The following is a 72,089-nucleotide window of genomic DNA, read 5'->3' as shown; positions in this document are numbered from 1 at the left end:
ACTTTTTTTTGTTTTGTTGGTAGAAGCTTGGTAAAGGATTCAGAGCAAAGAGGAATCGCTCGAGCCTAATTGCTAATGAGCTGACAAATGTCCTAATAAGAGCTCGTGATACAACCATGCCTAGGAATGTGCAACCAATGAACAGTTGTCACTCGATACACTAGTGGAACGAAATCATTGGGCTCCTTCGCTCTAGGTGCTATTGGACGTGGAGGTTTTTGCAGAGAGCCCGAACCGATGCGGACATCGAAGCGCGTTCGGTTGAGCTTAGAGCGGGCAGGTTGGCGCTCAACAAAGAGATCAGGCGTAGTAAAAAATCCTGTTTCGAGGAAATATGTTCCGATGCGGACTCAAATCCACGGGGTGGAGCCTACCGGGTGATGATGAAAAAGAAACAATAGTGCATGGACGGAAACTTGCCCACGAAAGCCTAAGACTCATTGGGGTTATTTTCGCAGCACGACCATGCACGATAGCACGACGCAGCAAGACTCATAGGGGTTATTTTCGCAGCACGACCCAGTGACGTGGTCTGTGACCCCGTACAGTTAAACTAATGACATCCTCACTTTGGTCACGAATGAGGAGCCCATTGCGGTTGCCAGGAATTTAAAGATAAAAAAGGCTCTCGGTTCCGACGGGATACCAAACGAGGCAATGAAGGTGGTGATCCAAGCATATCCTGATATGTTTTGAGAGGCCTTTCAGACAGACTGATTTCCAGACAGATGGAATGTACAAACACTAATACTGTTAACCAAACCGGGGAAACCACCATGAGATCCCTCATCGTACAGGCCTATCTACATGCTTGACACGCTAGGGAAGCTGTTAGAGCAGGTACTCCTAAACAGGCCAACGCCTGTTATGGAGAGCGACAAGGGGCGGGCAAAGACGCAGTATGGATTCCGTAGAAGAAAGTTCATAATTGACGCTATCAAGTCAGTCATTGAGAGGGTGGAAAAGACGGTGACCAGACGAGAGCCATAAATACGATAGCCATACGGACGGTTGCCATACGTACGAATGCCATATAGACGAATGCCATAAGGTATGTTTGCCATAATGGACGGGAGCCATACAGACGGATGCCATAATGTATGTTTGCCATAATGGACGGAAGCCATAATGTACGTTTGCCATAATCCATACATTCAACGTTTCCTAGATGATTCAGGGCGAGCCGGCCGGAGGCAACGGCGAGTATTCGCCCGTGACCCGCCTTCGGAAGCGCCGGCCACTGCGGAGGGGCAGCCCAAGATGAGGGTACTGGGCCACATATGCAGATTACTAAGAAGCTACTTTGAGAACCGGACGCTAGTGTACGGCACGGCTGATTGTGCAATGAAGCACAAAGTGACCGCGGGTGGGTTCGCGATTCTCGATCGGACGCTCTTTTTTATGCAGGTTTGAGAAAATCTTCATAGACAACACCTCCACGGTGCTGAGTAAGATTCGCAAGGTGCTAACTTGCGCCTACCTACTTTACTTCAGGAGGTAGGACGTGCATAAGAACTCCATCGTACCCGTTGTTTGATGTAGGTTCCAACAACACTTCTCCAGGTTCCACCACCACTACCCCTCACCAAGGGACTGGGTTGCCCACTCACTCATTGATCCGACGCTCTGGAACGCCATGTACGATGACCTGTTGAGACTCAAGCTTCCCAATGGGGTCGAGATTAGCGGCTTCGCCGACGATACCGTTCTAATAGTGGTAGGTGAGTTCCTCGAGAAAGTGAAAATGTTGGTATCAGACGCCATAAGCAGAATCGAACGATGGATGGCTGGCATCAATCTACGATTGGCACACCATAAGACAGAAGCTGTAATGATCAGCGATCGTAAGGCGGTCCTAGAGGCATAGATTGCGCTAGGGGGAACCCCTAGCCCTAGTACAGTAATTGTCTCTAAACGTAATGTGAAGTACTTGGGCGTAATGGCAGGCAATAGGCTGAACTTCACCAGCCATGTAGACTATGCTTGTGATAAGGCGTCAGCAGTGGTTACTGCGCTGTCCAAGATTATGCCGAATGGCTATAGACCTACCAACAGTAAGAGACGTCTGGTGGCGTTGCCATGTCGGTGCACCGGCTTGGGCCTCAGCTTTGGGTGGCAAGCGCAATCAGGTATATCTGTACAAAGTAGTCAGGCTAATGGGGCTGCGCGTAGCGTGCGGCTACCACACTATAGTGCTGGATGCGAACGTGGTCATTGCAGCTATAATACCATACTTCTAGGTTAGGAGTGCCATAAGCTGAGGAACGTCAGGGGCATTCGGGACAGAGGTAGGCTGGACTCTATTAGGAGGTGGCAGGTGCGCTGGACCCACGCAGAACACTGCAGGTGGACCCAAAGGCTGATCCGAAAAGGAAGTTGCGAAGGAGCAAGCGATATTTCACTATCAGTGTTTCGAAGTCACTCGGCGTGAGGTTCTTGCAGTCATTAGAGTAGACACCAACACCGACAACATCGTGCGGAGAATGTGTGCGGAGCAGCAGGCGTGTGGTACCGTCGATAAGGCGGTGCCGGATGTTATGACTTAGCTTAGTGATAGCTTAACTACTTACTTACTTATGTGTCCATGTCCGCCGGTTCGGCCGGTTACCCGCCATGGCTTTTACCTGTCGCCATCACAGGTTCTCATCTACAGCCCGGATGTCGTTGGCTAAGCTCCCTCGCCATGAGCCTCTGGGTCTGCCTCTTCTACGCTATCCTTGTGGATTCCAGTCGAGTGCTTCTATGCAAACCTCGTTCGCTCTTTTCTCAAGGTGTGTCCGATCCACTTCCACCTACGTTCACGAATTTCTGTGGCTATCGGCCGTTGATGACACCGACGATGGAGTTCCTCATTGGATATCCAGTTATCAGGCCGCCAGGCACGAATGATGTATCGCAGGCACCGGTTAATGAATACCTGCAGTTTTTGCGTTGTCTCCGCTGAGACGCACCACGTTTCGCAGTCATGCAGCAGTACGGATTTAACGTTTGAATTAAAGATTCGGGTTTTCGTACGTAGAGTGATCTGGTGTGAGCGCCAAATGTTTCGCAGACATGCATAGGCACCCCTGGCCTTCCTGATTCGATGAGAAACAGAAGCGGTGATGAAATGCAGCCCTGTCTCACGCCAGCAGTAACCCTTATGGGGTCGGACAAGACGTCGTCGTGCAAAACCTCGCACGAGAACGCCTCGTACTGAGCCTCGATGAGATGGACTAACTTATCTGGAACTCCTCTACCCATAAGTGCGTCCCAGATGTTTTCGTGGTTGAGTCGGTCGAACGCCTTTTCGAAGTCAACGAACACCAGCAGAAGAGAGTCCTGGAATTCGTTGATATGCTCCAATATAATGCGGAGCGTTGTGATATGGTCTACACATGATCGGCCAGTACGGAATCCAGCTTGCTGCCGCCGGAGAGTAGTGTCGATCTTCTCCTGGATCCGGTTGAGGATTACCTTACAGAGTACTTTGAGAGTAATACAGAGCAACGTGATGCCACGCCAGTTCCCGCATTCAGTTGGGTCTCCTTGATTAGGGACTTCGACCAATATGCCCTGCATCCAGCCCATTGTTGCGGTTTCCCATATATTGCTGAAAAGCTGATGCATTCTCTGGCGCTCTATTGGATTTCATACTCTTGACGGCTGCTATAATTTCATCCAGCGATGGCACCTCCGAGTTGACGCGATTAATTCGACGAACTGTAGGCGTCGTACGCTGCTGGTTTTGTTGGTCTCTGACATTTGAAACTCGGAAGAGTTGTTCAAAATGTTCAGTCCATCGCTTAAGCTGTTCTGTACGGTCAGTCAATAGCTGACCAGCTCTGTGCTTTAGCAGCAACTTTGTATTCATCCTGGCATCACTAAAGCGGCTAGAAATATCGTACAACAAACGGATATCACCATTGGCGGCGGCCGTTTCTCCTTGTTCGGCTAGGGAGTTAGTTCAGGCTCTCTTGTCCCGCCTACAAGCACGTTTAACAGCCCTCTCCAGTTCGGCGTATCGTTGACGGGCAGCTGTCTTAGCCGATCTGGTCCGCGCTCGCTCAATGCCGGCTTTCGCCTCTCTCCGCTCGTCGATCTTCCTCCAAGTTTCATCCGAAATCCACCGCCTGTTGCGCGCTTTGCCGAGTGTTTCATCACTGGTCGTGATGAAGGCGTTCTTGATGCCGGTCCATTGCTCTTCGACGATTCCACCAGGTGGCAACTCCGAGGCTCGAGATTCAAGTTGTTCGACAAAGGCCCTTTTCACCTCAGGATTATCCAATCGGCGGACGTCGTAGCGGCACCCAACTTTTTCCTCCCGTCGTTGGACACGTGCGACGCGCAGACGTATCTCAGCGATAACAAGATGATGGTCGGATGCAATATCAGCGCTGCGTTTGTTGCGTACATCAAGAAGGTTCCTTCTCCATTTCCGGCTGATGCAGATGTGGTTGATTTGGTTTTCTATTAGGCCGTCGCGGGAGACCCACGTGACTTTATGTACTAGTCTATGGGGGAAGAGCGATCCACTAATGACCATGTTGTTATTACCACAGAATTCTGTAAACAGCTCCCCGTTTTTGCTCATCTCTCCTAGGCCATGGCCGCCCATGACACGTTCAAGGTCCGCGTTGTTTGAGCCAATCTTCGCGTTGAAGTCGTCCATGTGCATTTGGATGTCCCCCTTCGGGATTTTCTCAACCACGCTGTTCAGCTGGCTGTAAAAACTTTCTTTCTTCTGCATAGCTTAACTAGGATCAGAAAAAAGGCTGAGTGGGCAGCCCAGGTCCTAGGCGACGGATGCGGACTTCAGCAAAAAGTAGAGCAAAAAGTAAAGCCAGCAAAAGTAGAGCAAAAAGTATAAACGTCAGTCCTTCTTTACCGACAAACTTCGCAGCCCGTTATTAGAGTACAGGAAAATTACGGGCTAGTGCAAAGATCCTATTAACTTTGTACCGGCAACGCCCAGTCGAGATTCAAATATACGATGACGTTATAAAATCTTGGAGAGCCTCAGCAATTCAGCCGATCGCCCTTTTTATAGATTAGATAAGCTACGAGATGGACTCTTACCAAATCCTTTAAATTATCCAGTGAAGTACCATTGCTAGTGGTTCTTGGTGATTTTTGTAGAGTTCTGCCGAGAGTCGGTCCTTTCCGACGGCTATATTTTTCTTCGGCTGATCGTTTTCTCGCCGTATCTTTTCAAAACGAGCCAGCACGCTGCTATCGTTTGTAGACTCAAGCACCTAGGCTGAACAACCAAAAATTCGATTGACAAAACCAAACATGTTTTTACATATTCTAGCAGTTAAATAGCAGTCAGTGTTGTTTTATGACGCCGCGTTGGTAGGAAGTTCCAGAATCATAATATGAGAAAACAGGTATGTGGCAACAATAGAACAATTTCATCAACTTAATTTTTTACAGCAAAACTAAAAAAGAAGTAAAAATAAAAGTTAATTGAAAGTTATGTTTATAATAATGAGAAGTGTAATTAATTTTAGAATACAAATGAACGATTAACGAGCTGTGGATATCAGCATGGTTATGGAGGCAGTCTTGTTAGGCGTTATTGAACTGATATCCAACTGATTTGACCACCAATAAAACTAGAGCGCGAGATCCGAAAATAAAATGTGCGGCAGGAAAAACCCAGCTGGCAATGGGTAGTAATCTCAATGTTTCTACGGCCCAGCAGCGTTACGTGTGCTATAGAACAGCAACTAGGCTCGTAACCCAAATCGTTTTCTGTTATCATACAAATTGAATGTCGATTTTATGCGAATAAGTTAAATTACAACCTAAACGTGCTTGTGGTGCTTATTTCACGCTACTGGCACAAGACTTTGCCCGGAACCAAAATCCTTCGGTTGCCATTTAGGTCCCGTCAGCACAATTTTGCAAATAAAGTGAGACAAAAGCAGCATACGTAGAAAATCACCATTAAAAATTCATGACCCTAATCTCTGCCTGCGTAGGAATCACATATAGAAAGCAGACGCAACAGGGCAAATCAATGAAACTTCTTTGATGAACTGATTGCTCGGAAGGCAAAGGATTGTGAAACTTTTGGGTACGCAAACCGTCTCAAGGCTCTTTTGGTATCGAAATTGAAAAGTTGAAAAGACCATACCATGTAACTGCAGAGTATTAACCGAGATTTTCATTTATTTTGGCTTAATTAAAATACTCTGCCCGATAGCGCCGCCAAAATTGAAGTGAAACGGAAAACCAACAACACATGAAATGGCGTGACGTGAAGAAAGTACTTACCTCATAATCGGCTTTCCGGCAATGTGTTCACTGTACGCATTACGAGCTTTACACGTGTGGATTATTTCTTCTTTGTGCATGTTTTCAATTTGAGGTTAAAACTGTAACTCGGCAATCAATCCTTTGATTGTGAAATTAATTTTACATGCGAAATATCCGCTCTTTCTTGTCTTTTTTATTTGCGGGTTGATCTATTGAGGCATTGTCCGACGAATTGCTGTTATCCGCTTTTTATTTTCGTGTTTGCTGTGTTACTTATTGAGAAAGTAATTCGTGACGTATTATTGCGCTTATTGGTAAATTATATTCTCTATCGACGTTATTTACAAACTTACATGTTTTTTAACTCTACCCATCTTGATCATTTGGTCTTTTCGAATATGTTATAAACTGACAGTTATAAATAGTGCGGCTCGGATGAATATTTAATATTTTAATTTGTGATTTTTTACTGAAGAAAACAAAACTATGTTTGGATGAAATAAAAAAGTTCTGAGCATCAGAGTAAAAAAAACTATGCAGGTGTATTATGTTGTGCAACCTGACTAACATCGATCGATAATAATAAAACATTTCTTCGGATAGCGAGATAATCCGCTTCGAACAAACCCATTACTCATCATAAATATTTAATGGTTATTTGATACAATAATGACCGCTTTATGGCTTTTCTCATAAAGCGAGTAAAAAGACGTTCAACGTTTTATCTCTGCCATAATATTGATAAATACTTCTTTCTGTTAGCGGCAGCGTTGTTTGACTTTCTATCCATTCGCAGCGAAAACTGGTGGCAGCTCCTGGACGAGCGCGGGCTTACCGATGTTTGCCGATGGCATCGGTAATAATGACATAGCTTTATTGCCTGCGGCAGACGAAGAATGTCTGCCTACACCGACCCGGAAGGCTGCACTGGACTGCTGCTGCCATGATTCTGCTCGCTGGCGCGGCGGTGCGATAATTTTCAGATAAAACGTAATCTCTACGAACATTCATAATGTTCTCAGTCCAAGTGGACTGTCACGATTGTTATCCATAGCCATATGTTAGAGTTTTTGGTTGAAAGTTTCAACTTGAAACTGTTGGCATAACTATTTGTTATTGTTGCATAAAAACCCTCGCTTGGAAATTATAATTCAAAACCAATCATTCACAGCCGCAGCATTATTTATCTAGCGATGGAAAAACAGTGCAAAGTAAAATATGCGCGAATGCCAATGTTTGTTTTTATACTGCAAACTTCGTTATGCAAAATTTGTATTTTGGTAGACAAACGCCTCAGGCATCTGTCGATTGCTGAAGTTAACTCAGCTGGAATGTGATGCAAAAAATGCTTCTTAACTGTATCGAAAAATATCAATGATTGATGATCAATGATTATACATACTTATGGCGAATCAAAAAAAGAAGGAGCAAAAGTAGTAGTCAAAACAGTCATAGTTGGCGAAGCAATTGTTCAGAAAATCCAATTTTACATATCTTATTAGACATGAAAACTTAGTTTCATACATAACCCTTTCCATTCAAGCTGAATGCTTTTCAAGTGGCACCAAAAAACTTTCAAATCAAAGTGTGCTTAATAAAAGGACCGGCATAGGCTTCGTTTTATTATTTTATTAAATTTAGTTTTTCTAGTTTTCTAAAGCAAATCAATAAACGATAAATTCAGTATTAAAGTTAGTATTTGAAATCTGCGAACTCAACTTTCGATTTGTGCTTGAATTTCAATCAAACTATAATATAAGCGATATTCAATACAATGCTCCGCCTACTACTAGAAACAAACTTTACTTGGTTGAAACTTTACTACCGCTTCACTCTTCCTAGTAGATACCTAGGTACCTACGGCCTTTGAGTCCTTCCAGTGATGCTTTTTTTTATTCATCGCACTCTATGGTCTCGTGGGACAAGTTGGTATTTGAAGCTTGGCTCTTTCATTCGTCATGCAAGCTGCTTCCACTGATTGGCTTCTTGCTCTGATGGTCTGCTAGATCTGACGTAGAGGTGGAAATGTGGTAAACCTCGGTGTATTTCAAGTTACAACTAAGAGAAAGAAAATTAATCTGCACGCCAAATCGTTAGGTTAGCGTTGTAATTTTTTATTCCACGTAGCACCGGTCATCACGGGGTAAGATTAAACGCAAGTAAAAATTGTTACGGGACATATAGCGATGATTTTCATCTTTTAAGCGGATTTCTCTTAATAGGTATCCATGACAGTAGAAATCATTTCCAGTTAAATTATTGGTCCTTTAAATTTTGTTTTAAGTCGAAACTGTCGGCTTACTCCGGTACTATTCAGTACAGCATAATCGATCAAAATAAAATAGGAATCTAATTTTGCGTTAAAAAGGCCTCCTTTTTCATATAGGAGAAATTCGGGTAGTTGTAGTACGAGTTTAATAGAAGAAGACATTTGGATACCGATTGAACTCATGCCGAATGTAAGATCCTGCCATAAAGAGCTCGGAACTACGGATAGTTCAGCTTATGGCTGCTTCGTAAACTATTCCTCCTTTCAGAAATCTAGCAACTTGTACAACTGCTATCGTTCTAGCAGATAGCTATCTGCTATCGATGCAAGAGGAATGCACCCCTTTACTCATTTGAACCTTTCTCTCCCCTTGTAAGAGACCATCTTCCTCTTTTGGCAAGCCCCCCCAGCGCATTTATACAGTATACGATGGACAGTTATTGCAGGGGATTTATGTTCGGCCAACTGACCATCTATAAGATCGTGGTTAAACTGGTTCAATGTACGTTCTAAACATTCCAACCCGGTTTAAACATTTCTTCAAAATAATTGTTCCTCACGAAAATAACTCAACCATGAGAAGAAAGTTATCTAAGCGTGGCTAGGAGCGACATATAACAACTGTTCGCCATGGGACATGGCATGAGCATCATCGGGGATATGAACGTCCTAGTCGGTAGGAAAGCGTCGTATAGATCGTTGATCAGGCCCATAGCCTGCATACCAACGCGAATGACGACGCATCAGCTTTTCAGTTCTCCGAAGACTGGTAATTGGAAGCACTTTCTTTCCCCGCAAAGATACTTACTTATTTACTTACATGTCTTGCCGTCCTAAAACATAGCCTGATGAACAACATTTCTCTAATTCACTCGATTGCAATACTCGGTCTCCAATTCCTTGGACATCAAGTACTTGCTTGCACCCCTGATTGTCTTGTTTGTACGGAGTTTTAAGCAAACATCATTTTTGTAGGGTCGTTGTTTGGCATTCTTGAAACATGCCCTGCCCATCGTATCCTTCCAGCTTTAGCCACCTTTCGGATACTGGGTGCGCCATAGAGCTGAGCGAGTTCATGGATCATCCTTCGCCTCCATACTCAATTCTCCTGTTCGCCGCAGAAGATCATTCTTAGAACTCGCGTTTCAAAAACACCGTGCACTCGCAGGTCCTCCTGGAGCACTGCTTACGTATTATGTCCGTGAAGAGCCTCGTATATGCATGTGCATGTGCATTTCAAACTCATTAATCGTTTTACTACTGTCCAAGCGGCGTTGGTCGGTCTTGATTCCGCCGGCTAGCATGTACTTTCTGTTAGACGTATTTACTTTTAACCCAATCTTTTTCACTTCGCGCTTTAGTTTTTAGTGTAGTGTTCAGCTACCGCCACAGATTTCCTGCCGATAATATCGAAGTCATCGGTAAAGTAGTTGAATTGCCTAGATTTGTTGAGAATCGTGCCGCGCGTGTTGATATCCGCTCGGTTCACAACACTTTATAACACTATGTTGAACAGCCGGCATGAGAGACCATCTCCTTGACGAAGCCCTCTGTGCGATTCGAATGAACTCGGCAATCCACCCGAAATCCGAACTTAGCATCATGCACCATCTATCGTAGTTTGAATAAATTCGATAAGCTTCCTGGGAAAGCCGTTCTCGTCCATGATTTTCCATAACTCTTTTCGGTCGATGGTATCATAAGCAGCTTATAAATCAACGAACAAATGGTGCGTGAGAATTCTGTGCTCACGGCCTTTTTGGAGGATCCTCCGCAGTGTAAATATTTGGTCCGTTTGCTGATCATCCTTCAACGAAGCCGGCTTCGTAAATTCCAACAAATGTGTTTGCAATTGGTGGTAGTCGGCGCAAAATGATTCGGGACAGCATTTTGTAGGCGGCATTGAGAATTGTAATCTTTCTATTCCTCCTAGCTGTTACACATTTACCAGCCGAAAGCTGGGGTGGCTCTGGCCGTATCGAGAATTCCTCTTTATTGTACTCGGTCTTGGGATACTCATCGCCAATTCGATGCGCGTCACGACACACGCAAGTCGGCTTCAATCCGGTGTAGCCATTTGACATGTTTCTACTCTATTCCTGGTTCCGGTGGACCTCGTGAAGAGAATAGTTTTCACTGCACAGTCTTCCAGCATCCTTGCTACGTGGCCGGCCCTCCGTAGTCTTCCAACTTTCGCCAGGTGTACGATAGGAATCATTCGAAATACATGCAACTCGTGGTTCATACGCCTACGCCACTCTCCGGTAACCGTTTTACTCCACCAAAAATATTGCGCAACATCTTTCGTTCAAATACGGCAAGTGCACATATGTCTTCCGTAAGCAAACTTGCTGTCTGAAGTCCGCAGAGGACTACCGGTCTGATTAGCCTTTTGTACATCGTCATCTTTGTACGACGGCGAATGCTCCTTGATCGAAGCGTCTTGCGGAGGAAAAAGTACGCACGATTGCAGCTTGTATGGGTCGTTGAATCTCCTTACTCGTATTTTTGTCAGCGATGACCAGAGATATACGAATTTATCAACCACTTGCAGTTCATCGTCGCGAATAGTCACTGTCCGTCGGAGGTAAACGTTGCTTTCTCTGAAGCCTCTTCCTACCATATATTTGGTCGCATTATTTCGACGCATTGATTTGCAACCCTTGCCTGGTCGTTCCGTTTGCAAGAAACTGATGGAATTTACTTCGTTTTGTATTTTGGAAATGGAGAATAAGAAGCAAGTTGATGTAATTTACACGGACTTGAAAACTGCTTTTGATAGAATTGACCATACCATATTATAGCGTAAACTTTCCCATCTGGGGGCTTCTCAACAGATGATTCGTTGGCTAAGCTCATACTTGCGCGGAAGAGTGCTGCGTGTGAAGCTTGTATTTCTTCACAGTTTACGAACATGTCTGGAGTTCCGCAAGGTAGCAATATGGGTCTGCTGCTTTTCTCGCTGTTTTTCAACGATGTTACCTTCCTATTGGGTGCTGGTTGCAGACTTGTATATGCTGATGACTTGAAATTGTTTTTGGCTGTTGAAAAAATGGAGGATTATCGCCGTCTTCAAGCTTTGCTCGACGTATTTGTTATATGGTGTAAACAAAACTGGCTTACAATAAGTGTTGCGAAATGCGAGGTAATGAGTTTTTACGGCCTAAAAACTCCGATTCTTTTTAGTTATCAAATAGATGGAACTGAATTACGCATAGTCGAGCATGTTACTGACCATGGAATTTTGCTGCACACTAAGCTCACATTTAACTTACACCGCGAATCAATTATCTCGATAGCAATGTGTCAGCTTAGATTTATTTCAAAAATTGATCGGGACTTCAAGGATCCCCACTGCCTTAAGTCGCTATACTGCACCCTAGTTCGACCACTGCTTGAGAACTGTTGCTTAGTTTGGTATCCTCAGCAAGTATCGTGGAACTTACATGTCAAGAGAGTGCAGAGAAAATTTATCGGGATGGCTTTGCGACATCTACCGTGGCGTAATCCAGAGGAGCTCCCACCATACTTGGATCATTGCCGTCTTCTTGAACTAGATTCACTTGAACACCGACGTAGAATACAGCAGGTAGTGTTTGTGGCAAAAGTCATAAATGGTGAATTCGACTCTCCCCAGCCTTTGTTACTTATGGATTTTCGCGCTTCACAGCGTAATCTAAGATCGACCGGATTACTGCAAGCACCATTTCATCGCACTGCTTTCGGTTGTAACGAGCCTGTATCTGTTTGCATTAGAACATTTTCGACAGTGGAAGAGCTATTCGACTTCGGACAACCATCACATAAGTTTATACAAAGACTACGTAATAGAAACTTTTAATTTAGCAATTAGTATTCATGTAGACATTGTCAGATGAATTAACAGAATAAATAATAAATAAACCCTATCCTCCTAGCCTCCGTTTTTAGTCTGGTGAAGATTTCCTCCGCCATCCGAAGGTTTCTAGTAATGATGTCGTCTGCAAACGCTAGGAGTTGACTACTCTTGCTGAAGATCGTTCGTCTCGTGTTGATGTCCGCTCGCCGCATCACACCTTCAATAGCGATATTAAATAATATACAGGGCGGTCCATCCGCTTGCCGCAACCCTTTGCGCAATTCGAAAGGACTTGAGAGTGTCCCCGAATCGCCCATGTAGCACATCACTCACTCGAAGGTAGCTTTGAACAACCGCGTCAGTTTGTCCGGAAAACTGCCCTCGTCCATTATCTGCCATAGCTTTTCGCGATTAACTGTATCGTATACTGCTCTGAAATCCACGAAAATATGATGCGTGGGCACGTTGTGCTCTCGACATTTCTGGAAGATTTGTTGGATAGTACAAATTTGAATCGTAGTAGCACCGACCTCCATAAAGCCCGCCTGATATTGCCTTCCTCTTCTGTTGGGTACTCTTACCACTGCGTTCACTATTTTGAACTATTGTGGTAGATATTGCCTTACGAATTCTCTTGCTATTGGGGGTAAACGACGCAACAAAATCTGGGAGAGCATCTTGTAGGCAGCGTTGACCAAGGTGAAGTCGCGGTGAATACAGCAATCTAGCCGGTCGTCCTTTTTGTAGATGAGACAGACTACACCGTCCATCCACTCCTCCGGTAGTTTTTTCTTCTTTGAAATTATCCAGTGAAGTGCCGTTGTTAGCGGTTCTTAGCCATTTTTGTAGAGTTCTGCCGGGAGTCGGTCCTTTCCAGTGGCTTTTCTATTCTTCAGCTGACGGATTTCTCGCCGGATCTCTTCGAGATCGGGAGCCGGCACACTGTTGTCGTTTGCCTATAAGCACTCCTAGGTTAACTTCCGTTGCGTCTCCTTCTGCTACCTCGCCATTGAGGTGCTTATCGATATACTGCTTCCACCTGACGATCACCTCGCGATCGTTTGTGATTAGATCCCGTCCCTACATATGTTAGGTTTAGGTGTGTATAGCCCTTACGAGTTTGGTTCACCTTCTCGTAAAACTTACGCGTGTCATTAGTTTTCGGCAACTGGTCGGTTGTCAAATTACCGAATGTTTCAGTGCACATGTATCCCAAGTAGCACAGTTTTGTTACTTTTAGTTACTGCAACCTATTTATGACTGAAATTAGTCACTAACCGGTTACCAGAACTAGTTTACAACAACTGTGCTAGCAGGGATTGCTACTAAAGGGTGTCCAACATCAAATTGCACCACCAAAGAAACGCTGCAGAAAGTTACCTAAGTGACCGATTCTTTTCTAACTTTCAGACAATAAAATATAACCCATTAGTAAGCTTTTGGCATATTTATCTCAATCAACTTCAATACCATAACCGTAGCCTCGCACCTTACGAGTAATTCCACTCAAAAAGTTTTCTGGCTGCTTCTTTTGTTCATGTTCTTGGATACGAAAGTAACCTCGTTGGCTACGTGCCACTCCAGGACATTCTTTGAATAGTGGCACAATTAATCCGGCTAGAAGATCGCAGGTCCCTCGTGTTGCTTCAACAAAGAAAGCAGACGCTTCTGTAGACAATCTTTGAGGTAGATCTGCCAGTTTACAGTCCCGGCAGTTACGAACGGAGCACTCCGTTTGCCATATGAGCAGATCGCTTGCCAAATCATGTGTTTCTTGGCAAATTATGAAAGTTTCTGCATCCTTACTTTCTCCGAAATATCAAACTTGTGCTGGGCGATGAAGAACAGTAGCCCCAGAAACTGCCGGAAGTCCGCCTTGACGTAAGTCTCATCATCCATGATGCCAGAGTTGAGGATTTTCCAGGTGTTTGCGCAAAATAAATTCGCGATGTTGTTTTTCGGGTGACGCCATTTTTTCCAATTTTCGAAAAACTGACCGCGATAAAAATACAGTGTAAACAATACACTCTAAATTACTTGTAACCAAATTTTCAAGAGAAAATACCCAATGGGTAATTTTCTACAGCGTTTCTTCCGTGGTGCAATTTGATGTGGGCCACCCTTTAGGCAATGGTCCGAATCGATATCCGCACTCTGTAGGGAGCGTATGTTGGTGATGTTCGAGAAAACCCGGCCCTCGATGAGAATATAAGAAAGTGATCTCTAGGTGGCTTTGTGAGGAAAGAATTCTGATCACGCTTCTGATCACCAAGCCTCGGGAAGCGGCGAAGTTGAGGGGTAGGAGTTGCTGGATCACTATGGGGTCTGTTTTACGCATTATCCAACCATTTACTAACCTATTTTTATGCATATAAAACTTAAAAATCAAAATTACGCACAGATATACATGCTAATAAATCGTATTCGATGCACAAATTTGGCATATCTGTGCTATTTTGGAGGCGATATATGTGATAAGGTACATAAGTCGTTTTATAAGATAATATCCGATTAAGCACGAGTGGTTCCGCACTGCTGTACAATTCTGTGCTAAAAACCGTATGTGTATCAGTTATTATCATTATGTACGACTGAAAATCAACTAAAAGATAATTTTCGTGATGTACGATTTTGTGCTAGCGGGGTGCGTACAACGCTAGCTGCAGCCATGGAGGCAATGCTATGCCTTGTATATGGATGCATATCTCGGTGCCCCAAGGTTGTGTATTTTAAGGTAAACTGGTGTTCCGTGGCAAACGAGATGTCGAGTTCAGAATCTGATGGCGGCAATTCGGAATCGATCAATCGGAACGTGTACTTAATTTTTTTCTCTGTATATTAGGCTAATTGAATATTTAAAAAATACATAGGATAAATAGGAAATTTATTCAAATTAAATGCGTTCTTCTATTGGGTATTGTCGTTATCGTCGGGCCACTGTTATGGTCGGGCCACCATGATTTTACAGTTTTAGTAACTCATGATATCTATGATACAACCAATGTAAAACTTCTTACTGTGACAGCTAACAGCATCGAGATAAATTTTGTAAATGTATGAAGTGTGTTGTGCTGCACACGAAGACTATAGAAAAATCCCCTCCAGTAAGGTGTTTGGGAAGGCTAAGATGAAATACTAGAAAAGCGCTATTTGTAAAGGTCGGGTCACTTGAGTAGTCATGGTTGGGCCACCATAATTTTAAGCGCAGAAGGGCAATAATGAAATGATAGCAGAATGATGATGAAATAAAGCAAAATTAATATGATAAAAACCTAGGTTTTTGTTGTTTTTTTCATTGTACAGTAGAGATTTGTATAATGCGGATTTGTAGAACGCGGATTTCTATAGCGCGGATACCACGATATTTCTATAATGCGGTTTTCCGTGTATAACAAATACCTACACGTAGCATATGGATATTGAGTTAATTGGGGCTAAACTCGAATTTTGAGCGATTTTGAGCAGATACGACCGTGATGTATTTTAAGAAGTTGTAGGGCATATAACAGTTGACTCTCTAAGTGATATACGGAAACCACAAAGTTACGTGTTGGCCTGCTGGAGGTTCCGGAATATCCGTTGAAATTTTCGTATTGGTAAAGTTGGTTAAAATTGCTAAAATATTTTTGATGTAACTGAGTACGGGTGATTGATACAAATTAAAAAAAAAGTAATAAATAAGTGACCTTAGGAAACCGTAAGGTGGTCCTCCGGAAAATTCAGAATATATCGTAAATATTTTGCGTGTAATTTGATTACACTTGAAGTATATTTCGACTATTTGTGATTCAATTTGACCATTGGATGATTTCCCGGGAGTAAATTCAAAGCTTACCTGAAATTGGTGACTGGAAATGCAAATGTTTTAATTTGTAACAGATCAAAATGAAATGGAATATCAGCAATGCTCGACATGGCCGCCAAAACGTTCACTGGAAAATTGGGATTTGCCGTCAAAGTGAACAATAAGTGAAAATTCATGTTGAAGTCCGCGTTACAATTTGAAAAAGGTTTGATATAAAACATTTCGGATTTAGAAACAGAAATGATGCAAATACTGCAAATGTTCGCATACAAATAAACGAGGTGAATTTCGCAAGTTTGTTGAAGTTACCAATTTCGCTAGTGAAATTTGATAGATGTGGCATAGTAAACTGAACTATCGGTAACATTTACTATACTTAAAAATCTAATAGCAAATATATCAATTTTTGTATAAGCTCTTCATCAGCTATTGTGTTCCTTTGGGAAAATTTTAACAGAAATCTAACCATCGTAGTTAGCCATGGCCATTCCGTAATCCGCGTTGACGGTATCTAATATTTTTATGGTTTTTGCCTGAGAAAAAGTGAGAAAGAAGTATTATTGCTTTTGTTTTCACCTTTTCCTGGACAATCCAGAATGGGCCTTCGATGCAGTTCGATGCCCTTGATCATCAATTTTAATCATCTAATATCGGATCTTTCGATGCATTTCATAGTGGCCAGGTTGAGTCACAAACCGCTGAATTTATATTCCTATTTCACATTGTTCAATTCGAGGTTGAATAAACATAATTCCGAACTCAAAGAACAATTTTCGCTCGTTGACCACTTTACGGATGTTCCGGATTTGTCGGAGAATCGCATGATGGCTTCTCAATAGCACGAATTGTTTACTTTACTTATATTATACGCCAAATAATAAGCCATAGGGACTTTAAAAAGAATTTTGAAGCCATGAGAAGACTTCACAGAAATGAAAATTTAGCGGATGTTCCGGAAGCTCTGGAAGATCAAGAGAGGATTTTTTCTGTCTCACCAAGCATCTGTAAGATGGAAAAATATATACTTGACATCTTTCCCAAAGGAACCATGGTCGTATTGATTCAAGATTTCGTCAAATTCGGGTATTGCCCCAATTAACTCAATTTCCATATGCTACGTGTACTTGTATAACGCGTTTCATATAACGCGGTCCTAATTACCCGCGTTATACAAATATTGACTGTAGTTGTACACTTCGGAAAAGGCGATTGTAGCAATATTGATTTTACAAGATCGCCAAAATTTCGCAAAAATGTAATTAAAAATAGGATATTTGTACCTATAAGAGCCGTTGTTCACGGAGTTCATTCTTTTTATGTCTCTATATAGAATTTCAATACGTATGTCTTAGATTTTCTGCGGTGGCCCAGCCTGTACAACATGGCCCAACTATGACAACATTTTTTGTCTTCACATAAATGCCTATAACTTTTTTATGTTTCAACCAATCAGCTCAAAACATTCCGGAAATATACCTTATTCTTAGATCTTTGCAATGTGTATTTAGATTTCCTAAATTCGTTTTGAGACGAAAGTTACGGGCAAATGCCAAAACGTGGCCCAACCACGACGACACTCCCCTACAGGAAACCAAGGTGGAAACATACGACAGCAGTGACAATTTTAGACATTTTCAGACAAAATCATATTGACAACGGACAGACAACGGTTAGTGAGTAAATGATAAATACTAAAAATTATTAAATATCTAAAATACAAATGTTTATAGTAATTCTTTGAAAAATAAAAAGCGAGACGTCGGAGAGTAACTGAAAATCTGTTACGATTTTGGTTTGACTACATACGCCATTACTCTTTGTATTCATAATAATAACATTTCCTCCGTTTTGTTCATGTCTTTTGGCACGTACACATGACACTATCCTGTGAGACTTTCTAAGAAAGTTTATCTTTAACTTCAAATTTTAACCTCTCTTCGTCGAAGAAGTCAAAATTAAAACAAAACACGGAACACAGTAGCTTTAGCTGTCACTAGTTTGTGAGTTAGGATGCATGATTATGAATTAATGTCGCATTTGGGAAATTATGATATACCAATTTTACGATACATCAGTCGTTAACTTTTACTTTACGCAGACACTCGCATGAAATATTCATGTCCATTTCGCAAAATGCTGTCGCGTTGGCTCCGTAACATTGCAGTGCATTGGGTTATGAAATCATTAAGGAATTTATATTCGAAATTGATCACGTACGATACAGGAAGTTCTTGACACTAAGTCTTTTCTAAAAGTCCATTTAAAAAACTTTGTGAAAATGCGTATTTAAAACTTTAGGGTAGGTGCAAGAATGTTGCTCTTCTTTCGATAACCGGTAACAAACTTCAACACCGATAGAATGTTCAATTTAGCTTTAATTACTATTATGGGATGGAAGGAATATAAAAACCGGACAGCTGTGTAATACTCCATAAGTTTTTTCCTTCTCCCTACTGTACGCTATTGACTGGATCGCGCTTGTAATGCGGTGGGTGGTAAAAGAGTTTCACATGCCAGTCATACCCCTGTGTAGTTACTACGACCAAACTGGGGACGATTTAATCGTTAAAACTATAGGAAGACAAATGAAGCGAAGAACCAGCTAAATTAAATGGATCTATTTACTGTTACTCACGGTACTGGAAAATCGCGATCAATTCATTTGAACGTACAAAGTTTTGACCGGAAAATAGAATAACAGGAGCAGACGCTTTCATAGGTCAAAAACGTTCCGGTTTACTTCACTGGTCTTTTTCACAAGATATGCCAAACGCTTTTGACAACGATTTCACATATAGAAATGTGTGCATGTAGGGTTTTCCGTTTTCTGTTTGGTTTCATCTCTTTGTGGAAAACAAACATAAGCAGTATTGCATGTAAAGAGCACTTTAGAGAATAACCCTTTCATCTATTGTGGAATGTAGACGACCACAAAAAATACACTTTTTTCCTACCATAACATGTGGCTGGATGTTACTTCAATGCTGCTGCTGCTGCCGACGGCACTTCCTGAAACAAAGCGTCTAGATAGGTACATTCCAACTATTTGCTTACCTAGTGTACTAATTTGACTCCAACAACGTCGACGACGGAATTGCCGGTTTGCCAAATAACGTGACTTGTCTGGTAGCAGTTTGAACCTTTCTCTGCCGACGTCCGCCGGTGCATGCATTTTCCGTTCATATTGAACTGGAAGGTAACTGGAAGGCTGTCTGTAGCCTACGTTTTTTGGATGGCAAATAATCGATGCGGAAAGTCAGCAAAAGAGGACCAAATAAACAAACTCGAAGATGAGGCTACGCTCCGGCAAATCATGGCGGCCCCAGCGTCTCTAAGGAGGCAGCAGGCAGCTAACCCCTTGATGTGCTTTCAGCTTCAGATGAAATTAGGTGAATTGAGTACGGTTCGTAAAATAAAAATGGTCGAGCAAATTGATGAACACGACGATTTATAAATATATTTATTCAATGTACCAATCTACTTGATTAGCTTTTTGTAAATTTGATTGAAGTAAAGCAGAGCGTATATTTGGAGGGCATTGTTCAGCAGGACAGAAAAAAAACACATTCACATTTAATGGTTCATATACGATGCACGAGACCTCGGCTCTCGCCTCGTATATATGCTTTATTCACTGTAATTCATTAGCACAATGTTTTACTGCTTATGTTTTTCTTGTTTCAGTATTAAACATTCATCATTTTAGATACAGCTTGGTTTGATTTTTACAGCACGTGTATGTGTAGGAGTTTTTTTGTATATATAGATTCAGTAATAATTATTTTGAAGATATAGTTCACCACTAACATTATTCATCATCATCTTGTTTAAAATGTTATTCCGCCGAAATTACTAATGTTTTATTACCTTCAAAATCCACTACAATATCTAACTGAAGTGTTCACTCGAAACATTCCTCATAGTGGCTTGTGTGTACTAGTGTATTTACATAACCGTTTATAGTAAACCTGTAACAATTCGATAAAATTCAATTCCTAAAAAATAATGAATTTTTGATTTTCGTCACAATTTTGATCGATTGGCATTGGCATGATTCTGGCTTCACTATATGTATGCAACCGAATAGCTAATCTGGTTTCATTGTTGGATTCATCTTCTTTTTTTTTCCTAGCCAAAATCTGTGCGGATGTCCGGCCGCCACTCTAGGAGTGAGGCAGCGATGGAATAAAAATGACGCTGAAATGGCGATTAAACGAGCGTTTATTCAGGATCATCAACCACCCGCAGACTGCCGGGCGCGGCGCAATGGTGTGTGGTTATACGGGATGAAAAATGATACATAAATCATGACTCTTGGGTTTCTATTGTTGCTCTGTTCCGCTGAAGGCGCTTCATTATTCTCGCCGAAATCTTTCCTAATCGGATGACGGCTGAAATTCAGCGCCGATTATGACCATCTGCAAACTGAAGGGAACGCTCTAGGTCCAAGGCCTAGTTCGCTCCGATTTCGCCCGGCGACTGATTGGTGGTGAGTAGTGCGCCGTTTACCACCGCAACAGCAGGAATAATTAATCTTGATGGTTGCGCCTTTCCAGTATGATTGATATATTGTCGCTTGCGAGTTGCGGGCTTCGCACGGGACCATTACGTGTAGGATATGTGCAGTTGAATCCAACAAAGGACGCAATAGAAGATAAGTGCTGAAATGGTCCTTTCCCTGTCGCCTCGGTTGTGTTGGACCGCAGCCGGGGTTTCGCCTAGATTTTTCAAATAAAATTTTCATTAGCATACACTGCGGGTTATTCGTACCTCCAAGTGAAGTACGATGCATGCACGTATTCTCCGGGATGTGTCCTTTCTTGTGCCTATTGTACTAAAAGGTCCGATGCATATCTGCACTGTTACTGGCTACAGCGAAAGGCACACATCCGGTGCAGCAATAGTAATATAAGTTCACGTACCATTCAGCACTTGGATTTGTGCGGAGATCGTCTGTTTGTCGGCCACCGTGCATGTGTAGATTCCGCTGTGTGTCCGCTCGGCCTGTATTATGGACAGTCTGCTATGGAGCCATTGCTTCGAGAGGCTGCAAATAATTAGAGCATTTCAGTGCGGGCCATTTATAGGGAAATGAACAAAGAAACTAACGGACAGTATTGAATTATCGTAATCATGTTTTCAATTCAATGCTAATAGAAATTGTTTTCGTTGCAACGCATTTCTACGGTGGATTGCAACAAATATGGACAACCGCAATCACACCTACCCAACAGATGTGAATGTGCGTACGTGACAGCAGGGAGTAATAAATTGAACGGACGGCAGATGATCGCTTCGTTGGGAAAATTCAATTATCCATCTTAGGCGAACCTGCTGGACTCGGCTCAGGCGTGCCGATTATACCTATATACGGACAGTTTGTTTACCCGATTGTTTTCTGGTATTTCCGAACCGAGAACTCATATGTCCACAATACCGTTGGGTAGCCTGTTATGCCATGTTCTGTTGAATTGGTTACTTGTTTTGGTTTTGGGTAGTTACCTACTACTTACTCTACTGAGAATGTTTGCATGGTCAATAGCCAATTGACCAACTTCTAATTAGTGGCTTTTACTACTATCTAAGAAAGCAATTGCTTCGTAAAATAATTAAAAACCAAAGCGTTATAGTGAAATTCGTGATATCATAATTATTATTCACGTTGTATTTTCATAAAAATATACTAGAATTCTGAACAGCCGAGACATTTAGCGCATTTTGAAGATGGAATTTTTTTCACGTCTAGGTAGAAGATACCAATGTTTTTGATATAAATAAATTGAATACAATGGAAGTTGGAACAATTATTCTAGCCATAATTGTGTTTAGGAAAGCAGAAACTTCTTCCCACCAACAAAAAATGTACCAAGTGACTAATGGAAAAATCAGGCAAGTTTCAGTACATTTGCCATGGCTGGTAAACGAAGCAATCGATGCCTTGTGCACTGGGCATAAAATAGACCCCACAGTGGTCCACTGCAAAGATTCCTCCATTCCCCCGCAAAGATATCCACAAGGCCACCTGGAAATCACCAGACCAATGAATAGAAAACCAAATTGACCATATTCTAATCGACGGTAAATTCTTCTCTGATGTTATAAACGTTGGCACTTACCGCAGTGCGAATATAGATTCGGATCATTTCCTAGTTGCAGTCTGCATGCGCTCAAAACTCTCGACGGTGCATAACACGCGTCGAAGTCGTACGCCGCGACCCAACATCGAGCAGCTACGAGACACCGGAGTGGCCCAGGAATACGCGCGGCAGCTGGAAGCAGCGCTATCAACGGAAGAGCAACTTGGCGCAGCAACTCTTGAAGATGGTTGGAAAGGCATTAAGACCGCCATCGGTAGTACTGCTCTTGCGGCACTAGGTACAATGAATCCGAACCAAAAAAACGATTGATTCGACGGCGAATGCGAGCAATTAGTGCAGGAGAAGAATTCAGCACATGCGAGAATGCTACAACACCGTACGAGAGCTAATGTGGAGCGCTATAAACAAGCACGGAGCAGGCAAAACTCGGTCTTTCGGAGGAAAAAGCGCCAACAGAAAAATCGAGATCGCGAGGCGATGGAAGAAGTGTACCTGGCTAACGATAAACGAAAGTTCTACGAGAAGTTAAACCGTTCGCGCAAAGGCTATGTGCCGCAGGCCGATATGTGTCGGGAATCAGACGGTAATCTTTTCACGAACGAACGTGAGGTGATCGAGAGGTGGAAGCAGTATTATGGCGAGCACCTTGACAACGATGTAGCTGAACATGAAGATGACGATATGGCAACAGATCTTGGAGCACGTGCAGAAGACGACAGAATACCAGCCCCCGACCTCCAGGAGGTAGCAGAAGTGCTATTCATCGACTTCAAATCGGCGTACGACACGATCGATCGAGATCAGCTATGGCAGATTATGCACTACTACGGATTTCCGGATAAACTAAAGCGATTGGTCAAGGCGACGATGGATCGAGTAATGTGTGTTGTTCGCGTGTCAGGGGCAGTCTCGAGTCCCTTTGAATCTCGAAAAAGGTTACGGCAAGGTGATGGGCTTTCATGTTTGCTGTTCAACATCGCTTTGGAGGGTGTGATAAGAAGAGCGGGGATAGACACGAGTGGCACGATATTCACAAAGTCCGTCCAGCTTCTTGGTTTCGCTGATGCCGTTGACATCATTACACGTACCTTTGAGCGGATGGCGGAAACGTACAACGGACTGAAAGCTGAAACCAAACAGAATGGACCAATGTATTGAAAACAAAATACATGAAAGGAAGATGTTCTAGAGAAGTGAATGCTGACCTCCCTCCCCGAATTCATTTAGACGGTGATGAAATCGAGGTGGTATAAGAGTTCGTGTATCTGCGCTCACTGGTTACCGCAGACAACGACACCAGCAGAGAAATACAAAGACACATTATGGCAGGAAATCGTGCCTACTTTGGACTCCGTAGGACGCTGCGATCGAACAAAATTCGCCACCGCACATAGTTAAAAGTCTACAAGACGCTGATTAGACCGGTAGTCCTTTACGGCCATGAGGCATGGACTATGCTCGTGGAGGACCAACGCGCCCTTAGTGTTTTCGAACGGAAGGTGTTGCGCACCATCTACGGCGGAGTGCAGATGGAAGACGAAACGTGGAGGAGGTGAATGAACCATGAATTGCATCAGCTGCTTAGGAAACCAGCCATTGCTCACACCGCAAAAATCGGTCGCCTGCGATGGGCTGGGCATGTCGTGAGGATGTCGAACAACTGCCCGGTTAAAAAAGTTCTCAATAATGATCCGACTGGAACGAGATGGCGGGGCGCGCAGCGAACAAGATGGATCGATCAAGTGGAAGGCGACCTGCGGACCCTACGTAGACTACGTGGCTGGCGAATTGCGGCCATGGACCGAGTGGAATGGAGACGACTTCTTCGTACAGCAGAGGAAACCACGGCCTGAAGCTAATTAAGTAAGTAAGTAAGTGGTCCACAGCCTCTTACTCAGCAACTCTTACTCCAATTTCCTCGTAGTACCAGCCGGGGTACGAGCAACCTCGATGGAAACCAAGGTCGTGTGCTGACAGGGGAGGAGGGCTCTTTCGAGCTACGTTGGTTCTCCGGCGATACTATGGGGTTGGATGTGGGCTTTGCAAGCCTGAACCACTAAAAAATCAAAGCAATGGACTCCGTAAGTAATAATAATAACTCTAATCGGAACAACCGGTAAAGACCCAGGCGACGAAAACGGACTAACGATTGGAAATTAGGAACATGGAACTGTCGGTCTCTGAATTTCCTCGGAAAGACCTACGTGCTTTCTAAAGAAGTGAAGAGCCACAAGTTCGACATCGTAGCGCTGCAGGAGGTATGCTGGAAAGGATACGTACGTATAGAAATGATCATACCATCTACCAGAACTGCGGCAATGCACACGAGCTAGGCACAGCTTTTATAGTGAGAGGCGAGATGCAGAAGCGGGTGATCGGATGGTGGCCGATCAACTCCCGAATGTGCAGATTAAGAATCAAGGGCCGATTTTTCAATATAAGCATAATTAAAGTGCACAGCCCTTACCTCGGAAGTACCGATGATGACAAAGACGAATTCTACGCGCAGTTGGCGCGTGAATACGACCGCTGCCCAAGACATGGTGTCTAAATTATCATCGGGCACTGTAATGCTCAGGTTGGTCAGGAGGAGAAATTCAAACCGGTAATTGGACGGTTCAGCGCTCACCCGCAAACGAACGAAAACGGCCCAAGACTTGTCGACTTCGCCGCCTTCAAGAACATGGCCATACGTAGTACCTTCTTCCAGTATAAACTCTACCATCGGTACACCTGGAGATCACCCACCCAGACAGAATCACAAATCGACCGCGTTCTGATAGATGGTCAGCACTTTTCAGACATTATCGACGTCAGAACCTATCCGGGCGCTAACATTGATTCGGATCACTACCTAGTGATAGGTAAGGAAACGTCAAAAACTATCGGTTGTGAACAACATACGATACCGGCGCCCGCCACGGTATAATCTAGCGCGACTGAAGTAACCAGAGGTCGCCGAAAGCTACGCGTTATCTCTCAAAACCGCGCTACCGGAAGAGGGTGAGCTGGATGAAGCCCCTCTTGAGGATTGTTGGAATGCCGTGAAAACAGCCATTAACAGCGTAGCGGAGAACGTCCTAGGTCGTGTGGCACCGAATCAACGTGACGAGGAATGCCAGCAGATTTTATTTGCTGAGAAGAACGCAGCGCGGGTACAATTGCTGCGTAGAGCCACCCGTCAGAATGTGTAGCGATACAAACAGAAGCGGAGGCAGCAAACCCGACTCTTCAAGGAAAAGAAACGCCACCAAGAGAAGAAGGAGTGCGAAGAACTCGAACAGCTGTACCGCTTTCACGACACACGGAAGTTCTATCAGAAACTCTACGAATCTCGCAAAGACTTTGTGCAGAGATAAAAATGGAGGTATCTTAACTGACGACCGTGCGGTGATCGAAAGGTGGAAGTAGCACTACGATGAACACCTGAATGGCGTACAGGTGGAAGACCATGATAGCGGAGGAAGTGACCACATTGATGTAGCAAGCAACGAAGATGTGCCACCCCCATCGATAAGGGAAGTTAAAGAAGCCATCCAGCGGCTGAAGAACAACAAAGCAGCGGGAAAGGATGGCATTGGAGTGGAACTTATTAAAATGGGCCCGGACAAGTTGGCCGGCTGTTTGCATTAAGTAATTGTCAAGATTTGGGATATGGAACGACTACCGGAGGAATGAAAAGACGGAGTTATCTGCCCTAACTACAAGAAAGGTGACAAGCTGGATTGTGAGAACTACTGAGCAATCACTATCCTGAATGCCGCTTACCAAGTGCTGTCCCAAGTCATCTTTCATCGACGATCGCCAATAGCCAATAGATTTGTGGGAAGTTACCAGGCCGGCTTCATGGAGGGTCGGTTTACAACGGACCAAATCTTCACCCTGCGGCAGATCCTCCAGAAGTGTCACGAATTCCGAGTCCCCACGCAGCACCTATTCATCGATTTCAAAGCCGCATATGATAGCGTAAACCGACAAGAGCTATGGAAAATTTTGGACGAAAACGGCTTTCCGGGTACTAGACTTATCATGGCTACGATGGATGGGATCCACTGCTGTGTGAGAATCTCGGGTGGATTGTAGGACCCATTCGAATCTCGCAGGGGAGTTTGACAAGGAGATGGTCTTTTCTGCATGCTATTCAACATTGCGTTTGAAGGTGTTATCAGACGAGCGGCGATCGACATGCGGAACACGATTTTCAATAAATCCAGTCAATTTATCTGCTTTGCTAACGACGTGACAGAACATTTGAGACGGTGGAAGATCAGTACACCAGACTAAAACGCGAAGCATAGAAGATTGAATTGAAGATACATACGTCTAAAACGAAGTATATGCTGGCGGGCGGGACCGAGCGCGACAAGGCCCGCTTGGGCAGTACCGTGGTAATCGACGGGAATGAGTTCGAGATAGGCGACGAGCTCATGTAACAATTTGGGTTTTATTACACTCTTATGATGGCATTTAAGACCAAAATTGGTAATGAAAACCACCATAAGAGTACAATAAAACTCTCATTGTTGCTTGGGCGTATAGCTTGGCTCACTGGCAACAGAGGACAACAATACCAGCCGTGAGATTAAAAGACGTATTATCAGCGGAACTCGGGCCTACTACGGACTCCACAAACACTTGCGGTCGAACAATTTGAGCCCCCGTACAAAGTGCACACTGTACAAAACGCTAATTAGACCGGTTGTCCTCTACGGGCACGAAACGTGGACACTGCTAGAAGAGGACCTACGAGCACTCGCAGTTTTCGAACGGTGGGTGCTAAGAACCATCTTTGGCGGAGTGCAAGAGAACGGTGAATGGAGGCTAAGAATGAACCACGAACTCGCGCGTCTCTACGGCGAACCAAGTATTCAGAAAGTGGTTAAAGCTGGACGGATACGTTGGGCAGGACATGTTGCTAGAATGCAGGACAACTATCCTGCAAAAATGGTTTTCGCATCCGGTCGGAACAAGACGAAGAGGGGCACAGCGAGCAAGATGGCAAGACCAGGTGGAGCGAGATCTGGCGAGCACTGGGTGCCCGCGGAACTGGAGATCAGCTGCCATGGACCGTAATAGATGAAGAAATTATACTGCGCAGGCCTTGTCGTAAGACGTTAGGTCAATTAAGTAAGTAAGTGAATAAGTAAAAAAATGCTCGCGTTGCTCGCGTGTCATCATCCTTCTCAGTTGTCATTCTTTCTCATTGCAATTAAGTGGTAGAATAAGCATATTTTAGTGGCTACAAGCTTCGTGAACCCTTGGCATACTTTCTCACATAATACCGGTTCTGGGAATCATTTTTCTTGACCAATAGCTCGTTATGAATAATTTAAACTGGTGACATTTCAAATAGCGTTTGAGAGTAGAATAACTATCGAAGCTGAATCCGCTTACTCAAACCAGTTCATAGGATTTTCTCCCGAGGAAATTTCGGCACCGCACCGTCAGAATTTCTCCAATGGAATGTACCATAAAGCTGTACGTGTCACGAAAGGATAACCATCGGGAAAATGACACAAATCGTACGATTTAACTTCTTTTTGTCGCAATTTGTCGCTTTCTACGGATGTCAACATCTACCTACTGTAAAAAAAAATCCTGTCGCGGCTCGCGGGTACCTGCTCAGCGGATGGTTGAATAATGGGAAATGCTCTTTTCCGACGCGACGTGACGTATCCTTTCAGATGAATACTTAATTTATTCACCACCACCTTGCAGGTGAAACGTTTGCGTGGTGTGGTGCATTGAATTTTTTTCTGAAATACTCAACGTAATTGCGCCATTTCATCTTTACTTTTGCATTTTATTGAAAAAAAAAATGAGCAAACACAGTCGCTACACTTCTAAGTACTTCGAAAACAATTTAGAGGCATTCATTCAAAAGTTTGTGCCATCTCTTTGAGAAAAGAAATTACCAGAATATTTTGCGCTTCCGATAATTTTCTTTACTTTTTACTGATTTCGAGAAACTAGAAGGGCATGGAAGAGAAAAAAACAATTTTTGTGAAGAAGTTCTGTTCGTAAGGAAAAATGGTATGATTTTATTTCGGTGCGTAAGGATGCATAAATTCGAAAGCATCTAGCGAAAAACAGAAAAAACATAGAGTTTCTGTTTTTCGCTAGATGCTTTCGAATTTATGCATCCTTACGCACCAAAAAAAAACATATCATTTTTCCCTAAGAACGGAACTTGCATCATAGCTCTTCACTTTACTGTAGGAAATGCAGCTTCTGCATATGGTTAAAAAGGATATGATGCAAAGAATGCCATTTGATGCCTTGCAGCCCCCGAGAATCGAGTTTCCAAAGTTTTCCAGAAAAGGCTACCGCTTGAAAAGTTTTGTTCTCATCATCTCGCCCATTCGGGTACGAAAGAAATAAAACATTATATGACAAGATCCTGCATCAACGCAAAACAGAGCACTCTTTGCCTATTGTTTTACTTTGTCCTGGAAATCCGCAATTGCAAGATTCTACTAAATAATTTACTCTATTTATCACACCATCCCAAAGTTATCACCAACTTGTACTTTAAACATCTGCACATTTTATCCAACAGACGAACAACAAGATTCTCCAACCTGCATCGTCACTTGCTTCACGTGCGTTGGTACCGTTTTATCAAAATTGGTTTACAGCAATCTAGCATGATAGAGAGCAAAACTTTCTATATCCCATGGTGAAGATAACAGCATTATTAGAAAATATATCCGCGCCACCATGAATATAATCACTGCTAGCGCCACCATCCCGAAGTAGTGTTCTTAACACATTTTGGATCACAAAGCGATTCCTTGCCACCATCGATAAGAACACCCTTCCTGGCAAGTTCCCTAATAGTAAGCCGTTTAGATCGAAATATAAGTGTATGTTTAAACATATAGGTATATATGTATACGTATACTCACCTATAGCTGAGCTTGACATCTTTCGGCAGCTCGGTTCCGTCTTTTTTCCACACGACGTTCTGCGGTAGCGGTTGTTTGGTCTTATCTTTATTATTATTGCTAGTTGTCACTCCTCCGGGTGAGAATCTGCTGGAGCTAGTCGGCGGACTCGTTCCGCCACTGCTAGACGAACCCGGTGGCAGCAGACTGTTGGCAGCCTGTCCCGTCGAGACCGGTGGGATCCGGGTTGGCAGCGTTGCCAGATACGACAACGACACCTGACATGATATATCGATTGTGCTACCTAATTTATAGTACCGGTCGTAGAACTCGTATCCAATCTCGTCGACTATCCGGACGGCTGGTTCTGTTGGGTCGAGACGGAGAAAACACAAGAACACCCTGTTAGTTTGAAGATTGATCGATTTGCTGATTCCATCTGACACTGGTGGGATTTACTGGGGATTCTTTTTCTGTCAATGCCAGATTCAATGATTTTGTCACTGGTTGGAAAATAAAGTAGGTACTTTCTGCTGTAAATATGATTTCCAATTACAACTTTTTAGAGAAAAAGACATTCATTCCTTGAGTTCGATGCCAGATATGGCGAACACGCTAAAATATGATAAAACGCTTTTATGAACAAACACCGGTTACGGCCTCGGTAAGTCATATTTCCGGCGGAGGCAGAGTTATAAATTCTAAACGCACTGATTCTATTGAATTGTGTCTAGACTAGTGGGGCACTTAGACGGATTCTTTTTACGTCTAGGAAAGGAAAATCATTAAGAATTGTTTGCTAAATCGGATTAACCCATTATGACCCGGGTATAGCTAAATTTAGACCAATCGAAGTGAAACTGTGTAATCCATTATATTATGGCTCGAATGTGTCGGGAAACTCAAAATCGTCATTTGGAATGGTTTCAAGGCCAAAATATCGAAGGTTTTATGTTTCATACGCTCAGTTTCAAACAAACAAATTACAAAGTTGTTTTCATATTTCTTATCGAATTTTTGATAGACTTTACATATAAATACCATTTTACATTTCAGGTAATGTTTCGTTAAAAAATATAGACTTTTTCATGTGTTTTGGAGACAACGTTTTTTTTCGCAATTTTTTAAATTTTTTCCCCGCCATTTATCACAACTTTGCACTGTTGAAAATAGAAATGAAAATTTCATTTAATGACGAAAACTGACAGATTATCTCATACACACATCAGATTAATGTCTTATCTCTCTTGTAGTGATATATAAACGATGCAAACTATTGAAATTCAGCAGTAAACAGGCTTTGAAGACGAGGTATGATATATCATACGCTAGGTTATAATAGGTTAAAAATTAAATCGAACTTGGAGAGCACGAATTTTAAGCGGAAAACAGGCAAATCTTCCGTTCAAAATCTTTCGCAAAGAAATACTAGGTTCTTTACGTGGAACTATGTAAAGTTAACAAAGCAAACAGAGAATCCGTTCTTTATGGCGTCGATATAAGTTTAAGTTTCGTTGCATAGTTTATGATTCGTTTGGCAAAGGAAATTCAAGTGCATAGCAATACCTACCATGAAGTTATTGATGCGATAGGGCAGTCCAGTGCCAAGAAATAAATGACAAAATTTGTAATTCTATTCAAAGAATCCTTTAAAAAGGGACGGAATTACAGCAGTCCCCCGAATAACGCGGTTTCGAATAAGGACGTTTCCATTAAGGACGGTCTCGAGTGATTCCATTAACGCGGTCGAACGTCCTTATTGGAGTCTACGTAGCATATGGGAATTGACCTAATTGGTTCCAACATGGAATAACTCGTGATCCTGACCTATTAGGCGGTTGGTGTCTTCGACAAAGTTGTTCAGTACATCAACGGGTTTTCATTGGATTATAGTATTGCGGAATTGTCTCACTACGTGGCGCTAGCGTATACGTAATATTTTTGTTTAGGCTGTATCTCGCGCTGCAGGCTATCTAGGAAGTTGCGGCCTTCGGGAAGGTTGCTCAAATGACTGCCACCTTCAAGATGGCATGGAAAAAAGCGCAGAACTGACTCACTACGTGACGCTAGTATATATGTAATCCTCTTATACAGGCTGCATCTCACACTGCTGACTATCTAGCAAGTTGCGGTCTTCGAGAAGGTTATTCATATGACTGCGACCTTCAAGAAGGGATGGACAATATTGCAGAATTGTCTCACTACGTGGCGCTGACATATATGTAATCTTCTTAAGCAGGCTGTATCTCGCGCTGCTGACTATATAGCAAGCTGCGGTCTTTGGGAAGGTTATTCATGACTGCGACCTTCAAGAAGGGATAGAAAATATTGCAGAATTGCCTCACTATGTGGCGCTAGCATATTTGCAATCTTTTTATGGAGGCTGTATCTCGCGCTGCTAACTATATAGCAAGCAGCGGTCTTCGAGAAGGTTATCCATATGACTGAGACCTTTAAGGGATGGAAAAAAAGTGCAGAATTGCCTCACTACGTAGCGCTAGCATATATGTAACCTTCTTACGCAGGCTGTATCACGCGCTGCTGACTATATAGCAAGCTGCGGTCTTCGAGAGGGTTATTCGTATGACTGAGACCTTCAAGAAGCGATGGAAAATATTACAGAATTACCTCACTACGTGGCGCTAGCATATATGTAATCGTCGTAAGCAGGCTGTATCACGCGCTGCTGACTGTATACCAAATTGCGGTCTTCGAGAAGATTATTCAAATGACGCTGGGATTTTTCTGGCCATTTAGGAAGTAGCATTTACGGATAGATGGTAGACTAACCCGATGGATTATTTTTGCGAGGACTGTGGGGGATATACGAGTTTCTTCTAAAAACACGCATGCTGAACATAATAGCATAAACATAAAGGACAGCATTGATTTGCAATTGTGGAGCCCCACCTCTGGGCACGTCGGTGAGCAGATGCGTTCCATGTAAAAAAGTTGTAGGGACCTAAACTGCCATTTTCAAAAGATAATTAGATCACGATACTATTTCGTGGTTACCGTTGAACCACTATTATCAAACTGGTTCATTTCTACCAGGATGCTTACCAGGATGAGTCGAAAAATTTTGGTTTGTTAGGTTTCAACAAAAATTTAAGTACTGTACAAAATTTTTGTATTTAATTTTTAATATATGGAAAAATAAAGACTGTTTTTTTTTCTTTTTTGTTTAGCTATTGAAGGTCTGATGTTATTATCTTTTTCTTGCCCCCCTCCTCAAAAAAATTTCCAGACCAGGACACGCAAGTAGCACACTTTTGTCACTTCTGGTTGCTGGAACCTATTTATGACTGAAATCAGTCATTAATCGGTTACCACAACTAGTTTATAACAACTGTGCTAGTAGGGCATAAACTTTTTTACAAATTTGTATAAGCTTTATTAAACTTATTATTAGAATGTGAATTGGTTGCATGGTTTTAACAGATATTTTGTATTCACTGCAGCGCAATATAAAGCCTTCACAAGAAGATTACATATACACTAGCGCCACGTAGTGAGACAATTCTGCAATAACTTTCTCGAAGGCCACAACTTACTAGATAGCTAGCAGCGCGAGATACAGCCTGCCTAAGCGGATTAAATGTACACTAGCGCCACGTAGTGAGACAATTCAGCAATATTTTCCATACCATCTTTAAGGTGGCAGTCATATGAATAACCTTCCCGAAGACCACAACTTTCCAGATAGTCATCATCGCAAGATACAGCCTGTATAAGAATGTTACATATAGACTAGCGCCACGTAGTGAGACAGTTCTGCAATATTTTCCATACCATCTTGAAGGTGGCAGTCATATGAATAACCTTCTCGAAGACCACAACTTTCCAGACAGTCAACAGCGCAAGATACAGCCTATACAAGAATGTTACATATATGCTAGCACCACGTAGTGAGATAATTCTGCAATATTGTCCATCCTTCTTGAAGGTCTCAGTCATATGAATAACCTTCTCGAAGACCGCAACTTGCTAGATAGTCAGCAGCGTGAGATACAGCCTGCATAAGAGGATTACATATACACTAGCGCCACGTAGTGAGTCAGTTCTGCGCTTTTTCCCATGCCATCTTGAAGGTGGCAGCCATTTGAGCAACCTTCCCGAAGGCCGCAACTTTCTAGATAGCCTGCAGTGCGAGATACAGCCTATACAAAAATATTACGTATACGCTAGCGCCACGTAGTGAGACAATTCCGCAATACTATAATCTACTGAAAACCCGTTGATGTACTGAACAACTTTGTCGAAGACACCAACCGTCTGTGGTCAGGATCACGAGTTATTCCGTGTTGGAACCAATTAAGTCAATTCCCATATGCTACATAGACTCCATTAACACGGTTTCCATTAACGCGGTCCCTATTAGCGTCCTTATTGGGGGGATTACTGTATCTCATGATACACTTTGAGAAGTAGTCTTTTGCAAAAGCGCAGATTGCACACGTGGATGTCTTGCTAGATCGAAACGGCATTCGCTCAGACCCAACCAAAAGTGCCGTGATCAAGAACATACTTCCACTAACGGACCTCACACCGGAGTTTGTTCTTTCTTAAGCGTTACAAATTATTACAGAATTTTTCCAAACACGAGGAATTACTCGAACACAGTAGGGCACGGGAGAGTATTTTCGGCCCATTAAGCGATTGCATCTATTTTTTCGGTCTATGGTCTAGTTCAAGTGGAAGAGCAGGTGGTTTCGACGTTCTTTGAATAAAAAATAGTAGATTACTTATAGTCCTGCGAAAATAGTTATAACATATTAAAATTGTGTGTCGGCAAAGGATTTTTTTTTGGCGAAAGAAAAGGAAAATAGGCTGAATTTGGAAATCTGCTGAAAATACCCTCTCGTATCCTACATCGTTCAAGTGGACTAGGGAATGAACAATAAACCTTTTTGTTCCAATAAGCTATCACCCTGTAGCATTAAGAATGCATTGGAATAAGTAAAATATCGATCTGTGTTATCAATTATTTATAAGTGCAAAATGAGTAAGGAAACGTAAAGAAAAAAAAAACGTCGCACAGTGCGTTGAACGTATGAAAATGCGGGACAAAAATCAAAACTGCTAGTTTTATACATTTTATCAAGCTAGTGTAACGAAAAAAGTAGTTTGTGATCATTTATAGCTAGTATATGCTTAAACGTCTCGAAATATTACACAATGGCAAAAATGTCTCAAACGCCAAATTTTTACACACGCTTTGCAAAAGTTTTTCATCATTATATGGATTGCCTATGGCCTATGGCTATATAAAATTTATGTATAAATACAAATATTATATATACAAAAGTAGTTGTGAAAGCGGCATTTGTATAAGAAATGCTTTGGTAAATTCAGCAATGCTATCTAGTGTTCTGAGCAGCACTTGAAGATCCACGTTGGCTGCAAATTCGGTAATCGGAAGGCTTATGTGGGAAGATTTTTTTTACTTGGCTTTCTTCAGTGCATAAAAGCATGGAAAGTTACATTTATGGAAGACGTTTTAGCATTTCGAAGCATAAAATACTTTCGCCCTAACAGGCCTATATCTACGAACAGAGCGGGTGTTTGAGCAATACTTAAACTTTTTTCTGTTCTCAGCTATAACGGAAAAGTAAATTATCATTTTTCTGTGGCATTATTTGAGACAAAGTCTGCAGCTCCTCGTTTTCTGTTTTTGTTGGATAATATTTGAAAACTTTTAATGAGGTCCATGAAACGAATTTTCAGCAGGAAAATCGTTATTATTCATTATTTTGAACCCGAGAAACGGGACAAAATGGCAACCGCTAATAAGTTTATTCATTTTTTTCAAGAAATATGTTCTCACTATATGAAATAAAATCGTTTTGAGTTTATTTTTAAACAGTAATAGCACAAAACTTCTCTGACTGACAAAACTGAAATTTGACGGTTTATCAGTGCTCGACGTTGATTAACAAATATTGAAATATCTTGCAGAGTTGCAAGTAGTTGCAGCTAACACCCGTTCGATCTTGTAGAGGACATCTTGAACAATCATTCTGTGTATATTTTAGTGAAACTTTGACGAGCGTGATGAATATCTTTCAAAAATGCAAGCAAAATTTGTGTTCGAAATCCACTCTGCTACGTGACAGTTAGAGCGCTTGTAATAGTAGTTGTGGCGCTTTCACAAACCAGCTAATACTTGTTTATATAGCAGAAGGCATCTATAAACAATTCTGAATACATAGTATACCCGCTTAAAAAAAATTGAAAATGATTTTTGTCTCTGGATCAACGCACTGTGTGTCGTACAAAATAAAGCAAGCCATTTCGACTTCACACTTAGAGTATTTAAAGCGACCCCTTTCGGGTTCTCTCTACTCTCTTTTTACTCTTTAACCAAAAACTACAGAACTCTAGACTGGGCATAGTATACGGTTCGCACACAGGAATGACACTTCCTATACCAACCTGTACAAAAAAACGTACCAACATAGAGCGGGCCCAAGCTGACAGCTTCATAGATGGGCTCAAGCTGACAACCGAGTCGAATGTGGAAATTGTTGAATTTTGTTAGTTTTAGTTCGATTTTAGCCAAGTTTTTAGCTATGTTATGTCAATGCCAGGTAGGCAATTGATGCGAAACACATGAAACTGTGAGAATGGTTAGTTAAAGTTGTTTTGTGAAATCGTTTTGCGTTTGCCGCCTTTTTCATATGAGCAACGAAAATGTGACATCATATCAGCCCCATGGGTTCGCATATACACAGCAAAGGACGATACTACTAACATCATATTTTATTACAAGGGAGTTGCTTAAAAGTGTTAGTGATCGCAACCATCTGAAAAAATGCACGAGCGTGATGTTGATGTACGATGTCATCCAATGAAGTCAGTGTGGTAGTGATATCACATTGATGGCACATATACAAACTGATACAATTGTCACCGTCGTCTGTGGAGGGCGTACTAACCCTGTCCGTAGAGAATTGACAGAATGCCCAGTCTTGAGTTCTGTAGTCTTTGGTTAAAGAGTAAACACTGAACGCTAGTGTTACATCAGAAGAAGAAAATACCGCTTGAAAACTCCTATCATATTATTCTCGAGCCCATCATCATATCATCCCCTTCTTATATATGTTGATCGAAGGTTTATTAATTTAAATAGTTACCACAATAAATTTCGGTCTACAACGCCAAGTGACTCAAACGTTGGGCTCATATTGTTCAACTACGATTTACTTCTGAAATACGCCTCGACCGACAAGTTCGGGAATGCCGACAGGCTCGTCTATCAGCATGTCAAACCGGGCAACGATCTCGTAGTGGGGTGTACCACCTGGGAGGAAGATTTGTGGTCAATCGAAATCAGTAGCGTCAATTATCTTCCTCTAAATTTCAGTCCGATTCATCCCTTCGGAAGGTTCATAGTTACATCCAAGACGGCTTTCCAAAACCCAAGCTCGATACACAAAAAAGCAAGCAGCGGTGGTTCCACGATCGCCAAGAAGGATTTTGCATCGGTTAGGACTGCATTATGTTCGAGGACGCATTAGTGAATCCATACGGGAGGCCATACGAGAGCCATTTGTGACTGACCGAGAATGGATGATTTACAGTTTCATCAAGGCTTTCCAACAGTCAACACTGCACTGTGCAAAAGCTGTAGTCACGGTTGCCAATACTCGAATACTACTTCATCATCTTAGACGCTTACAGCAAATTGACGATAATCTTTCATACACGATAACCTACATAGCAGGTTACCATCAGCAGATTTCAATGGACAGTAGTCCGGCATCATTGCGACGTGGCCGCCCTACCGGAGCCTTCCAGTTTTCACTAGATGCATGATGTGATTCTCATCAAGACGTGCAGCTGCAGGCACGTGGTTTATACGCCTCTGTCACATTTTGTTAGCTTCACCTATGTATTTTTGACATTCCGCAAAACGACTGTATTTTGTAAACAAACATCATGGAAGCCGAAAGAAGGGAAAAATTTAGCATAATTATTTGGAAAATCCATTGTGGTCTGCATCTGGGCCAGCTAAACAGCTGAAATTGCCCAGAAATACCGTATGGTGCGTTATTAAACGGTATAAGGAAACATTGACGACAATTCGGAAGCCTATAGCTAATCCTCGGAGTGGAACTATCGAACCATCAAGAGGAATCCCAATCTGTCGGACCGTGATTTGGCCAGAAAATTCAGTTCTGCCCATAGTAAAGTGAGGAGAACTCGACTCCGGGAAGGAATCAAGTCGTATCGAGCTAGCAAACAGCCAAACCGAACCATAAAACAGTATAATGTAGCTAAAATCCGTGCTCGAAAGCTTTACGACCGGGTGCTAACCAAGTTCGACGGGTGTCTTCTGATGGACGATGAAACCTATGTCAAGGCTGACTTCGTGCAAATGCCAGGTCAAAAATTTTACTTGGCAACGGCTCAGGAGGATGTTCCAAGCAAATTTAAATTTGTTTTTACCGACAAATTTGCACGAAAGTTTATGATTAGGCAGGGCATTTGCAGCTGTGACAGAAAAACGAAAGTTATCGTTACAAACAAGGCAATGACGTCGGAACTGTACCAAAAGGAGTGTCTCCAAAAACGAATTTTGCCGTTCATTCGATCCCACCAACATCCCGTGATGTTTTGGCCAGATTTGGCAAGCTATCATTACAGCAAAGTCGTTCAAGAATGGTATGTATAGAAAAGGGTCCAGTTTGTTCCGAAAGACCTTAACCCATCCGATTACCCCCAGTTCCGCCCTATTTAGAAATACTGGGCAATCCTGAAGAGGAGACTCAAGGCAAAGGGAATAGTTGTCAAAGTCCTCAATCAGATGAAGACTGGTGTAATAAGGTAGCCAAAATGATGGACGAAGAATATGTGCACCATGTTACCGGAAATGTTAGAGAATTCCTTCGAAACCGTTACGAATAATTTTATCCGTATTTTTTCTTAAAAGTACGAATAAAATGTTTCATTGGTGTAAGAAAAGATCTTGAATTCAATAATAAATCACTGAAATACACGCAATTGTTTTTGTCCCAATACTTGTGGTAGATCTGCCTATCTACAGTCGGTAGTAGTCGGTACCACAAGAGCTTGTCAAATGATATATTTCTTGGCAAACTTTGAAAGTGACTGCTTCCTTGCTTCCTCCGGAACATCAAACTTGTGCTGGACGGGGAAGAATAGTAGCTCCGGAAGCTGCCGAAAGTCCGCCTTGACGTAAGTTTCATCATCCATAATGAAACTTTGAGGCTTCGTCAGCATCTGGGTGTACAGTACTTCAGATAGCATGAATACGACAACTACCCAAGACATGACGTCAAAATCGTCATCGGAGACCTCAACGCTCAGGTTCGCCAGAAATTCAGACTGGTTATTGGAAAGTTCAGCGCAAACCCGCTTACGAACGAAAACGGCCATCGACTCATTGACTTCGCCGCTTCCAAAAATATGGTCATATGAAATACCATTTTCTGGCACAGCCTTCCATACCGGTATCACTTGGAGATCACCACAACAGATGTACTCGCAAATCGACCACGTTTTGATTGATGAAAGGCACTTCTCGGATATCATGGACGTTAGAACCTATCGTGGGTTCGCTGAGAGGAATCGACGTAATGACTGGTTCGACGAGGAAGGCCAGAGAATGTTAGACGAGAAGAATACATCGCGGGCGTCGATGGTGTAGCAGGGTAGCCGTCAAAACGTGGAACGATATAGACAGAAACGAAGACGGTAAACCCAGTTTATCCGGGATAAGAAGCGCCGTTCGGAAGAAATGGAGTGCGAAGAGATGGAACAGCTGTATTGTTCTCAGGAAATGCGTAAATTCCACAAGAAACTGAAAGTATCTCGCAAAAGTCTTGTTCCGCGAGTCGAAATGGGTCGGGATAAAGACGGCTGAGCGTGAGTAGATCGAAAAGTGGAAGCAGCACTACAATGAGCACCTGAATGGTGCGGAAACGGAATACCAAAACAGCAGGGACAATGATTATATCGGTGTAGCGGATGATGGTGATGTGCCGACCTCCAAAATAGCTGAAGTGATCGTAACCATTAAGCAGCTCAGGAAGCTCAACAAGGGAGCTGGTAAAGACGGCATCGCAGCGAAGCTCTTCAAAATGGGTTTGGATAAATTGGCTACCTGCCTGAACTGGCTGATAGTCAGGATCTGGGAAAAGAAACTGCTACCGGAGGAGTGGAAGGAGGGAGTACTATGCTTAATATACAAGAAGCGCGACAAACTATAATGTGAGAACGATCGAGCGATCACCATTCGTAATGCTGCGTATAAAGTGCTTTCTTGGATCATCTTCCGCCGTTTATTGTCGCTAGCAAGTAGATTCGTGGAAAATTATCAAGCCTGGTTTGTTGACGAGCGATCGACAACGGACCAAATCTTTGTGCAACGACAGATCATCCAAAAGTGTTGCGTTTGAGATATTGCAAATTTCTTGACGTAGGTCTACAAAACAAAGTCATGGGTATAAACGTCTTTATGAACTTGACCCTTGTTTATCGACAGACTTCGCCGCCGGTTATTAGAGTACAGGTCAATTACGGGGGTGTGGCAACAATCCGGCAGATTCCATAGCAGCACCGCCCAGCCGGGGTTCGAATATACGACGGCTGGCTTGTTTTGTTAGGCTAGCATCGTACCCCGAGACTAACTGGACGGTTATTTAGGTCTATGTATAGCTGGAAAGGGAATCGGACGAAAAGTGTGTCGTGTTCTCGGAAATCGCGAAATGAAAAATAAACTCTCGTCCTCGTGCCAATGTAAAACAATTTAAATAATTACTGATTGGTTTTGCAAAAGAAATTCAAGCTCACATCAATAGGCTGTATAAATGAAAAAGTTTGCTTTACTTCTCTCACATGTTTTCACGGTTAACACGGGAGAAGTAAAGTGAGCAGTTATATTTAAACGGCCTAATATCATAAAGCTATTGATCCAGTAAAATAAAAATGCATTTCAAACCTGCAAAAATTTAATTCAATGAATTAAACTTTGCTGATTTTAAAATTCTATCCAAGGCAAAGAAACTGTGAAATACGTGATTGAATGAATTACTGTCTAAAGCTCACAATTAGAGCATCTGTCGAGCATCTACGAACCGCTTAATTATGCTCGATGAAAAGTTTTCCATTAGAATGCATGCTTAATATATCAGCAGCAGAACGTCAAATGGTAAGATTTTCTATTCGTCTAACTTATTCGGACAGGTGACGGCTACTGGAGTCGGTGCCATTCGGGACCGTAACGGATGACGTGACGATGCTCGGTGAACACACAAAAGTGAGCTAATTTTTCACTGCGCTGGGTACGAAAGACAACCGATGAAAAGCGAAGCAATCATTCACAGCATCCCGTGGCGTGTTGAAGGCAGAGCCGAATGTGACTGAATGCTTTTGTTTTGCGTTTACATATACTCTTATCTACATACTCTACATCCTATATACGGAAGGAAGGTTGAAGGTACGTACCGAGCACTGTGAGATTTGTGGCAAAAACTCTGGGTGGATGCGTAGACACTTGACACATATACAGGCCACCGTCGTCATTCTTGATTGGGTTGATATGTAGGCGCCAATTATTCGGATATTGAAATTTCACCCGTATCCTTGGATCTCCGCTATACGTGTTGTTTCCGACTGTCAGGAGCGATACCTTATCGGTTGTTCTGCGAATCCACATCACCTGGTTTGAAGTACAAATCTTGTTAAATTCAAGTTGTCGAAAGGCAGAACATATTATATGAGACTGCAGCTAGGCATTAGTATTCATTTTGGAATGATCTAAATTTCATGAAAATTTCTATTCAGGTTGGTAGGGACAATCGACATGGGTAAGATTAATGGTGATGTATCTCTTGCTGTTAGCACAGCATTTTGGCATGCAGTATCGGTCAATTCACTGTCATGGCAACCGTAGATCGTACGCTCCGTCGTACCTAACCCAATCTAACTCATTCTGTCGATTAGGAAAGGACAGGGCATTTCGAATGAAGCAAAATGGAGACTGATAGCAGAGGTACCTACCGTTTTATCTTTCAACATTCCTACCCTACAGTTGAGAATGGCTTCCGTTGACAAATGGTAGCCTACTTGCAGCGCTCCGGAAGTCACATTGAGAGGCTCTTCGAAAAATGGACCCCAATGTCGCTCGTGGTGATGCTTGGACTGATAAGGCATCGAATGTATAATCCTATGTCGAATATCAGGTAAAGTAGGTACTAGTACTGAAACAATAAATCACCAGAATAGAATCCATTAGTAGCTTTCGCCCAACTCATTAGCATTTTAGATGCGATGTTGACGATCTTACATGGTCGAAAAGTTGTGAACTTTATACTATAGCTAGATTTGTATTGATCCTTTGCCAGTGTCGCCGGAGCCATCGTTGGCGATATTTCTATGGTTGGTGGAGAGGGTGGGGATGTTGTCACAACCGTCGCCGGTGACTGCGAAAGGGTTGCTGTCTCGTAATAAGGTGTCGAGGAAAAGTTCCACTGATGCTGCTCGAGAAGTGTCATCGTATTTGCCGTTGTCACATTCAGCGATATCCTTTCCGTCGGTGACGTCGGCACTGTCGGCGATGACAACTTGTTAGTCGAACTGATTTGTTTAGAATATGCTACATTCTCCGTCGTCGGAAGATTCTCGGCTAGCATGGTTTGTTCTCTCATATCTGTGAATGGGAAGAGAAAAGGAAGCATGATCAGATGTCACATAACGTTGCCGGTGATTGTGCCAAATGAAGGTCTTCATTTCGTTTGCAGCATAAAAAGACTGAGTTATATGCCGATAAACAGCTAGATTGGTATTGAATATGGAAATTCAGGTGGAACTTTTATGAATAGGAAACATTTTCCCAGTCCGTCATCCACTATGAGATAGTCGTTTCTTATGGAAAATATGTGTAGTTATAGAAATCATTGCGGCGTTGTTCTTTCTAAACGAATTGCGTTTTACACGTCTATTAGCGTGTGCCAAAATATATACATAAACCGAAATGCTAAAATAGAATTTATCCCTCATTTCTCAGAAATAATTTCTGTAATAGCGTCAAAGGAATACTTATGTGTAAGTCCTTTTTCATCCACTTCCCGATGTCAGAATATTACAGAATTAGTATCAAAGTAAGTGTTAGTAGAATCAATATCTGAATTGGAAAAAAATGATTGGTTTTAATATTTAGTCGTTTATGTTCCCTTAATTTTCATTCAACAGGAAAAAGTCTTCTGATGGCAGGACTTTTCATTAATTTTGACGAATGAATTGATATTTTTGCAAATAAGCCGGGTAACGGGTGACAACTGAAATTTTGGAATTTTTTCGAGGTCCCCATGCACAACAATAATCAGACTCAGAGAGAAATGAGAGTGTGTATATGTTAGTCTCTCTCTTCTTTCTGCCAGTATTTTTTGTTTTGTTTATGCTTGCTCAAAGTTTTGCTCAAAATGGCGTTAAAACAAGAAGCATTTCGCGAGCGCGTTGTACACTTCTACGAATTGCACAAAGATGTCGGCAAAAAGTATAAGGTACAATATTTGAAAAGCGAAAATGTTGCGGCAACTATTTACCATATCCTAAGACCCTCAACAATTACTTGCAAGCAAGATAGTAGAAGACCAGCCAAAATTATGGACGCAGAAGGATTTCGTTCTTTTTCTCGTAACTTCAACAACAAGGATTCCATGAGCCAACGAGATGCGGCAAAAAAATTCAACTGTTCCCAACAGTACATCTGCAAAACATTGAAAAGAGTGGGAATAAAGTGCCGAAAGAAGACAAGAGCCCCGAAATACACTGAGAAACAGATTTCGACTCTGAAATACCAATGCCGTTGCGCTGGATGATAAAACTTATTCCAAAAAATGCTTTGTTTTGGGCGACGAAAGTTACTTGCCTCTTTCGAAGACGCACAGTCCCGGAATTAATCGGTACTATTCCATGGATAGTTCTACTGCATCTTCGAACATTAAATGCAAGTTTACACATAAGTTTGAACAGAAAGTGATGCTGTACATCGCCATTTCCGAGAGAGGCATTTCTAAGCCATGGTTCAAGCTCTCAGGTTTGGCTATCAATTAAGATGGGATTACCCAAGAATGGCCGAATCACGAATGGCCGAAACACAAATGGCCGAAATAACAAATGGCATAATATACCTAATGACCGAATCACAAAAGGCCGAAACACGAATGGCCGAACTTCATATTTGGCCGAAAATATTAACGGCCTTCAACCTGCACAAACGTTGGGTACACGCTGTCCTTACTCGCTGCTGCTCGTTCGGACTTAACTAAGAGATAATCCCTACTAGTCAGTAAACCTAGGAAAATGTATGCACCTAAATAGTAGTGGTTTCTTGCCTGCGGCCGTCTCGCCCTGAATCGTCTAGGTAACATTTGATACTGACACGGTAAATAGCTCTCACATTTGCGCTTAGGAGAAGAAAGAACTTTCAATCATCTATACCCTATAGTTGTGTTGCTTATTTCATTTTTTGTTTGATTAAAGTTAGTAGTTAACTGCTTACCAGTTCATGTTTTAATTGAATAGTTATTTAGGCATTCCGAAAAAAATCGGCCTTTCGTGATTCGGCCTTTCATGATTCGGCCTTCTGTGACTGTTGTTGAAATTCGGTCATTTGGATCTCGGCCATTCGTGATTCGGCCATTTGTGTATCGACCACTCGGTACCAGTCCTTATTAGACCCCTAAGAATTAAAAAAAATCAGAGGGGTTGTGTACAAGACACGACCGCATATATAGGTGACGCAGGACTACGTAAGTCTCTTTGTAGTGATAGTAGCATGCATTCATGCTTGTAATCATTCGATTCTTCATGTATACATGCTATATGCAACATATATACATGTTACATGCGTTGTATGTAACATTTATCAAAGTAGTAACATTGCATACGTTCAATTCTCAAAAGATTGTGCATTTGAAAACAATTTAACAAAATCAAGAACACAAACTATTCGCTATGTGCGCGAAACGGTGCTGCCACCTTCCCAAGTTTGTTCTATTTGTGAAGTCTGTGCACAGGTTTGTTAAAGAGTGAAAAGGATAGACAAAACTTTGCACCAAATCTTCACAAACTTTCCATATAGCAGTTCCATGAGAGTACAAGAGATCGATTTGTGCTTACATAGCGAATTACTTTCCTGCTACCTTATTGAAATTAAAAATTGTTTTTATTATCCATGGTTTCCCACGTTGAAAGGATTTTACCAATTCAATCCTATTTTATCAACAGCACATCTTTTCACTACACTTCTAATGAAACGGCAAGCATGCGTATGCATACAAAGCCGTATTATAACCGAACACTACAGCTGTAGCACATTTTTCCAACACAGATATCAATTTCGCCGAGGTTTAATCGTCACGCAGTAAAGAATTTGCGATCTGTTGAGACAACGAACTTGTGTCATTTTTTCTGGCACACTTCCCTAACACAGACATCAGATTGGACTAAGTTTAATCGCGTTCGTAAGAAATCTGTTGGCACGAGGCGGCTTTGTCACTCTCTCTGGCGTACTTCCCAAGCAAGGACATCAAAATGGTCTAGGCTGAACCGCGGTGTTAAGAAATCTTGTCGAAATGAGGAAACTTTGTCACTTGTTTTGGCTTACTTCCCAAGCACAGATATCAAATTGGTATAGGTTTAGATCATCGTAAAGAATCTTGCAACCAATCACGAAGCGAGGATTCCGGTAAAACATAGGTTCATTGTTTTCAATTTTTCAATAGTTCAACATCAAGAATCCATACTTTTCTTCATTTGGGTCAATTCTTAGAAGATTTTCCGATCGATTGGTGTAAGAATATTGAAAATCGATCGGAAAACCGCTGAGCTATTAGCGCTCAAAACCTTTCATTTTTCGTGACGCTCGCATTTTTCGATTTTTTGGAATGACACCCTATCTCAAAACTTGCCGTAAGACGTAGTCCTACGTCAAAAGCCTCCCGACGTTATTATTTCAGTACGGTTACGGACCCTGTTCATCATATATAAACACACTCCATACATTATTACGAGTTTTTATAAGAATTAATCCGCAAGCACTAAAGTTTTTTACATCAGATAAATCTGACACATCTTGCCTATACATGTATACCCTTCTAGCCCGAAAAAATAATTCGGAACTAACATTTCTCAATGGAACAATTTTTCATGCTCCAGCGGGAGTTCGTCATACGACAATTCACTTCGTCATAAGCAAGATTTCTCTCGTTTATCATGGACAGACAGCAATTATTTACAAAAATCTATGCAAGTATTCTTTGAGCCGTGTGCAAGAGCTACCCAACTACTATAAAAAAAAGTGGAAATAGTTTAAATCACAGCTCAAAATTTCTAGTAGTTACTCCGAGCGATCAGCAGATTCTCTTCGTCATAGTAAAAACAGGTAGAAAAATCAAGAAAATCCATAAATATCAATACCAGGTTAGTTTTAATGAAATTCGCATCAAAATTGGTCTATATGCCTGAAAAGTAGACGAAGACCCGCCGCGGCGCGCCGTAGATGAACCCATCCAGCACCCTACTCATTGCCGACTTTAATTCCGGTGTTCCAACTGCTCCAATTCATCTCTTCATTCACCTTTTTTCGAAATCTGATGAAGTCACCATCGAGGTTAGATTTGTGTCAACCGACCTGTCCAGATTTAGCTCGAGTTCACCGCTGATTTGTTTGTCAAAACACGCAAGGTTAATTAACGGATCCTGCGGACCATTTTGACAAATGAGGGATAAAATTAAACGCCTGCCTGCCGGGTTGATTTTGGCGAAAGGGTTGCGGGATGTTTCTATTCAATTAGGCGTTAGCATACCTGGTACGACTGGCCTCGAAACATTTATAGCACTTGAAATGTGCTATTCAAACAAACAGCTCTTGAAAGTTTTTATGGCGTAACTTTTTAAGCTTTTATGATAGTGAAGTACCAGTAGTTAAATTTCAGATGCAGTAGCTTAGAGTTTTTTTTTCGTTTTGGTTTTAAATTTTCCTTCATTTCACTTTGGCATTTTAGTAGGTTGGGAGCAGGGTTGTGTAACATGGTAGAATTTTTCTTTTCAATTTCATATTCCGTTCTATCTCTTCATCTACGTCGGATTAAATGACTGTCAGATGTTGGCCAGACTTTTATTTTATTCCGGTTTGTTAGATTTTAGAAAAACTCTATTGGTAACTTTGTGAATCACGCAAGAGCTATCAGAAGTACAAGCATGAAAAGTTAGCCTTCAAATGAACCGGATTGAACAAATTTTGGGCAACTTCAGTCGGTACGAATGCTGGCATTGGGATGTTCCAGTTCGTCTGCCACTGTACAAACATAGATGCGCATTAATATGTCTGCTCACCCTAACCAGTGGGAACAGTATGTTGCATTGCATCGATTATTTATCTTCGATCTTCTGGGAAATAATGTCGATAGCCCGGAGCAGCTAGGTCGTGTTCTACTGCGAGTACCACCAAGGTTTACCCGGCGAGCGGTTTTCTTTCAGCTTCCAGTGCACCGTGCTTTATTCGCCCAAAACAACCCAATCCACTGGCGTGCCCAGGCTATGGTACATTGTAGCACGTGTCCCACATTCTCTTTAAAATTAACCATAAAACAAAATAATTTCTATAACCCAGGAGTCCGTAGCTTTTAATTTGTACTGCCACTATTTTTACGATAAGTATATTAATTGCGTAAAAATAGTTCCAGTTTTAAGTCCAGTTTCCAGTCCTATTATACATGAAATTTCAAGTTTAGTTTATAGCCTAATTTAAACTTAATATGAAGTTCAAATTCAATACTAATTTCATGTCCAATTCCAACACTGATTTCCAGTCCAAAGCGTATTTTTAAGTTTAATTCCAATTTTAAGTGCAATTTAAATCCAATTCATATCCAATTTTAACCCCATTTTGCAAGTTCAATTTCACTTCTAATTTCATGTCTATGCCCGATGACCAAGTCTAATTTTAACATTGATATTAAGTCCAACTTCAAGGAGACACAATTTTAAGTTTGATTTTATGCCAAATTTGAAATGTATGAGTTCAACTGCAAGTCCGATTTCAAATACAGTTTCAATTAAAGTTTAGTCCAATTGAAAATCATTCATTTCAAATTTTAAGTACAATTTTAAGTTAAGTGACGGTGGAAAACTTTAAAGAAAAATAGAAAAATCATTTTTTATTTTTTTGAAAAGGAGGGAAACGTCTGAGGCGAAGAATGACTAAATGGATGAACTGTAAAATTTCGATATAGACCGAAAATAAAAAAATAGCTTGTGCAATGGCAAATGGGGCTCGCACCCACGCTCTTTTGGTTGGTACCCGAATGTTTAATTTTCTAAACTACTGCCGCCCGTTATATTAGGTAGTCTAATACCTAGTTTGTCTATTAAAAATTACAACACATACTCTTCTTGAAACGAAATTATTTTTGTATGACTGCTGTTTATTTCTACCGCCGAAAAGATAGACTGTCAAGTACTCGACCAGTGCATTAGAAACAGGCAGTGCGTCCCCGACAGTCGCTCCGGCAGGTCTTCGTGCGATTAGCCACCACGGGGTGGTTTTTCTTTTTTATTTGCTTGTATATGACTCTAGACGCGATCATGATAAAAACTCTTCTTTGAAAAGGAATAAAGTGTCTGATGCGAAGAATGATTGCACAGGTGAATATATTTTTTTAATCTATATCAAAATTTTTCAATTCATACAATTAAATTATTCTTCGCATCAGAAACTTATCGCGTAACTTTTCAAAAAGACCTAAGTAACATTGAGAGACCCTCGTTGGTGTCCCTCTCTTTCGATTATTATGGCGACATACAATAAAGTATTTTTTACACGGTTTGTTTTCTTCGATAAGTCAAGAATGGTGCAACTTAGGCACCATTTACAAACTAAGTGCCGAATGTCGGGACTCTCCCAAATGTATTGAGTAATAAATTAATGGTACCTTAGCTGCCCTGTTCTTAATAATCGAAAAAACAAACCGTGTAAAAAAAGTACTGAGTGTAAATGCATTTCAGCAAAAATTTTCTTAACGTGTAGCTAACTATCGACGCTAGCAATCCATTTATGCAAAGCTGAAGTGCTTTTGCATCACCGCACAGTGGGGCGATTCCATACAAATGCTGGCCAAGCAAAAAAATCTCTTTAAATCAAGGATAATATGTGGTTCTTAAGTAATTTTGCGGTGCTGAGTCCGAATTTCAGGTTTATTTTGCATTAGAACGCATATTTTTTGTGTTGGGGAGAGTATTTAACTATTTTTCAAGTATTTTTTAAGTGTAATGACGTATAAGAAATGGGGGTCATTTTGAAAACTATTACAGATGGATTTTTATGGGATAAAACATTATATAAAACAATACAAAGCAAGTATGAGCTTTAATAATCAACACAAAATCCATATAAGTTAATATTAATCAAAAATCAAAACTTCCCCTTATTAGTTTTCTTAATCTTCTTTATCTCCATCTTTTTTTTCTTCTTCTTCTTCTTATTCTTCTTCTCCTTCTGCAGAATCACTCGTTTCACGTTTTGTCTTCAATAGTAATATAGCGTTCTCAGAAAGATTTTTCTAATTACATTTTTCCGTTTCGCAGAAGCTATAAGCTTTATCCGGAGAAATAAGAAGACGAATACCGTGAACGTACCATATTCTGCGCAGCTCCTAATTATGCGCATTTTTCTTTATATATGTATTTTTCAACATTGTGCATAACTATGGCCATTGTGTTATTTTTTTATAAATCTCTGTTGAATATTACGCCATTATTCACAAAAAGGACATAATATTTGACAGCGAAATAAATTAAAGTGAAACTGAAAGTATTTTATATGTCAGAAAACAACGTCGTTAGCGCCAACGCTAAAACTGTCCTTCTAGAAAATTAACAAAATTATGATCGAAATTCTTTGCAATGATCAAATTACCCAGCATAATTAGAAAGAATAATTAGTTTTAGTCATGTTTTAGGCAAAAAGAGTGATTGCATGCCTTGTTTTCGTTGGAAAAATGCGATACAGTAGTGCGCAGATTTAGGCACAGATTTTTTATTCATGTTCCAAATTCTGCGCAGTAATGTATCCTATGAAGAAATCGCGTAAAAATACGCAACTTCTCCCAAATGGCTGAAGTATAGAGGCATAGAAATTCAAGTAGAACCTTTAACTTGCATTGATTGGAATCCTGTGTTACGGCTCGGGGTCCGAACCTACGAACGCCAATTCATGGAACCATGTGTTCTGATTTTTTTTGACAGTCGAACTTCATTGAGCTATCAGGGAGTGGGGAAGTGGTTTCTATATGAAAACACAAGTGTTAATATTAGTCTAAAGTATAATGATCAGTGTAGAGAAAACCCGAATGAACTCGCCCTTCACGTTCTCGACAATAAAATATTTAAAATAAGCCAATCCAAATGATAATTATGTTCCTGTGCCACCTGGACAGCACAAGAAGGCCAGATCATGGATTTAATCATGGTAATGGCTAATGTCGGATTTTTGATGTGCTTTCAGCGTATAAAGACATAAACTACATGGTATGCATGTTTATTGTTACTTTTTAGGTGCGCAGAATTAGGCACCGTGGATAAGTTTACAAAACGAAAGATATACTCAATTGTTGGTCAACTTTTAATTCCCATGTTTTTACCATATATTATAGACCGTAGCACTACATGTTGCTGCTATCAACGTTATCAATTTAACTCTAGAATACTTATAATAGCGGAGGAACCATAAAAATGCCTTAACTGCGCAGAATATGGTACGTTCACGGTAATTGTATTTTCACTCTCATTTTTGCATGTAAAATATTGTCTTGTATTTTTATCACTATTTTTAGCATTAGGCAATGACCTTATTTTCGTGAGGGTCAATACCGGTGTAGTGGCTAGCATTCACGCCTCTCACACCGAGGACCGTGGTTCAATTCCCAACCCCGCAGATGTCACGACTGACCCGAGTTGTTAAAGTAACTATAATTAAACAAAAAAAGCTTATTTTTGTGCTTCTTCTGTCATTCGTCTTATCAGCAATATAGTTGTCTAGATTCATTTATGACCGCGAATTCAAATTCTTTGCATTGCAGTGGACGTATTATAAGAGGACTATAAAGGTTTTTGGTATACAAGCAATAAGTTTCGAATTTTTCTGAAATAATGTGTTCAAGAACTTGCTATAAGAAAATTTCTCAACCTTTTAATTAATTTCATATCTATACCCGTGATTTCAGAACTAACACCAGGATTGGCATAAGATCTTCGAGCTGTATTTCCGTATGTATTTCTGTATCCTCCAGATTTCCTCCAACCTCTAAAATCTAGTCAATATGCAATATGGACCATACATTCGAAGCAGCTTATCCAACCATGTAAATGAGATATCCCATAATTAAGATATCCTACGTTTACTTTGGGTGTTTGCATGTTTTCTATATTGTTGAATTCTGATATAGTAGCCTTACAAGCGTAACATCTGTGCTCTGCGCTACTCTGCGCTAAATGAGACTATATCCATTTGAAAGCTCAAATTTTCCGCTAACTTTTACCGGTAGTGTCAATAGTGGCGAACCTTGGCTTCAAAACTTTTAAGCGTGTTTTACGCGAAAATATGGCACTTTTTTAATGAAAATTAAAATTGTGGCATACTATGATAAAATTACTGCATACTCAATTAATGGGCTTTATTCAGCTTTATTTTTTGAAGAACTTTTCTTTAGACACCGTTGAAATCCGAGCTACCATTAGATCTCTAGCATGTTTTGAAATATTGGGCTATTTAAAAAAAAACGCTAAAACATGCTGAGTTAGCATACTTTCAAGATTCATAGAAAATTCAAATTTTGTCATATTGATCTAAAATTTTGGATTTGAACACTTCAATAGTATAGAATCACAGGAAAAATACAACGGAGAGTCGAAATGAACCTTCATTTTTTAGCTGCTGGCCAGCCATTCCCCACTGTACACCGTGGCAAGTGAAAGATAAGAGGCACCAAGAGAATCGCTCATTGTTACTTAGGGCCTTTTGAAAAGTTACGCGAGTCTTTCTCCCTTTCCAAAAAAAGAATCTAAGAAAACTTAGAGGAGAAGCGCGAGAAACGGCACAGGAAAAGAAGTGAAAGAGGAAATAGCATACAGAAAACGAGAAACCGAGAGATTTAAGGAGGGAAAGTAGACAATAGAGGGAAAATGGGACAAGAAAAGAAAAACGGAATAGAAAACAAAAGAAACCAACAGGGAAATGAAGGGAAAGGGAGAGAGAGCGAGAGAGGTACAAACAAATACAAGTTACAAACAGGCCTAAACAGAATCTACGTGTCAGAAAAAAAGAAAACAAGACAGCTACTCCAGAGGAAAACCGGAGTAAACTAAGACGAAAAACAAGAGGGTGAAGAGTTAGAAGAAACGAAAAAAGGAAAAAGAAAACAGAAAACAGAAAAACGGAACACGAGAAAGAAAGTTACAAAACCATGAATGACAAACAAGAGGCAAACAAGGACAAACAATGATAAAACGGAACAGGAAACGAAGTAAAATGGAACAATAAAACGGAACACACGAGATTAAAAATAGAAAAACAAGAGAAAAAGAGGAAAAAAGAAAGGAAAAACAAAGAAACTGCAAGCAAAAGCCCAGAAAACGGTACTAAAAAGAAGAAAAATGGCAAACCGGGACTACAAAAGAGATAAAAACCAACAGGAAAGAAGTAAAATGTGTGGGAGAGTTACAAAAAACATAGCAAAGCAAAGCAAAGCCTATGTGCCACATTCCTTTATCGAAACTTTACCTTCTGTTTTTATACGACAGATTTTGGAGCCGAGCTGTTGTAGTGCCGGACAATTGCAGGGCCAATTGCTACGATCCTATTGACTCTAACAGCCTCTTCCAGTCGAGACTGGCTTATTAGGAGAGCGTCATACCTCGAAGCCACCTGGGAGGCACAAAACATGTTAATCCTAATTTCAAGAAAAGCTTCGTAACTAACTTTCTGTTCATGTTCAAATTCAAGTCGAATTTAATATCAACTGCTGTGTTCAATTTCTAGGACCTGTAAACTGAGATTGGTAACGAAGATTACTCCAGGTACCCTTTATAGCAGGTATGAAGGTGCAAGGTATGTCTCCCCAACAGCATTTTGATTAGAGAACTACACGGCATTTGCATCATCTAACGCTGCAATGTCATTCTGTTTTTATATTCAATACTATTCTCAGTTTTACCTCTGCTATCCACTACTTTCCGATCTATCATCTCCCTATCTAGCATCGGGCCCCAGGATTCACTCGATCAGCAAGATTATTATTCTGAGACGCCAAACCTCTCCCTCTACCTTAGCGCAGCATGGACGGTATAGCTTTTTCTTACTGGCGACCTGGTCTCCTAGACCCCCTTATGCGTTAAAAAATGAAAAAAAAAAAAAAAAAAAATTAAATGAAAATGAACTGCTAGAGTGCCGTTAGTCCTGACGGGTTGCTGGCTGCTCATGAGTTGTTAGCCTCGTGAGCAGGCTGTGCATTCACGAGTATCCAAGTAGCAGAAATTAAGCATACTGTTGTTTATCATACCGGCTGTTGTTTATCATACCGGCTGTTGTTTATCATACGCTTGCGTCAGTGGGGCAAGGGTTGGATGCTATGCTTGTCATAGTCGCCCGCGTGAAAAGAGGCATCGTTTGCTTTTCGCTGGAATTGCAACATTGGTTTCAAGTTTTATTTAATTCCAATATTAAATCAAATTCAAACTCTGATTTAACGTCCAATTTCTACTAAAATTTGAATACCAATTTAATGTCTAATTTCAAATGTTACTCCAAGTAAAATCTCACGACCGTTTCTAATCCAATTTACGTCCGATTTTAAGTTCAATGTTGAGCAGAGTTCTGCATGATTCGAGTCCAATTTTATGCCCTATTTCTACTTTAGTTTCAAATCTAATTTCAAGTCCAATTCCAAATCGAATTCAATTCCCATTTCAAGTAAAATGTAAAATCCAAAAGTTAACTAAAAACTTCGAATTCTCTTTTAAATCCGATTTCATTTTTAATTTCAAATAAAACTTTCAGTCCAATTTACTCCAAATTACAGCTTCAAGCATAAATTAGTCCAAATTCAAGTCTATTTTTTTAAATTTAATGCCGTACTAATATTTTTTAAAACGGTAGTTCTACAATTGATGAAGGGACGGTAGGGGAAACTAATGACCTTTTTTTTTGGAATGTTCCTTCTAGCATTGGACAAAAGGAACGACTACTTGTTAAGCGCAGCTACCAAACCCCCCTCATCTTTTCGCTCTTTCCCTTCATTCCAAAAAATGTTTTTTTCCATTACTTTCCCCTACCGTCCGTTCATCAATTGTAGAGCCACCGTTTCAAAAATCAAGTTTCAAAAATCGTTTCATTTGGTCAAGACTAAAAACACGAGCTTGGTCTAATGCCGTATGTCAAGTCCGATTTCTAAACCAATTTAGACTCTAGTTGAGTTTCAAGTTTTAAGTCCAATTGTATCCGAAAGCCCGGAGTTTTCAACCTAATCGGCCGGTATTTTTTGTTATAAGCGATAATTGATTCGCCATCCTACGATTGCTCGATTTACCAGGCCAAAACATTCTTCTGAACGGTAAATGGTTAAGCCAGTGAAGTACAGTGCGACACATATATAGAGTAGGGCGGGGCATAAGTGCGATGTTTGAAGTTGTTATCAATTTTCGTGAGATATAAAGAAGGACAACAACATAATATATTTTATAATGATGCAGTAACTCAATGTCTTCACATTCAACTATAAATCATCTGCGGTGATAGTGTTTTGCAAAATAAATTCTTCTTTCTTTTGATCAAGTGCAGATTCGCACTTTTACCCCACTACCGGCGCAAAAGTGCGAATACCGCGGGGAAAAAGTTCGAAGCTAGAATCCATGAATTTAGCCCAGCAGTAGCTAACAAAACCATATTATCTTCAATCTGCGTTATGTTTTGGTAAGGAATATTCTCAATTTGCACCTTTTCTAATTTGCGCTGGTGTATTGCAGCCTCCGTTAGATCGAAACTTTTCCAAACCTTTGCTTTTTGTTTCATCAGCAGAAACACATTGTTTTTCTTCGGTCAACATCTGTAGAGCACACAGTTTTCTGCAGATGTGTTATTTCTAGTATCTGTATTATAGTGCCTAAAGCTGTATATAATTAGCTATACAATTTTGCCTCGTCCATGAATCGCACTTTTGCCCCGTCCGTGAATCGAACTTTTACCCCGCTAGGCGCTTGACGGGGTTAGATAAAATTACGGAAAAGCGAAATATATTTTGTAAATTATTTTCGCTGTATTTTCAAAACAGATATGTGATTGATGTAAAACGCTGCTACTAATTTTCAACAAGTAATATCCTCCTGTTGATATCGTATTTGCCGTATAACGAAAAATTACATCAAAACCGCCCTAAAATAACATTTGCACGTAACTCAGCAACTATGCTTCGTAAGCAAACAAAGTTTACGTTAGATTCAAGCTGTCAAAGTAGTCACCCATCCATGAAGTGGTAGAGAATTTACTCGGAATCTGCACCGATAAATCATTGAATCGGACTTTTACCCCTCCTTACTCTATTCAAACAAAAATAAAGTCATATACTTTTGTATATTTGTATATTTCGACTTTTAGTTTTAGGAGTTGTTTACCCAAAGATAAAGAACACAAAAAGCAATCATTGCTCTATTGAAGAGCTTTTTGCCTGGATAACACGCTTCAAACGCTTCATAAAGTCGTTGCATGCTACACGCACTGTTTCCATCAGAATATCATTCCATATCTTGTTGATAACTAACTTAAATTCATCCAAATTATGATATTTATAATCCTTGAGCTTCTGCTGTATCCCCATATACAAAAATGCAGTGGATTCAAATGAGGAGAACTTGGAGGCCATTCCTCTTTCGATATGAAATCCGTCAGATTGGCTTTACACAAGATTTGCAGAATGGGCCATCCTGTTGAAAGCAGTAATAGTCTTCAACATACATTCTCCGAACGTAGTGCGTCAAATTTTGTTCCAAGACCATTTCTAGATAGTATTTTGCAATAACTTTCACATCCTTGTTAATAAATACAAGACAAAGTTTCCCTTTCTTTGAAATGCCTCCTCGTGCCATGACCGCTGATGAATTTTGGTATCGTGGTACATTCCGTTTGTGCTTTGTAACGTCCATGATCGAAACCGACCCAACCACGTCATTTTGAGCATGATGCGGGATTTACAGAACAAATAACTTCTCATAAGAAAAGATCACTTCGGAATTACCGTGCTGACGCAGCAGCAGTTTGCATCTTTCCTGTCGTTTTTGTTTTGTTGCTTCTGTTAACCCATGGATTTTACGTTTTTGGAATGCTTTCATATCCAGATCTATTTTGAAAATTCTACGAAGAGATTCCCTGTTAATACACAGCTCAACTGCCATTTTCCGTGCGAACCGGTCGAAACTGCGACGAATACGTTCTTGAACAACCTTTTTGACCTCTGCAGCTCTAACACTTCGTTTCTTTCCGGTTTTTTACGGTTTTCAACGGATCCCGTCTCGACAAATCTTTTTACTGTATAGTATACTAACCCTCTTTTTATGCCGAGATGTTTGAGGTCACGAAAAATAGTGCCGCATGCAGCACCGTTTTGGAATTGATTTATTATCAACGGCCGTAACTCAAACATGGTACGTGCGCATCTAAAAAGACATAATACGAAAATGATACTACATCAAGTAAGATGCATGAAATGCAAACATAAAATGATTTTTGTTCGAATATATATGTGTCACACTGTAAGTACTATTACACAAAAATCGAATTTCACACTGAAATTCTTATTATTCTTTATTCTTCGAGAAAGAAAAACCCGCGGAAGTTGATTGGCTTTAACGGTTGAAAAAGACAGCAGGTACAAAACCTTTATGTTTTGCATCAACAGATTACACACCAAATGATACAACTCACTACTGATTACATACTGGAAACTGCAAATTTATGTATGTATGAAATTATGTATCAAACATATTTTTTTAAACTTTTCTGAAGAAGTGGAATGAGAATTATATGACAGCCGCAGTTACAAAATTAACTATTTTGCTGGATGAAACATATTTTCTACGCAGTCCCCCATAAAGTTAAACAGAAAGAAAGCATGCTTTGTAAATTGTCTTGCCGTTGCATTATTGACATGTACTTGAGACATGGAGGCAAACACTACGCTTTAGATTTCTTAAAGTTACAATTGCTAAATGGGGAATGGTTCATTTTGTGATAGAACTAGCCATGTAGGGAATAAACTTTAAATGTTCACCTTTAATCCGACAAGGCTGCACTACTTAAACCAAACTTTGCCATAAATCAAAATATTCGTCGATATAAAATGAAAATTTTTGTCAACTGTTTCGTATTCGAAGTCTATTTTTAATCCGAGGATCAGTAATAAATCACTACCAACGTGTTTAATTAATAACAAGGCTTTCAGTGAAATACTCGGTATTTAAAAATCTTTCCATCGCGAATTTATCAAACTGACAAAATAAATCGTTTTGATATTGTGCAGCTTATTAATCCCTGCGGTGGCAAGCTAACGCTCTGTCAAGTTATGTTTGTCAGTAAGCATTAACAGGGTTGAAAAATTAATATATTATTCGTGAGCGGCCATGAGAGTGAAATTGAGTCATATGATTTACTGACAACTTCCTTATGCTCCTACTGAGTGATTGAAGTTGGTTCAGCATACATGCGAAAACTCAGATAACCCAAAACCCAATACGTTATAATCACATCCATCTTAATTACACCGAAATGTTATCTATCAGATTTATATGACAGTAGCGAAAAATAGAGTCGAACAACAAACACAAACTTACCGATCATCGTCGTCAGCAGGAAGACAATGGTCGCGAAAGCGACATTGTTACATTGATGATGTGAGCAGTACGACGATGTCATCACAAACTATTTTACTTCATCTACATTTTCCGCTTGAAGACGATTTTATCACAATCACTGATGGCACATACTTTTGTCTCTATAAAGCGGGTTCTCAGCTCACTGCGTAAATTCGTTCATCCTTCCGTTCTTGGGTTGTTCGATGAAACAAGAAACCCTGATCGCTTGCTGGCATCTTTTGAATTTCGCTGTCATCATCACCCTGATGCCGTGCGTCGCCGCTGGTTTGTCTTTGCCTTCTTTTCCTCCGTCTCTTAGTTCAACTGCACTTGCCCTAATTGAATTAAATATCTATAGCTCATTTTATTTCTCCAGGAATGCAATTCCATGACATTTGATAGCACTGCGTCATGCAATTTATTTATTGTTTCCTACTGCCACTGTTCTTCGTTCGATCGAACTTCATTTTGCCTTTCTTCGCATAATCTTCACTGACATTGTTCACGTTGTATTTTGTTCATTTTTCATCTGCTCTTTCACTGATGGGTAGAAAATGGTGATAAAATATGTAATGCATTGGAACCATGTGCGGACTTGCTCATAGACATGTGTTGGGTTTCTCCTATATATTATTTAGTACGTGCTGATATTCGCAGAACACAAAAACAAAAATGGAATATTAGATTTAAACGGAATCCAAGGTATGTGTCATGATCTTGACAGAACTCGATTTATCTAAAGCGTTAGTAAGCCTTATAAGGGTAAATCTTTGTGATAAATTTTGTGGTTGCTTTACATACATAATATGTCTGCCAAGGGTACGAAGTTTAGCTATATCTTTTACTAAACTATTTTAACAAGATTGCAAAGGAAAACTTTTTTTAAATTCTTAAGCTATTGAACCATTATTTAATACAAAGATAGAAAGGACTTTCCTATATTAAATTAAGAAGTTTTCTTCAGAAGAAAAAATTGCTTCTGACATAACACGCGAAAAAGTGGATTTTGATGAAATCAATGGTCATACTTTTGATTAGAAATAAAACTTATCCTGCTTCGTTATTGGGGTTATGGCAATACGAAAATCAAAATTGAATATGAAATAAGCTTCTATTGCTTTCTATTGTTGAAGTTTTTGTCACAGCAGCAAGCAAAGTGGCTTGAATGGGGTTTTATCGCCACTTCTGTTGCTGCTCGGATGCTATTTGGTACATATTTTAACGACGTATTCTGTTCAAGATTCTGGCTATCAATATGAAATGGTACCTGATGTCGGTCGAGTCGAATAGCACCATTATTTGATAAACAAAATTCTGATCTTGCACCGGGGACCATTTATCTGTGACATATATGCATTGCGCCAAGAGGCTGGGTAATAGAGCTTTGCACAGAGAAAACTTAAATTTATAGACAAGTTTCTTGCACATCATGTGTTTTACGAATTTGTTTGTCCTTTTTTATGCTGTATGTGATTTTTATATTCAGTTATATGACGTTCTCACCGATGTCAATGCCGCCTATCAAGTGCTGTCCCAAATCATTTTCCGCCGACTATCACTAATTGCGAATAGTTGTGTAAAAACTTATCAAGTCAGCTTCGTCGAAGGTCGGTCTACAACGGATCAAATATTTACCCTGCGACAGATCCTCCAAAAGGGCCGTGAATACAGAGTACCCACGCACCATTTGTTCGTTGACTTCAACGCCGCATATGATACCATCGACCGGAAAGAGCGATGGAAAATCATGGACGAGAACTGCATCCCCAGGAAGCTAATCAAACTATTTAATCAGTTGGATGGTACTACGATTGATGGTACACAGTGCTGTGTTCGGATTTCGGGTGGATTGTCAAGTTCATTCGAATCACGCAGAGGGCTTCGTCATGTCTGCATGCCTGCTGTTCTACATAGCGCTACAAGGTGTTATGAATCAAGCGGCCTTGTTCAACAGGCTTTAGACGGCAAGCCACTTAAGTATGTATGATAAGGACGAAGACCTCAGCTCAATTGCTGTATAATATGTAACTGAACAAATCCTTATCCAGCTACTCCTATCCATACCTACTCGTATTACCGATAGGGATACGTACCTTACAATTAGTAGAATCCGGGTAACCGATGAAAACTAAGGTTGAATGCGGATAGGAAAGGAGACGCTCATGCGTATGCAAATACTACCGAGAACCAGAGCAGAGCTTTAAAGCCCCCAAAAGGAGGATGGTTGTAATAGCTGTAATCCATTGCTATCACGTAAAGACTTGATATGATGAACCCTTAAGGGGCTTAAGGGCTCAAAAGGTCCAACGGAAAAATGCAAAAATGAAGCGTAGTCTCTGTTCAAACCCCATAAAGTTTAAAAGTTGCCCACTCAAGCACGGCTATCAACTCCTAATTTGTGCCGGCGTGAAGCTAGTAAAATGACTGAAGATTACATCATCAAACGGCGAGCCGTGGAATGAAACCGTGCTACGAACATTTACCGTGAAGGACCTCCCGGGTCCCTGGTGTTCATGGGATATTTTATAGACAGCGTGGATACCTCGAGCAAGAGGATCTTCCGTTTGTTCGAAAATCAGAACAACAGCTTCTCCACACGAGCGTGGCGGATACTTCGTCGGAGCGTAACAGCGAACATCTTCGAACTGGCGTTGGCGATAGACCCGCAGCTTACCAACCGTGTGTTAACAAGCAAAGCTTCCAGCTAAACTATATATTCGGCGAGACTGACAAAGCGCGACCAACTACGGGTTAGGGATTCTGAATAGGAAGGAGCGAAATTACGTCCCAAGTTGCACACTACAGGTCTATTTACTTGAAGCAACCGGATTACGACTGAAATTAGTCATAATTCGGTTATCACAACTACTCTGCAACAACCGTGCTAGTAGGGGTGTGAATTAACCTCCCGAGGGAGCAGCGGTAGCGACCATTCACTTCTGGCACGTCCACGATATTTGCGAAGGGAGTACGGTTCCCGGCAAAGGGGATCTGCAGCAACTACCAAGCAACGTTCACACATCCTCGATGGTTGCGAAGGTTCGCAAAGTTTTCTGTAAAGGAGCTTTGCTTCAAATAACAACAGATCATGGACGCCACCAGCTGCCGTCCGCCAGTTTTTGACTTTGACGACTCTACCAAGGATGGCAAACTTCAAAAATGGCGGTCTGGGTATCCGCATGCTTTTCGTGTGCCAAAGACAAAATATCGCAACGCGAGGTTACTGCGCTCGTGCAGTACTGCAGGAGTAGGACCTTCAATGTGCCGTTCCTCATCACCTCCCATGTCCACCACACTATGTAGGGCAGCGAGGATATAAATAATTAAGCAGAGTACCTACTTGAATGCTTAACTTCAAGCAATGTCAATGTATACAATGTAGGGAGCGAACTCACTTTCGTTAACTTGCTAATTGTTGTATGTCCGCGCCGGTCCGGCAGGGATGATACCAGAGATTCCCACTGTCAACGATTACCCGCAATGACTCTCACCTGGCTATCGACAACAGACCGGCTAAACTACGTTGCCAAAAATCTCCGAGTCTTATTCCCTATCTTTGCGGACTCTAGTCGAGTGCTTCTCTGCAGATCGCGTTAACGGATTTAACGTTTAAGTTGAAGGTTCGGGATTTGGTTTCAGCGCCAGTTGTTTCGCAGACATCCAAAGTACCCGTGGTCTTCCTAATATTTATTCATATATAGGCTATATAAGCCTTGATACTGCAACCGGGCATTGTCTGGCTACCAAGATATTAAAGGCTTCCATCTGCTCTACCTGTTATCCCGCTTCTGTAAAGTCGAAGTGATTGTCAGTGTTCACTACCATAGATTAAGCTATCACTGCTGTGAGACTGCTGCTTGGTAGCTCACGGAGAGGTCATCTAACTCACTCTGCACATCGGTTCAACGTTGTGGGAGTAAGAGAATGTCGTCGGTTAGGTCGGGGTCATTTAGCTGTTCTGTCGTTGGAGGATTTCAAGGTAATCCTCGATTCGGTCTACTGTAATACAGAGTAACGTGATAGTACTCTAGTTAACGCAAACAGTCAAGTTTTATTGTTGGGGTCTTTGACCAGAAACCCTGCATCCAGCTTACCGGAAAAGTCGCGGTTTCTCTGTTTCCTTGACAAAGACCAGGGCCAGCTTTGAGCATCTCGGCTGAAGTGAAGTCTATCCCTGGCCCAGGGTAACCCTGACACTCGGTTGAATTTGATATTTTGGATTGCTACTGAATTTCATGCAGTGACGGCACCTCACAGTTGACGTGATTAATGCGACGAACTATTGGCGTTCTCCGCGACTAGTTCTGTTGGCCACTGACATTGGAGACTCGAAAGAGTTGTTCAAAATGTTCAGTCACTTTAGCTGTTTTGCGAGATGCTCAGTCCTTTAGTAACATCTTTTTATTCATCCTGACACCATTAAAGCGGTTAGAAATATCGTAAAATAAACGGATATCACCGTTGGTGATGGCGGTTTCTCCTTCTACGACTAGGATACTAGTCCAAGCTCTCTTTTCATGCCTACGAGCTCGTTCAATAGCCCTCTTCAGTTCGACCTACCGTTGACGGGCACCTCTTTTAGCCGCCCTGGTTCGTGCTCACTCAATGTAGGTTTTCACCTCTCTCCGTTCGTCGACCGTCCTCAAAGTTTCATCCGAAATCTACTCCCTTCGCCTACTGCGCATTTTGCCATGGGTTTCGTCGTTGGTCGCGATGAAGACGGTTCATTACTTTTCAACCTTTTCCATTAATTGGTAACTCCGAGAGTCGGGACACAAGTTGTTCAAGGTGAAGGTCGGATGCAAATCGACGCAGCGCTTGTTACGTACATCAGGAAGGCTCCTTCTCCACTTTCAACTGATGTAGAAGTAGTCAATATAGTTTTCTGGTCGGCCGTCCGTCGCGGGAAACCCTCGTGGCCTTATGTGCTGGTCTATGAGAAAAGAGCGATCCTGTCAGGACCTTGTTATTATTAGTACAGTACAGAGCTCCTGTAAACTGTTTCCAGTTTTTGCTCACCCTTCTAGGTCATGGCGTTCAATGACATGCATTATTTGAGCCAATCTTCGCGTTGAGGTCGCCCAAGTGAATTTGTGGAGTGGCCTCCTTGTGTTCGCCAGTACTCGACCAGCGGACTTCGCTCAGCCCCAGGAATTCTAGTTTGCGGTTGTCACTGATCTCTAAGTAATTAGATTAGAAATTAAGTTGCTAAAGACTAACAGAGTTACTGGTAGCGTCCGACTAACCAGCCAGCACCAACTCGCATATCAATGAACGAAAGTTATCGTAAATATCTCCTAACAAAATCGGATTCGTAAATAAAGCCTAATAAAGCGCACACAAGTTGATATTCCGTCATTTATAATGCTAGTAGCTGACAAACATACGATTTTCAGCACCAAGTTGTATAGCTGTATGAAGCTGGTCGCGCTTAATCGGATCTTATCGTATTGAAATACTTATATAAGTGTATTGCTCAAAATTATTCCTCAGTGGGTATATTGCCTCCAAAATGGTACCGATAAGGGTACGGCTTTTGCACGTCGAATACGATTTTGTTGGATACATATTAGTACGTAACTCTTATTTGAAATCTAATTATACATACGAAAATGCTGACTGGGAGTTAACCTCACGAATTATTCATCGCTAATTTTGCGATTTAGTACAATCATATTTGCGACGCTGCTAAAAGCCTCCCACGTTGTATCATATTTATTATCTCCTCATGTTTGTATACTTGGTATAATTTTTGACTCACGCGTGCGCGCCACCCTCCAGCTTTCAGTTTAAATATAAATCCGTAGTTGGTATGAGTTGCCAAACGCATAACGCATTAGCAGAACTATATTAGTCAAAATGGGAAATGAAATGGAGAGAGCACGGGCTGGCTTGCTTGCTCGAGAGCTGCATCAACTCGGAGTGGAGATCGCTGCTATTCAGGATGTTCGGTGGTCAAATTCCGGCGAAAGGGAGTTCCGTGCAGTAGACCCTATTGCAGGCACTTCTTTCAAGTACCACATCTACTACAGTGGCGGTAAAAAGCAGAACATGGAGTCGGTTTCGTAGTGTTGGGAAAACAAAAGCAACGAGTTATCCGGTGGAGGCCCGTAGATGACCGTATATGCGTGTTGAGGATTAAGGGCAAATTCGTCAACTATAGCCTAATCAACTTATACGCACCGATAAATGATAAAACCGATGATGCTAATGACGAGTTTTACGACAGGCTTGAGAGGACCTATGGAGAGTACCCAAAACACGTCGTGAAAATCGTCATCGGAGATGCAAATTCGCAGATCGGGAGGGAGGAATTCTTCCGTTCAGTCATTGGAAGACATAGCCTTCTTCTGTCGACCAATGATAACGGTCTGAGGCTCATAAATTTTGCCGCGGCCAGAGGAATGGCCATCTGTAGCACCTACTTTCCACGTTTGAATATTCGGAAACACACCTTGGAGGCATCCAAATGGAGACTCTAGCTCTCAGATCGATCTTGATTGACGGTCGACACTTTTCGTATGTTATTGATGTACGGTCTTTTCGGGGACCAAATATCGACTTTGACCACTATCTCGTAGTGAGTAAGATTCGCGCAAGGCTGTCGAACACGGCGAAAGCTCGCACTGAGAGGACGCTGAGTTTCAACATCCAGTGGTTAACGACAGACGGCGTAGCAGTGGAGTACGCCAGGAAGTTTGACTAACGAATTGCAGAGCAGCAGGTAGAATGAGAAGATATAAATGTGCTGTGGAGGAACCAGGCCAGGAGTCGCATGTTCACTGCGGCTACGCGTCAAAACAGAGAGAGGTACAGAGAGACTAGAGCTGCGGAAAAAAGAATCCATCGTCTAGAGAAATGCGAGTATGAGGAGCACGTGCTCGCTGGCGCAGAAGAGCGATACGCCAGCAACGACACACGGAGTTTCTATAAACCGGTGAGATGCAGGAGTTTTGCCATACCTGTGATGCGCAATGATAGTGCTGACAACCTACTTACCGACAAAACGGTGGTAGCAGCCACAGGTGAAAGGAGTGCTTCCAGACACTGTTGAATGGAGAGGTAAATGCGGAGATCAGCAGGGACAGGATAGGAATTGTAAGCGATGGTCAAGCTGTAGAGCCACCAACACAGGAGGAGGTTAAAAAGGCAATCAGTGAGCTGAAAACCGGTAAGGCCGCGAACTTCTAAAAGCGGGAAGCGAGCGGCTGTACGAAGCAATCCACCGGATCATTGACAGGATCTGGGAGGAAGAAACAATACCGGAGGAGTGGTTAGATGGCCTCATTTGCCCAATTTTCAAAAAGGGACTTCGACTGGAGTGTAAAAACTATCGAGGAATTAAAGTAAAGCAAAGCCTAGGTGCTACATTCCGTTATCGAAACTTGAACTTCTGTTTTTTATACGACAGACTTCGCAGTCAGCTGTTAGATTGCAGGACAATTGCAAGGCCAGTTGCTACGATCCTATTGACTCTAACAGCCTCTCCCAGCCGAGATTCGAACAAACGACGACTGGCTTATTAGGCCAGCATCATACCTCGACGCCAACTGGGAGGCGAATTACATTGCTCAATTCTGCCTACAAGGTGTTTTCCCGTATCCTATTCTGCAGACTGAGACCGTTAGCGGAGTCCTTCGTAGGTGAGTACCAAGCTGGTTTTCGTGAGGGTCGCTCAACGACGGCTCAGATGTTTACCCTGCGTCAGTTGCTAGACAGTTGCAGACACACCATCTGTTTGTGGACTTTAAAGCAGCGTACGATTCTGTTAAACGAAAGGAGCTGTAGCAGATAATGCTAGAACATGGTTTTCCGACGAAACTAGTTACGCTGATTCGTGCGACGCTGGACGGATCCAAATCATGCGTTAAAATAGCGGGTGAGACCTCAGCTGCATTCGTGACGTTGGATGAACTGAAGCAAGGGGATGCACTCTCTAATCTGCTATTCAACATTGCCTTGAAAGGTGCATTACAAAGGGCAAACGTGGAAAGGAATGGAACTATCATCACGAAATCTCACATGCTTCTTGGTTTTGCGGATAACGTCGATATCATCGGAATCAACTGTAGAGCAGTGGAAGAGGTCTTCAGCCCTTTTAAAAGGGAAGCGGCGAGATTGGGACTTACCATTAACACCGCCAAAACGAAGTGCATGGTTGCTGGTAGGGAATGTGAGAGCGCAGGTGATGTTGGTGCCGAGGTGGTGTTAGATGGGGAACGATATTAAGTAGTGGAGGAATTTATATACCTTGGTATACTCGTGACATGTGACAACGATGTAAGCCGCGAAGTGAAACGACGAGTTGCAGCCGCGAATCGAGCTTTCTACGGATTACGTAGCCTGTTGAAGTCCCGTAGTTTGCAAATTCGCACAAAACTGGCGCTCTACTGAACACTAATCCTCCCGGTGGCCCTTTACGGACACGAGTCATGGACGCTACAGGGAACTGATCGGTGAGTACTTGGGGTTTTTGAGCGTAAAATTCTGGGATCTATACTTGATGGCAAAATGGAAAATGGAATGTGGTGCATACGCATGAGCTGTACCAAATATACAAATATGCTGATATAGTGAAGGTAGTGGAATGTGGCAGGCTGTGGTGGGCTGGACACGTGGTCAGAATGCCCGACTAAAGAGTAGCCAAAACTATTTTCAGCAGAGAACCAGGAAGAGACCGTAGACTCTGAGGCAGACCTCGCCCCCAGTGGGTGTGTGCTGTCGAAGACGATGCACGTTCAGCAAGTGTTCGTGGGGATTGGAAAACGACAGCCCAGGACCGTCGGTACTAGAGGACCATAATTAATTCGACGCAGGATCGTTAACGGACCGTTGTCACTAAAGTAAAGTATCAGTCAAAATCGGTGAATAGGCTTCGTCATCCTTCGCATCAGCCTCAGGCGTTCCTCAAGGCAGTTATTTGCGATCGTTTCTGTTCCTGCTGTACATGAAATGCATATCATGATACTTAATTGTTTGAAATTATCATATGCTGACGATTTCAAAATGTACTAGACTGTAATAAGCCCTAATGACCTTACTTCTTGCAACAGCGTTTGGAAACCTTTGACCAATGTAGCCGAACTAAAGATGTCACTAATTGTGTCCAAGTGCTCGGTCATCTCCTTCGGTCGCAAACGTAATATGATCTGTATGATAACGACCTCCATGAGACGCACCAAAAATGCGAAACAATTGTAAAGGTCTTGGGAGTCTTGCTTGACTTGAAACTAACGTTCAAGAACAACATTTCCTTCGTTGTATCCAGAGTTTCCTCGCAATTAGGTTTTCTGCTCCACTCTGTTAAAAGTTTCAAGGATGTATATTGCTTAAAATCTTTATATTGCTCGTCCTATGCAGAAATACTTCACCATTGTTTGGTTTCCTTTTTACTAAAATGCAATTCATCGGATTGAAACAGTTCAGTGGAAATTTATTCGGTTTGCTCTGTGACACCTACGCTGGCGTGACCCACGTAACCTACCGACTTACGAAAGCCATTGTCAGCTAATTAATTTAGAACCACTGGAAGGTAGGCGCAAAATGGCTATAACAATAATAAATAATAATAATAATAATAATAATAATAACAGTGACATAATATAATAGTCTGCAAAATTGAACAATAGTATGATTCCGGTTTATTTCTTCAATTCCCTGCGTTCATGACGTTCTTACTGGTAATGATACTGAAACAAAATTTAATGGCCGCCGTGGCTTGTCAAATGGCTAGCTTTCACGGTAATGACGTCGAGACGTCTCCGACCAGGTTGAAACACTTTTCAGGATGACAATTTTCTCAATGAGCACCGCACCGGGGTATGGGGTGTCATTGATTTTATCCCATAGCCAAGTATAAAAATCAACAGCTTGTTCATTGAAGTCCAAGTAAAATCGATAGAAATCTGAAACATACTCACACAATATACAAACAAAAATCATTAGAAACTAACATATCCTATTCTCTCGAACTATCATAAGAATATCATCGCAAGTGCACCTTGCATAAGCTGCAGAGTATAAATCGAGGATTAGTGGATACAAGACAAATTACAACCGCAACCAAAATATATAAGCAGAAGAAGTCAGCAGCGCTGCTGTTGGCATAACGGAAGCTCAAGTAGTAGGACAGAAGGAAGAAGGACCATGGCATATCCTAAACCACTAATTCGATTTTAAACACCCAAAATTGTCAGACATACAGTAAGAGAGCAGCACCGTACTCTACCGTACGTATAGCTGAGACGATTCAAGTAGCTTGTGTGCAAAATTCGTAAATAAATTGCAGTTAGTATGAGCCTAACAGTTTAAATTTGATTTAATATATCATGGCACTGGCAGCTGCTGTTGGGCAGAACAGGAAGCAAACAATCTAGGATGATAGCAACAGATTGAGTTTTGTAAACAATTTAATTTTCAGGCACTTGTTTTCTCTGATCTTGAAAGCTGTTAGATAACAACAGAATTTTAATAAATTTTGGGCACAGATTAAAATTGGGTGATAACGCTTTCGGAATTTGCTATTTGGAATTATTCAGATCGATTAGAATTCAGTTCAAGTTCTTTTAATTAAACTGTTAATATCAAATCGTGCGTTTCAGATTACATTTGTCGAAATATTTGAGGATAAATAAAAAATAAAAATAGAGAAGATTGTGTTTTCTGTATAATCTTATTTCTCTAACATTAAATTAAATTAATCAGCTAGCAACAGCAACGCAATCTTTAGATATACACTGAAGTGAGTATTAAAATTTCTGAAATTTCTCTTAAATTAAAATTCCTCTATAAACTAAGCCTATGCATGTGTCATAAGAATATTTTTCATAACATATAACGCAGCTGAGCTCATTTCTTTATGATATCCAGCACAATGGAACCACTGGAGTCCCACAGCAGAAGCAATTTTTTTTCGGGGAACTGCACCAGAAGGACAACCGCAAATAGGCAAACTATGAGTAGTGTGGCTAACAGCTTGGGTCTACGGAGTCCCCCAGAAACCCATATTCTGTGCAACAGACACGAAAGCGTAAGAATTGGCAGGCATGAATATTCCATTAGATTGCTCACTACAAGCCAACTAGACAAGAATCAGCTGGAGTGAAAAGAAATTGCCCGACGAACTGCACAATGGTCCCAGTGTCAACGAAGCCCCATTCACCTTTCACGAACTGCGTGCAAAGCTACCGACGTTTTGGCAAAAAGCCATTACATTACAGCCGGTGAACTCGCTCGGAAGAAGGACGTGTTGGAAAAAAGCTGCAGCAGACGGTTTTTTTCGCGAGCCATACCACTGCTGCGGTTGGTTGATGGAGAAGAGGATAAATCCCTTGGGGTCAGGTTTTAGAATGGGGCCTGCTGGCTATTACGTAGGGGGCCACAATTCTGCTCGTTGAATGCTCGTGGCCTGAACTGACGTAACAGCCAGGCATTTTGAATTTTGGATCAAGGATTCATTTACTTACATTTCTGTGAATTTAAGTTTATAATAAAAATTGCGAAAGGTTGACATGAACATTTGTATGCAGACGACGTAAAATAATTTCAGGATAATGTACAGATAGGCAACAGCCTGCACGGACAGATGGCGTCGGAAAATTAAAACTGGCACATAATTTATACTACCCTTGTGAAACGTCCTGATTCACAATATTCCGCGGACCCGGTCCGGCCCCGATGATGGAGGAAGATCATGCAGCACTTTTTGGCCCTTTCGGGTTTGACTACGTACAGCGCCGTTTATCTCATGCAAACAAACTCTTTTACCGGCTACCCTCGAAATGTGACGGGCAAGTGTAATAAACTCGTTATTTTCATGCTATCCGTTTCGGGCCTCTGCCCTATGAAAATGTCTTTACCCGTTAATAAAGTGGAAGGTTTGAGATGCTTTTTATTGGAGTTCTTTTTTTATCGGACGTAAACCAGAAACATCATGTGATGTTCCCGGCGTTGAACGGCGACATAATAAAACGGGCATTTAAAACTGGAAGGACATCCGGCCATTCCCGAATGCCAAAGCTGAAAAGCACTTCTGTATCTTGCTTTGATACGTTAAACTTGGCTGTCATCATATCAGAGGGCATGTCAAATTGGGATATACCTATGTACACTAAAAATAGCAATCAGCAGTGCATTTGCTAATAATTTTGAAACAACTTTTTACGAGCTCCAGGTTATGTTGCAAATCTTCGCAAAGTATTTTTATATTAATATCTAAAGCAAATATACAAGGCTATTTGTGTACAGTGATACTTTTCATATTGCTTTTGCGCACTTATACTTTTGAGATTTGTCTATTAAAACAGAACAACGTAAGTATGGGTTTTATTCCGAAAAACATTTAAAATATAGCAGTCTGAACTAGACGTTCAATTAAAGCAGAATTCAATGACTAATGGCATGACTAGTGACAATTGTATCGTTTGTTTGAGGAACCCCACAAGTGCCATTTGACATACGTAAATTTTCAAGACTTTTTGACAGTTTAGAATCCTCGAAAATTCCTACTACATCTTCTCTCAAAATTCCAAACTAAGTTAATCCCACGAACCCATTTTAATTAGGCTTGGAAATATTTTACAAAAATCAGTTTTCCATTATTTTCCAACAATTGTGTTGAATGCGTATGTGGGGATTCACAAACAAACGATTGAATTTATCTCAGGTCAGTTATTTCCAATAAACAGGTGTTAGTTTGGTAGTTCGGTACATCATTGAACTCTTTTTGTTCAATTTGTAAAGCTGAGTTCTGTATAATATATGAAACTTAACCTTTCGAGCATCAGATTGCTTTCACATTTTCTAACAGATTTTTTTTTATTATTGAATATCCTTATAAAGAGAGCAACCAGGTGGAAAGAAGGATACGGAAGCAGATTATTATATCATTCTCGCAGATTACCGCGCCGTGCACTTCCTAGCAAAGTTCGCAGCGTTCAGGAAGGTGAAGCATAACGCAAAGTTTTCGGTTCCCCTGTGGAATCAGATGCTCTTTTGAAATTTTCGGAAGTTACGGACGTTATTTATTGAGGCAATCGGCTTGCTTTGGGGACCATTTTGGAAAAGTTAGACAGCGCGGTCTACAAGTTGATCATGCACGAATGTTGCGAAAGTTAGTGCGTGATTAATTATGCTGAAATTACATCCATTATTGAGAAATCAATTTACAATTTATATTTTAGATCATTACCGAATGAGGTAGTTTTTCAGTATGATTATCGATTCGTAATTACCGCTCTGCCTATATTAGAGTAGATTAACCCAAGTGCCCCACGTTAAAATTTTACGCCTTTTCTATAAAATTTAATGTATTTTTTTAAAACTTCTCATTCTGGTTTTCCATTATACGGAGTATTTTATCTAAACATCTTTCGTTATTTTTGCAATAAAATAGGTAAAAGTTGTTTTATCAAACAGTTGTCTGATTTTTTAACGCTTTTGACGCATTGGTGTACCACCTTCCGTCAAGGTAAAGACTCCTTTTAACGAAAAGACTGGCATCATGGACTTTGTTATTTGTCATTATAGGAGAAAATGGTACAAAACGCACCATTAGCCTACAGAAAACATCATTTTGCAGAGCTGTAGTACAAGGTCCAGCAATCGCACTCAAAAGACTTTAAATTTGGAATAAACCATGTGTAACAATAATCAAAATTTCAGAATAAATTTACTTTAGTTCTATATGGCCACCATTTGCCTTGACTATGACCTTGAGACGGTCGAAAACCAAATCGCAAGCTGTCGAATGTGACTTGGAGGTATTTCGGTTGGTTTATTTTTTAACTCGGTATTTATTCTCAAAAATGATCAAGTGGGCATAATCCTCAGGATTTGCTTCAGGTAAATTTGAGAATCATTTTGTGGACGGATCAAAGTTTGTAACGCTATTTTACAGGAGTAATTCTCGTTGAAACGGGGCCACTACTGACACGAGGTCTTAAAACTTTGGAACTTTTGCACTTAATTTGTTGAAAATGGTTAAAAAATGAGAATTACATTTTTAGTAGTGGACCACTCGTTCGGCCTAACAGTTTAAAAAAAGTTGAATTTTCAGTTAACCTTGAGATCTATATCATGCTATTTCATAAATTTGCAATGAACCAACTATCAAGTTGTTTTGTAAAGAAGAACAGGGCTTTCAAATAGAGAAAACATTTTTGGCAGCCATCTTGCATTTGGTCGCCATATTGAATTTTATCAATAAATCGCCGTTGTCGCCATGATCCCCCCAACCGATTTTAATTATAAGATCACCAAATCACGCCAACTCGTCTTTGGATTGGCAGCACACTCTCAGATTTCAATGTAACTTTGTGTGTATAACTGCCCCGTAACAAAGTGACAGTTATTAACAGTTTCCCATAACACCCGCCAGTGTTAAAAATGTCGCGACGATCGTTTCTACGTGCCGTTCAAAATTGACGCACCTTCGATTTCCAAAGGAAATGTTAATTTTTGTTACGTTAAATGTGAACGCAAAAAGCTGTCTGGACAACAATTTGAAAAGTGCGTGTTGATTATTTCAGCATCGTTTCATGTTTTCGGTAAAACTGTTTGAATTCTTGGTGGGTTGTTTGATTGATTTGTTTACAAGATAAAAAGCGGTATTTATTACAAGATTGTCACTCTTGTGTACGAGTTGTCTGCTGTAAAGTATTTAAATATTGCGTGTTTCATTGAAAGTTATCCGCTGCGCAATTCAAAATGAAATGCTCTTTCATGATTGCTGGATCGATTTTGTTGTTAACAGAACAAGTTAGGCAAAATTCAAGAGTAAATCCAAGCAATTGAGATCGTTGCAGTTGTACAAAAATACTCTGTTACATGACAGAACCAAATAGAGCATGTTATTATGACAGAAGAACCAGTTATGCTGCTATTGTCATTACCACGGAAACGTTTTGATACTTGACATAATGTTGTCAGTTCGTAAAATACTCTATTGAAATAATAAACCAATTCAGATCTTATATGCACAAGGGATTTTTTGCCAAAACAAATGATAATAAACTCTTTCTAC

At 41.2% G+C, this 72,089-nt stretch overlaps 1 protein-coding gene across 1 annotated transcript; it reads right to left on the bottom strand.

Moving 5' to 3' along the window:
* Positions 1 to 20,760: 20,760 nt before the first annotated feature.
* Positions 20,761 to 57,128, bottom strand: LOC128743792 (uncharacterized). Its single transcript, XM_053840458.1, has 7 exons — positions 57,047 to 57,128; positions 41,454 to 41,816; positions 41,168 to 41,367; positions 40,613 to 40,826; positions 29,162 to 29,507; positions 21,078 to 21,202; positions 20,761 to 20,873 (listed from the first exon to the last, which is right to left on the bottom strand). The coding sequence occupies exons 1-7, from the start codon at positions 57,126 to 57,128 to the stop codon at positions 20,761 to 20,763; spliced, it is 1,443 nt and encodes a 480-aa protein (XP_053696433.1).
* Positions 57,129 to 72,089: the final 14,961 nt, after the last annotated feature.

Source organism: Sabethes cyaneus, chromosome 3 (assembly GCF_943734655.1).
Source record: "Sabethes cyaneus chromosome 3, idSabCyanKW18_F2, whole genome shotgun sequence".
Classification (NCBI taxonomy): Eukaryota; Metazoa; Arthropoda; class Insecta; order Diptera; family Culicidae; genus Sabethes; species Sabethes cyaneus.
This window is presented reverse-complemented; position numbering and strand designations above follow the sequence as displayed.

Bases quoted from the DNA above. Each gene is read 5' to 3' on its own strand.
- LOC128743792 (XM_053840458.1), bottom strand. From the start codon at position 57,128: ATGACATCGTCGTACTGCTCACATCATCAATGTAACAATGTCGCTTTC. The intron at 41,817-57,046 runs GTAAGTTTGTGT...TCCCATTCACAG, and splicing joins CCTGCTGACGACGATGATCG to ATATGAGAGAACAAACCATG. The intron at 29,508-40,612 runs GTACGTACCTTC...TCGACCCAACAG, and splicing joins CACAAATCTCACAGTGCTCG to AACCAGCCGTCCGGATAGTC.